Source organism: Miscanthus floridulus, chromosome 7 (genome assembly GCF_019320115.1).
Source record: "Miscanthus floridulus cultivar M001 chromosome 7, ASM1932011v1, whole genome shotgun sequence".
Classification (NCBI taxonomy): domain Eukaryota; kingdom Viridiplantae; phylum Streptophyta; class Magnoliopsida; order Poales; family Poaceae; genus Miscanthus; species Miscanthus floridulus.
The window spans coordinates 113,568,746-113,619,789 of NC_089586.1; the positions used below are offsets into that span (position 1 = coordinate 113,568,746).

At 47.4% G+C, this 51,044-nt stretch overlaps 2 protein-coding genes, 1 long non-coding RNA gene and 1 pseudogene across 8 annotated transcripts; 1 reads left to right on the top strand and 3 right to left on the bottom strand.

Moving 5' to 3' along the window:
• LOC136464324 (3-hydroxy-3-methylglutaryl-coenzyme A reductase 1-like) overlaps nt 1-2,980 on the bottom strand; it is a 3,471-nt pseudogene extending 491 nt beyond the window's left edge.
• Nucleotides 2,981-23,479: 20,499 nt separating this feature from the next.
• On the top strand, nt 23,480-26,018 carry LOC136464326 (uncharacterized). Of its 6 annotated transcripts, XR_010761177.1 has the most exons (7): nt 23,480-23,897; nt 23,983-24,020; nt 24,368-24,448; nt 24,743-24,787; nt 24,881-25,027; nt 25,567-25,610; nt 25,729-26,018. It is a non-coding gene; the product is annotated as an uncharacterized lncRNA (long non-coding RNA). The 6 variants fall into 6 exon arrangements; XR_010761174.1 differs by having other exon boundaries at nt 24,881-25,610; XR_010761176.1 differs by having other exon boundaries at nt 25,567-26,018.
• A 1,008-nt stretch (nt 26,019-27,026) lies between these two features.
• Nucleotides 27,027-29,598, bottom strand: LOC136464327 (diacylglycerol O-acyltransferase 2D-like). The gene is made up of 9 exons (XM_066463284.1): nt 29,255-29,598; nt 29,050-29,124; nt 28,873-28,958; nt 28,594-28,700; nt 28,358-28,513; nt 28,134-28,220; nt 27,817-27,914; nt 27,597-27,684; nt 27,027-27,461 (listed from the first exon to the last, which is right to left on the bottom strand). Exons 1-9 carry the CDS (start codon nt 29,464-29,466, stop codon nt 27,360-27,362), a joined length of 1,011 nt encoding a protein of 336 aa, XP_066319381.1. The 5' UTR covers nt 29,467-29,598; the 3' UTR covers nt 27,027-27,359.
• Nucleotides 29,599-32,762: 3,164 nt separating this feature from the next.
• LOC136464328 (pyrophosphate--fructose 6-phosphate 1-phosphotransferase subunit alpha-like) lies at nt 32,763-39,647 on the bottom strand. Its single transcript, XM_066463285.1, has 18 exons — nt 39,392-39,647; nt 38,503-38,675; nt 38,296-38,408; nt 37,518-37,706; nt 37,376-37,443; nt 37,180-37,263; nt 35,657-35,710; nt 34,952-35,032; nt 34,778-34,871; nt 34,599-34,672; nt 34,424-34,534; nt 34,290-34,334; nt 34,140-34,196; nt 33,904-34,008; nt 33,714-33,830; nt 33,532-33,635; nt 33,206-33,371; nt 32,763-33,096 (listed from the first exon to the last, which is right to left on the bottom strand). Exons 1-18 carry the CDS (start codon nt 39,479-39,481, stop codon nt 32,974-32,976), a joined length of 1,848 nt encoding a protein of 615 aa, XP_066319382.1. The 5' UTR covers nt 39,482-39,647; the 3' UTR covers nt 32,763-32,973.
• Between the last annotated feature and the right edge of the window lie 11,397 nt (nt 39,648-51,044).

Sequence of the window (51,044 nt, forward strand, 5' to 3'; positions counted from 1 at the left end):
CCAATTTTGTTCTAAGAACCAAAAGTAATTAACATTAAACCTTAAACCTATGGTTTCCCATTTAATGTACAACAATGAACCCATAACATAACTACATGCGCTGCGGTTACCTAGGTTTGCTAGTTTTTTCCACGCCTTGGCATCATCCTACGGTTGTATAATACAAATATTGAGGGATAGAATGAAACCCGAAGTAATGATGATTCTTAGGTTAAAAATTCCGACTAATATATACCGAATCGATGTGAAAAAAAAAACTAGGAGAGGAGTGAGGATACCTTGCTCTCGAAGATCTACGAATCAAATCAAAGTTTCGAAGGTCCAATATGTCGATTCGTGAGGTAGGACGAAGTAAGGAGAGAAAAACCCCGAGAGAGAGAAGAAAGAAGAGGAAGAAGGCTCGGGCAGGAAGGTTGGGGCTAGGGTTAAAACACCAGCTCGACGCCAGTAACCCTGGCGCCGAGCTCGACGCCAAAATCTACGGCGCCGAGATGACTGTCATGTCACCGCCACGTCTGCTTCGAGCCCAAGATCTCAGCGCCAGGGACGCTGAGGCCGAGATGTGTAAGCTCGGTGCCAGTAACGATGGCGCCGAGCTAAGGGTCTAGATTTTAAAATCTTTCCTCCAGGGACATATTTATGAAAAAATTTCAAAAAAAGGGCTAAAAAATAAAAAAAAAATCGGCAAATGCACAGCTTGAATGATAAAAATGCATGTGACCTTTTAATATCTTATCCTCAAAAGGTGCAAACCAACATTAAATAGTTTCAGTATATAGTACTTTGAAAGAGTGAAAAAAGGTGCCACATGACTAGATTTGAAAAACTGAAGGAAAACGGTCAACATAGAGAAGCGGAGGAAATCGTAATGGATTGATAAAAGTTTCATAGCAGTGAAATAGCGTATTAGGCATAAAGCAAAGTGAGGAAGAACATTAAAAAGAATGAGATACGTTCTTAATTAAATGTGCAGTGATTTAAATGCTAGAACACAACATTCCGAAGAAGCTAATTACTAAATGCTAATAGAAATGCCAGATTACCCATGAATGCTTATACATGCAACCAGTAGTAATGAAGAAAATGTCGATAGGGTGTGCACATGACCATGATTTTGAAAAACAAACTTGAGAAAATAGACTCCATATTTTCTCAATTTTACAACAGAGAACCACAACATAATCAGGCCCTAGATAATGGACTAGTGTGAAACAAAAATAACCTAAAGCTTATCAAGCCTAGAAAACAACAGAATCAAAAGCTTCTAGTGAGATGAAAGAGCAAGTAACCAGAGCTTCCGAACAACGCAATAGAACAAATGTTTAAAGCTTCTGTAACTTGCAGAAACTGGCATTAATTTAGGTTTAGGAAGTAACGAAAGCAGTTGCCAGGATCAACTGCCCTTCTTTCTAAGAACATGTGCCGACAGTTACTAGGAAGTACGGAAATCATATGACGGTAAGCCCACATGCCATGAGTAAGCTTCGCAACCGACAAACCGTTAACATTCCCTGCGGTTTCAACAAACACAACAGGACAATTCAAGGGCAACACTTCAGAAAGTATAATTGGTATCATTTGTGAATATCCTGTGGTTGGATAAATGCAAAGGATGACATTTCTGAAAGTATAAACTGGCATCATTCGCGAACGGTTGATAACGAATCCCGGAAAATAAGGAAACATAAGTAGATAATGCCACAGATACTAAAATAGGAGGTAATTGTTGTTGCCTCAGCTAGTGTATGTTGAAGGTTGGAATAAGCTAATAAGCTGCGGAGTCCCTCCTATCATCATCAACCAAATAAGAAAAGGACACTTGCTTTTGTGGGCAATCACCTGACCTTAGAATACTAATACCATGTCGTTCTAGCTGTCAACATCATGACAATAGTCAAACAGCACACGGGGAACTTAAAGATGCACCAAAGGAATGTATTTTTAACTACTACTATCAATGTCACCCCGCACTAAAGTAGTTATTAGTTAAGCAGATTCATGTCCCATTTTAAGTAAGCCTGCAAATCTTCAGGTAGACAAATGGAAAAGGATCTCTTACCTATTGAAGACAGCAGCCAGAGTCTCAAAATTGGTAAGTGCCTCGACAAACTCCTTGAGCTCCGCTGCCCTCTTGATCGATGGCAACTTGAGGACAGGCGCACGAGACATTGCATCCCGGTACAGCGAGCTGACGGCGCCCCCGGACGCAGCGATGGCTCTGCAGCCGCGGTTGACGCTGGCCACGAGACATCCCTCGGTGGTAGCCATGGGAACATGGTACTGTACCCCATCCAGGAGCAGCGGGCCGACGACCCCGACCGGCACCTGCACGTACCGGATGGGCATCTCGCAGCATTGCTGGCCTGGTAGTCCATCCCGTCGAGTGGGAGCCCCTCGACGCCCCGCCCCGTCATCCGCCGCAGCGCCTCCCGCCGCAGCCTGGCCGCGCGGTGGCAGTCTCCGAGGCGCGACTCGAGGTGGTGCGACGGCAGCGCGCCGGACACCACAGCGGCGACGATCTCCTCGTCCCCGTCCTCCACCCCGTCATGCAATGCCTCTGGCGCGTCGGCGTCGGTGTCGGCGGCGGCGGCGCGCGTTTGGTTGGGGGAGCCGCCCTGGTCGCGGCTGGCGGGGGTCTCGGTGTTCGCAGATGGGATGCCAGTGCCGCAAAGGCTGAAGACGTACACGATGGATGCCAGCTGGCAGACCACGGTGACGAACTCGCGGCCGCCGAGCGGGAACAGGAGCCGACGGTCCCTGTCGCTGCAGAGGCGGAGCAGGTCGCAGGAGGAGAGCACGAACGAGATCATCACCAGGACGTTGGCGATCCACGCCGAGATGGGCAGCGAGCGCGCCGCCGCGATGCGGCCTCCGAGCCGGCGCACGTCCATCCACCACCGCTCGGGCATAACCGGCCACCACCGTCAGGGGGTTAGAGCGGAGCGCGAGCGAACCGGGGGGCGCGTGCGACGATTGTGTGTCGTGCGTGCAGCAACTGCTGGTGCGGGAGCCGGGGGGGGGGAGGGGGGGGGGGGGGGGGGGGGGGGGGGGGGGGGGGGTGGGCGGCGGTGCGTAGCATGCCGTGCGGGACCAGCGTGGTGCGGTCTGCGGGGGGTGGTCGGTTCGTCGATGGGGATCGAACGGACGCGGAGCGGCCGCGGGGTTTCTCGCGCTGGTGGTGTGCACGAAACCCGCAAGGCCGCAGCGGCGGAAGGAGCGGGGCTGTTTCGCCTCTAGTGGGGCTCAGATGTTCAGTGTGACGGGCAAACGAGCGGACGGAAAGGGGGGCGGGCACGGGGCCCGCGCCGCCGCCTCGGCGAGCCGACTGTTTCAGAGGGCTGCTGAAAATCACCATCTTGTCTTGAATGCTAAATCAAACTAGGAAACTCTTTCAAATCTATAGAGCTGTCAACCTAGATGTTTTCAGGTCATAAAGATTGATGAAATTCTGGAATAAATATGTTAACTAGCACCTGATGTTGGGATAACTGGAAGCAACAGCCTTGATCATCATTTGCCACTCCATCCATTCTGAACAAATGCTATGCTAATGTCTAGCTAACACGCCACGAATCTAGCAGTAAATGTGAACAAGGCCAAATGACAATGGAAAATGTGAGACCTACCCTCAAAACATGGTTGATTTGAAATGTAAGAAATGTTTCCTTTAGTTCCTTGGCTATATCACACAAGACAGCCATATTATCATCACTCCTAGCAAGCCGGTCACCTCGAATCTGCTCCAGAAATCATAATTGTTACTCTTGTTATGAAATAGTTGAATGTTGCTAAAAGCCATAACTAAATAAGTACAGAACAAATCAGGCAAGAAGCCAGAAGTAAGCATATTTCATTCATATACTCACTTCATTATCAGGTAATGTTTCCAGATCAGCAGCTTTGGGATGCTATGACGGTCTTGTTTCTTCTGAAAATGTTAGTCAGTGTGAGTAAACAAGATAATTGTCCAATACTGCATATAAGAGTGTAATGAACAACGTATTGCAAATCTAGAGATGCACATGGGCCAACGATGTGCTTACCAGAAGACACGATAGGAACGATGTGCTAATTTGATGAGGAAGCCAATCCAAGTGGTCTCACATCAAAAGGCCATCAGAATCAACGGAAATCGTCGAAACAAGTTAGCGTCCAGAATCTGCCAGGGTGCTGCGACACCGTCTTTTGGTCCGTTGGACCGTGTATCATGTTTGGGCCCATTAGGGGGCATGTCCAGGGTAGACGACGACCCTAAGACCTTTATAATCATACGCCGCCACCGTCATTAGGTTTTGGGTTTTGCTTAGATTAATCTGTCAAGAACAGTTTCGCCGTTCATCGGTTTATGAGACCCCAACTTTGTGAGATTAATCATTCATCTGCAATTTGGTTGCTTTCTTTCTTATTCTTGCTTGTGTTCTTCGTTGCGCAGGCAGGGATTAGCCTTCTTGGCGAGGTCAACCGGATCTGTGTCTCGGTTGATAACCAGAGGAGTTGTGGTGCTAAGATTGCAGGGTTCGATCTTTCGATCTGAAGCCGGATCGGTGTGTCATTCTCTGCCACAACGATAGTTACCACTACCTGATGAAATATCGGGATCCCCGTTTCCATTAAGTTGATTCTGAAGGGCTTTTTGACGTGAGACCACTTGGATTGGCTTCCTCATCAAATTAGCTTTCCAACCATATGTGGATCGTCAAAAATGGAGTCCGGATGCGTCCTGGGTGACCAGTTTAAGGCAGACTGGTCCTGAAGGCCGAGGTAGACTCGAACTTGAGTTGCTTTGGGCCTCCACCTCGGGGACTCAAACCGAATTAGCCTCGGGCCTCCTTCTTGACTTGGACACCCTTGCTAGCCTCCTACCCCTCCATACCATGTGCCAAACATGGTCATATGCATGGGTGTCATGTCCTCATCACGTAGTCTGAGTGCTTTCGTGAGTGAAGCCATGAGGTGCTCCGTAAAGCCTCTAGGTGACGTGCGCTTTTCATAAAAGTGCACTCACTGAGTGTAGCCTCCGAGCCTCTTGCTGTTTGCAAAATAAAGAGTTAGATGGTCTAAAAGAAAAAAATATCCATAGAGGATATGTACCTTGCAGCTCCTGAGCCTGTGTCCGAGTACTTGTACTCGAGACAAGGATATGAAAAGAATATACTCTAGGACGAGAGTGTTAGCCAAAATTATTGCCATGTCTAAAGGTTTTGTCTGGTTTCTGTTTGCAAGTTCTAAGCTCGTTCTGGGTACTTGGGTGGGTGAGGACGCAGCAAAACTTTTTACAGAATTTGCACAGAAGCTGTCCCCAAGTATCGATGGAGCAGGCTCGTAGTTTATGAAACCAGGCGAGAGGCACAATGTCAAGTGCCATGGGAAAATATAACACTTCAATGTCGTCGTCGCCGCCTGCCAACTCGATGGACTGAGAGTAGATGCGCAACCATTGGTTGGGTTCTGTCTTCCTATCGTACTTGGTATGATTGAACGGCTTAAATTTGTAGGGAAGCCGGACAGAGAGTAGCCTATCAGAGAAACATGGGAACCTGTCTGGTGGGATGTCGGCCTCTCTATACTCAGACTTGCCTCTGCCTTCCTTGTACTGTACTGGTGCCCATGATAGGCTGACTGTGTGGCACCCTGATTCCTATTCTGGTTACCCTACGGCCCTAGACGGGAGTGGGTTGGTACTCGCTATTCTCCTCCTTGGTTACCCTGTGGTCCCAAACGAGAGTGGGCTGGTGCCCACACGTCTAGTCCTCAGGAAGGGTTAGTCACTTTTGTAGCCTACATCTGAAGGGTTGTTGATTCCAAAATGACTTTGAGACGTTGCTGATCTAGAGTAGGGTTTTCTATGGCCGCCATCTCTTCTACCAGGGCATAGACGTTGGCATAGGGCGTAGTGAAGACCCTATGGACAGCTACTTCCATGAACTCAGACTCAAGGTTGCATGATGTAGAGGCTCTGACGGCATCACGGTCTTGGCGCTATCGTTCCGCTTCTTGATCCCATAGACGTTGTTCATATGCTGCCTCTATAGCCAAACATCACCGTTCAACATCTCAACAAGCCAATTGATACTGTTGCCACTCTTCCCTGCGTTGTTGGGCGCGGTTGCGCTGAGCCTATCGAGCTCTATTCTTTCTTTCCCTAGTCGTCTTCTGCTCATTCGTCTCTCCGTTGGGTGGCGCAGTGTCCGAGGAGATGTCGGACAAGGTTTCCTCTCCATCTTGGATATCTGGTGGGTTAGGCATAGGGATCTAAGGTGGTTGCCCAGCCATAAAGACTTCTCTAGAGTGCCTCGTGGCCGAGTGAGTTCCAGATTCTACACTCGTCGTGATGTCCAAAATCTCTGTAGAACCGTGGTTGATGTTGTCTGCTAAAAGGGTTCTTCCGTCCTGATAAGGCCAGAGTTCCACCATGCCGACTAGACGAGATGGATCTATTAAAGTGTCGGGTCGAGCACCCAGCCAATGGACGATGCCTCCTTCGGGTGTGATGGATAGAACCAAACCTCTCTGGGCACTCGTAAGAGGGATCTCTTGCTCAAACTACACAGGGTAGCTGATCGTATCTTGATAGATTAAAGCTGAATTCTTGAGTCCGAGTGGAAAACGAACTGAGTCTTCGAGTTGGACTTCAGATGGGATCTCTAGCCTGGACAAAGGTGACATGTCCGAGTGGGAGTCGTGGTTGATGATGACCTCCTAAGTTCGAGTTGGATCAAAAATTGAGAGGTGTGAAAACTTCTCGACAAGTTAATCCAGGTGGTCATCAAGACGCCTGGTGAAGATTGAGGCATCAGGATCTCCATGAGACGACTCTAGAGCTTGTCATTGTCGTCTGCCTTGCAGATCCACGAGCCGAAGATGAAGGTGATTCCCACCAAGAAAATCATGTCATCGAGGTCTACCGAGGTCTCGATCGTGAAGTCGTCGAAAGCCCCTACCTGGTGCGCCAGCTGTCGGTGTTTGATGACCGATAACTCATCACAGGGTTACCCAGGACGATGTTCGAAGGGCTTCGACGTACGCAGAACTCGACAGTAAATGCAAAGAGATAAATGATTTATACTGGTTCGGGCCCTCTTATCGAGTAATAGCCTTTGGCGTGTAGCCTTTTGCGTTGGATTGATTGTATGATTGTTAGGGTTGAAGGGGGTGCATCGTACCTCTCTTTATATAGGGGAGAGGGTAAGGGAACATATCTAGTCCTAGTTGATTACAAGAGAAGAGTCCTAGTCCTATTATAGAATCTAGCTTTCATAGTAAGCCGACTAAGTCGATCTAGAATAGTTTGAAGTCCACGCCACCTTGTCTCATGTCCTTCAACAAATCATGAGCCAGCCCAAGGCCCATCCAAGTAGTACCCTCGTGGGGAACCCCTAGAACCCTGTGAAAGATCACCCATCCCTGTCCATAGAAAATTCACTTCTACAACCATCAATTAATACTCAAGTCAATAAACAAATAACACATGCACTAATGCATCAGATCAAATCGAATTTAATAATAATTGTACAACAAACAGAGGCTGTTCCAACCTTGCCCATTGCAGTGACACCAACATTGCTAGCCAGATTGACAAGAGCAAAGGCAAGCTCCTCCAAACGACTAACAGGAGGCCTCTGACCACCATACGCAAGCTTCACATCGTTCATTCTAGCTAGAGTATCTCCGTCACACGAAACATGGATAGGCAGTACATCACTGAATTGCCTGCAGATGCAGATAGCTCCATCAACGACACCTCTGTACTGCTTCTTTAGCTTCTCACTGCTCTTCTCCTCCTCATCAAGTAAGTCTTTGACCATCGAGCTCCACTGCCTTTCTCGTGTGACTTTGCCCTCAAGCATCTTCATCCTCGGATAGCTAAAGTCCTTGACTATGACATCATAGTTCACACATAGGTGCATGGTTCCTATTGCACACACAGACTCCATTGCATCGTACTAGGTGTAACTACCCTGACCATACAGCTTCTTGCGTCCTTTGGTGCCCTCGGTTTCAGAATGTGGGGTCTCCATATCGATCCAGGCATGATACACACTGGGAGCCTCTATCACTAGACCCATATCATAGATCTTAAAATTAAGCCTGTGAAGGACCTCTCTGAAGATCATCTGCTTTGGAATGTGCACTGGACGCGCCGCCTGCCATGGTAGTTCCAAAATAAAAAAAAATAAACATGCATGGTGTTATCGCTCCTACAGGCATACCGGACCCGAAGAACTCCACTGCTAGCCATCTAACAACAGAAGACCCCGATGGCCCAACCGAAGAGAAGAACTCGAGGCCTAGAGCCAGGAACCCTCGCATCTATGGCCCAGATTGGATGAACCGGTGAAGCATCTGCCTACCGCGCCGCGAGTGTCTTACGCATGTGCGAGCGTCAAGTATAAGAGAGAAACCTTGGCTTGAGAGAGGGGTATGAACATGGATGTAATGAACCTTTCTGAGTACTAAGAACTCGTCTTCTTGCCTAGCCCCTGCTCTGCTCTTCCCTACCTTCTCTGATTCCTCCGATCCCCTTCCTCTACTGCTAACAAAACTGGTATTAGAGCAACCGATTCGCGGGTTTCCTCCTATCTCCTCACCACCGCTTTGATCTGGCACCATGATCCCCATTGGTAGGTCGATTTCTGACTTCACTCTGGTGACGCAGTCGAAATCTTGTTGGTCAGAGCCGAGGTTGGTGTGATTGGCGGTGGCACGGTGAGCACCTAACGCTGGAACCCCACGAGATCTTCCACGACTAGTACACCCGACTCCGCAAAGAGCAGGGCGCCATGGATCCCAACTTCAAGATGCTCCTCTACGAGATCAAGGTCGTGCAGACTTCGATCACCAACATCGACTCCAGGCTGTCATCCCACATCGACTCCAGGCTGTCGTCCCGCATCGACTCCGTCAAGCACACCATCGCGGTCCGCTTCGACAAGTTGGAGAGTGGCGCCCAGGTGCTCGACACTTGGATGCCCAAGGTGGACACGTCCGTGGCGGAGATGCACGCCGAGATTGGCGTGTTTCGCAAGACCGATGAGTTGGCAGAGCAGATCCGGTCCGAGATGACGGCGCTTCACAAGACCGTCATCCGCGCCGCACTCAAGTCGACTACTACTGCACCGACGGGAATTCTGCCGCCACGGCTCGCGTTCCCTACGCCAGCAATGGCTGGCGGCTCCGTCATCTGCCCAATTGGGCACGACGTCGAATCAAGTCACCGGGGAATGGGTCTCGAACCCATATCCCCGGTCAAAGGTACGCAGCTGCAACTCCACCCCATTCCCCTCCCCAAATTACATCATTCTCACTCTAGTTCGGTGCTGGTGACCGCGGGTGCAGGGGGTTCGGGTGGTGACCATGGCTGGTGACGTGGGGGAACCGGCTACCATGAGCCAAGGCCGCCGTGGGAAACTCACCATCTGGGCAACAAAATTCCCAAGATGAATTTTCCCAAATTTGACGGTGAAAATCCTAGGCTATAGATCACTTGGTGTGAGGACTACTTTGATTTATACACTGTTGAACCTACTGTTTGGATCAAGTGTGCGATGATGAATTTTGTCAATTCATCACCTGCCGCGCGCTGGTTAAAATCGCTAGATCCCCAAGTCAAAAAACTTCCATGGAAAGAGTTTTGCCAGTTGGTCTTAGATAGGTTTGGGAAAGCTCAGTATGAAGCTTTGGTTAGGCAAATGTTTAGCATCCGTCAGATCTGTTGAACATTTGGTCAATTTACGACTTATATTAATCCATAAAAATGACTTAACCAATAGTAACAGTACCACTAACCATACTGTAACATCACCACTACTGCAGGTAGTATTTAATGGAGCAGCAACTAAGTACGCTAACAACGCTAACAGAAAAGCATATGAACAATAGCGCACAGTGGGATTAGGTTTATACCCTAGGGTGGGACTGCCGGTACCCGCGTACAGTGAGCCACCATCTTCTCTATCGGTGGCATTGGTGCGGGCGCCAGTCCTCCTTGTGTCCACCATGTTGTAGAGGAGGTCATGTCGAGAAGCTTCTGCAGGTGTGGTGTCAGAGCAGTAGCACAGGACTCTCCCGTTAGGAAGCAGAAGCCCCCGAACCCGGTGCTCCCCAAAAACTTGATTCCCCACCTGCCCATGCAGGTACGCTTGACGAGGGAAGTTCCAGAGGCCTGCTACCGAAGCTCCCTGTGCGCACAGGGAACTCCGGCCGGAGATGCACGAACAGCTCAACGCTCAGATGTTGCGGAGAGGAGGAAGAGGAAGAGTCACTGGTTCGGGTCTGTCCGCCGCCGGACAGGGGCGCCCCCCTTATAGCCGCGTCGTTCCCCATCTATCCATTAGGCCCTGTCGGGGGAATAAACCTGGGCAGGGTGGTTGGGCGGTGGGAGTTGGCTATGGCGGCTAGGGTTTTAGTTGGGCCAAGCAATAAAACTAGGCCAGGCCAGGCCACGGCCCACGCCCACGCCCATGGCCTCGGCGCGTCGCGTCGTGCGCGTGGGCAGGCGGCACGGCTCGGCTCAGCGGCGGCGCGCGCGTGTGGTCTCCCGGTTCTCTCTCTCAACTTGTCTATGTGAGAGTCTTAAGACTCACTATTTAAGTTGAGAACCTTTTTAGTGAATTTCCCATATGGTACTAATCACTTTTCCACTTAACAATAATTGTGGGCCTTTGAAGTTTATTGGATTAATTAGAATAAATAATGGGCCTGGCCCAAATTAATCTAACAATCCCCACCAAACTTCAGAAGTCCACAATTAATGTCTTCAGTTCTGAGCTTGTTTGATATACCAGTGTTTCGATGGAGACTGTTAAATTGAACATCCATCTAGAAAAGGAGTTTACACTCATTTACAACTGACCAATGAACTATGCCTTGAATTGACAGTTTTGTGCAAAGTGAGGCTCACTCGATTCCTTTACTGATACTAGGCTGCCTATAGCATCCCCTCTGGTTGGAGCATATAAGTCATACTCCTAGCCTATTCATGAGTATCTAGAGATCACCCAAATCTCATAGATTGTGACTAGCAATCGAACTCACATAGGTGTGTTCCTTTAAGATACCCTATAGGCCGACATCTTTGCTTCTCATTAAGCCACTCGGATCACATTGAGGTATTTGCCAACCTGCCATACAGATAGGAAGGGAAGTGCATTACTCAAGAGATTGACCTTTATTAAAAGGGTCTCTTCCCTCAGTCTACCCATAGCTTGTTTCACCATCCTAATTCATGGGATCTCTGATCACATAGGACAGGTTGCCACTACGATAGAACTTCATGTGGGTCTCAGTCCCATCTCACTTGATGCACTATCTATCACATTACGTAATAGTCCCTTAGTAAATTGATCTGCTAGATTTTTAGACGTATGGACATAGTCCAATGCTATTACTCCAGAGTTTCTCAATTTTCTGACAAATTTTAACCGTCGCTTTACATGCCTAGTGGTCTTCATGTTGTCCTTGAACTGTTTACCTTGATAATTACTGTTTGGTTATCACAGTTCATAGAAATTGCGGGCACAGGTTTTTCAACCACCGGCAAATCCATAAGGAGCTCACGGAGCCATTCAGCCTCAATAGTAGCGGTATCAAGTGCTACAAGTTCTGCTTCCATTGTTGACCTTGTTAAGATGGTCTGCTTGCAAGACTTCCAGGAAACAGCGCCACCTCCAAGTGTGAATGCATATCCACTTGTGGCCTTTAACTCATCAGCATCAGATATCCAATTTGCATCACAATAGCCCTCGAGTACCTTCGGGTACCCAGCATAGTGAATGCCAAAGCTTGATGTTCCCTTTAGATAGCGCAATACTCTTTCAAGAGCACGCCAGTGATCATCTCCCGGATTTGAAATAAACCGGCTTAATTTGCTCATAGCAAATGAGATGTTAGGCCTCGTTGCACTAGCCAAGTACATTAGCGAGCCGATGATTTGGGAGTATCTCAACTGATCCCTCATTATTCTTCGGTTCTTTCTCAGGATCACGCTTGGATCATAGGGAGTGGACATAGGCTTGCAGTCACTATAACCAAAGCGACTCAGTACCTTTTCCACATAGTGGGTTTGTACAAGTGTTACCCCACCATTTTCTCCCCTTAGTAGTTTGATGTTTAGTATCACATCAGCCACTCCCAAATCCTTCATGTCAAAGCTCTTTGACAGAAAGTCCTTAACTTCCTCAATCACATTGAGACTTGTCCCAAAGATTAGTATGTCATCCACATACAAGCACAGGATTACTCCTTCTCCCCCACCATAGCGGTAGTACACACATTTGTCGGCTTCATTCGCAACAAAGCCAGCAGATGTCATAGTTTTATCAAACTTTTTATGCCATTGCTTAGGTGCTTGTTTTAGGCCATACAAAGACTTCAATAATTTACACACCTTTCCTTCTTGACCTTCTACTACGAAACCATCAGGCCGATCCATGTAGATCTCCTCATCTAACTCTCCATTTAGGAAAGCCGTCTTAACATCCATCTGATGAACGAAAAGACCATGAGACGCAGCCAGGGCAAACAGTACTCGAATTGTGGTCAATCGGGCCACTGGTGAATAAGTATCAAAGAAGTCCTCGCCTTCTTTTTGGGTATAACCCTTAGCCACAAGCCTTGCCTTGTACTTTTCAATCGTACCATTAGGCCTAAGCTTTTTCTTGAACACCCATTTACATCCTATAGGCTTACACCCATAAGGACGATCAACAATCTCCCAAGTTCCATTGGTCATAATTGAATCCATCTCACTTCGCACTGCTTCTTTCCAGTAGTCAGCATCGGGAGAGGAAAATGCCTCAGCAATGGTGCTTGGAGTGTCATCCACGAGGTATATAGTGAAATCATCACCAAAAGACTTTACAGTCCTCTGTCTCTTACTCTTTCGAGTAGCTCCACTATTATCCTCCTCAGGATTCTCAACATATGTTTGTTCAAGATGTTCTGTTGGCGCCACGAGGGAATCAATAGGTTTTTTACTAGATGTGCTAGGTACATTTCCTCTCATAGGAAATTCATTCTCAAAGAATGTAGCATCTCTAGACTCAATCACTGCACCGACACGCATGTTAGGTACTCCAGAGCTTACAACTAGGAATCTATAGCCGATGCTGTGTAAAGCGTAACCGAGGAACACACAATCTACAGTTTTTGGTCCAAGTTTGCGTTTTTGACGATTGGCACATTCACCTTGGCCAAGCATCCCTAAGTGCGCAGGTATGAGAGAGTCAACCTTTTCTTTTCCCACTCCTCGAATGGTGTTACTTCTTTATTCTTTGTAGGAACTCTATTCAGGACATGACATGCCGTCAATATAGCCTCACCCCACCATTCGTTGGAAAGTCCCACAGTGTCTAACATGGCGTTAACCAAATCAGTTAGAGTGCGATTCTTTCGTTCGGCAATCCCATTGGATTGGGGGGAGTATGGAGGCGTCCTCTCATGAATAATTCCATGTTCCTCGCAGAATGAATCAAACTCATGTGAAAAGTATTCTCCCCCACGATCAGACCTCAACCGTTTGATTTTTCTTTCCAATTGGTTCTCTACTTCAGCTTTATAGATTTTAAAATAATGCATTGCTTCATCCTTTGTTTTTAGCAAGTACACATAGCAAAATCTAGTGCTATCATCAATAAGAGTCATGAAATATTTCTTTCCTCCTTTGGTCAACACACCATTCATCTCGCATAGATCAGAATGAATGAGATCTAGCGGTGCCAAATTTCTCGCCTCTTTCACAGCCTTGTGAGGCTTGCGAGGTTGCTTTGCTTGAACACAAGCATGGCACTTAGACCCTTTGACCAGATCGATTTTAGGGATTAATTTTAAACTAGCTAAGCGCGTCATACAACCAACATTGATGTGACAGAGTCAGGAATGCCAAACATAGACTCATCATCATTTCTCACATGGTTCACAATTTTATCACAAGAATCCATCAAAGAGAAGTGGAACAAGCCTCTGCTTTCATAGCCTTTTCCAACAAAGGTTCCATACTTGGATACAACACATTTATTGGACTCAAACACAAGTCTAAAGCCGTCTCTACACAATAGAGACCCACTAACGAGATTCTTCTTGATGGAGGGGACATGCTGCATGTTCTTTAGCTGCACGATCTTTCCCAAAGTAAACTTCAGATTGATCGTACCAACACCAAGAACAGCAGCATGCGTACTGTTTCCCATCAGCAAGGAGCAACCTCTTTGTTCCTGATAAGAAGAAAACAAAGAAACATCAGAACATACATGAATATTAGCACCTGTGTCAACCCACCACTCAGGCGAGAGACAAACTGAAAAAACTATAGGTAGATGATTACCGTACACAGATCCTCCAGATTCGCTAACAACCATGTTTGTGGTCTTCTTCTGCTTGTCCTTGCGGTCAGGGCACTCTTTTGCCCAATGGTCAGATGCACCGCAGACAAAGCAAAGACCCTTTTGTTTTTCCTTGCCCTTCTTCTTAAAAGTTGTAGCTTTAGGCTTGACTGCAGGCTTGTTTTTCTTCTTCCTCTATGCGGCATGAAAGTTCTTCTTTTGCACCAGATTGGTGCTAGAACCTTCCTCATGCGCTTTCTTGCCATGAGTGTCCTTTGCCCTAGCATTCTCCTCCACACCAAGAGTAGCAATGAGATCAGTCACACTGAACACTTGCCTCCTGTGCTTTAGAGTAGTGGCAAAGCTCGACCAAGTAGGTGGCAGCTTAGCGATGATACCGCCGGCCACAAACTTGTCAGGCAACTCACACTCATTGTTCTGGAGTTCCTTTGCTAGCATCTGTATCTCATGAGCCTGCTCTACTACAGATCGGTCATCGACCATCTTGTAGTCATAGAACTTCTCCATGATGTACAACTCAGTGCTAGCATCGGCAACACCGAACTTGGCCTCAAGTGCACCCACATGTCCTTGCCAGTGTCCATATCTATGTACACTTGCACCATGCTTTCAGCTAATATGCTGATGAGAGCCCCCTTGAACAAGTTATCTGCCTCACTGAACTTAATCTCCTCCTCGTGAGAGAAAGGAGGTTCAATGCGCTTTCCCTTGATCACGTGCTCACAACGCATACTAGTGAACCACAGCTTGGAACGAACACGCCATACTTTATAGTTGGATCCATCATCTTTCAATGGTGGTGGTTTTAGTGATGCAGCAAAACTAGCAGCCGAAAAAGACCTATCAAGTTTTTGGATTGTTGAACATTTGGTCAATTTATGACTTATATTAATCCATAAAAATGACTTAACCAATAGTAACAGTACCACTAACCATACTGTAACACCACCACTACTGCAGGTAGTATTTAACGGAGCAGCAACCAAGTACGCTAACAACGCTAACAGAAAAGCATATGAATAATAGCGTACAGTGGGATTAGGTTTATACCCTAGGGTGGGACTGTCAGTACCCGCGAACAGTGAGCCACCATCTTCTCCGTCGGTGGCATTGGTGCGGGCGCCAGTCCTCCTCGTGTCCACCATGTTGCAGAGGAGGTCGTGCTAGGAAGCTTCTGTAGGTGCGGTGTCGGAGCAGTAGCACGGGACTCTCCCGTCAGGAAGCAGAAGCCCCCGAACTCGGCACTCCCCAAAAACTTGATTCCCCGCCTACCCGTGCAGGTACGCTTGACGGGGGAAGTTCCGGAGGCCTGCTACCGAAGCTCCCTGTGCGCGCAAGGAACTCCGGCCGAAGATGCACGAACAGCTCAACGCTCAGATGTTGCGGAGAGGAGGAAGAGGAAGAGTCACTGGTTTGGGTCTGTCCGCCGCCGGACAGGGGCGCCCCCCCTATAGCCGCGCCGTTCCCTATCTGTCCGTTAGGCCCTGTTGGGGGAATGAACCTGAACAGGGTAGTTGGGCGGTGGGAGTTGACTGCGGCGGCTAGGGTTTCGGTTGGGCCAAGCGACAAAACTAGGCCAGGCCACGGCCCACGCCCACGGCCCGGCCTGGCCCGGCGCGTCGCGCGCACGCGGGCGGCGTGGCTCGGCGGTGGCGGCGGCGCGCACGCGTGATCTCCCGGTTCTCCCTCTCAACTTGTCTATGTAAGAGTCTTAAGACTCACTATTTAAGTTGAGAACCATTTTAGTGAATTTCCCATGTGGTACTAATCACTTTTCCACTTAACAATAATTGTGGGCCTTTGAAGTTTATTTGATTAATTAGAATAAATAATGGGCCTGGCCCAAATTAATCTAACAAGATCTACAGTCTAGGACTACATCGATCGCTTTGCTGGGTTGATAGATCAGTTGGTAGCTTATGGTCGTAGTACCGATCCTGTTTTCTTTGTCATGAGTTTTGTTGATGGGCTCAAGGATGAAATTCGCAATGTTGTGCATATGCAACGTCCCTAAACATTCGATACTGCTAGTGTGCTTGCTTTGCTGCAGGAGGAGCTGCATGATCCCAGCAAGAAGAAAGAGCTTCGCCGACCTGATTCTTAGGGTGCATTTGCGACCCTGGCCCGGAGGCCCGGCTGCGCCCGTGGGCTGCAACTTGCCATGTTTGTGGTCGTGGCCCGCGAGCGAGCCTGGCTTCCCAGAGCCAAAAACGCCCTCTCCGCCTGGCCCTCTGGAAACGACCAAAACCCTCGTTTCTTTGGAGCCAAGCTCGTGGCGGCGCACGCAGGCGATTTTGGGCGGCGGCGGGGTGGCTCGCGCGGGCTCTAGCGGGAAGGGGAAACTTTTTCGCGCGCATCCCCGCTCCCCGCTCCCGCTCTGGCCGCGGCGCGCGAAGCGAAATGGCGGCGATTTCGCCGGCCTTTATATACGGGTTCCCACTCTCCACTCTCTCCTTCTTCCACTCGGTGCTTGCTCTTCCACCTCCCTCGTGAGAGACCGGCGGTGAGTGGTGGTGCGTGCCGGCGGCGGCGACCTCCGGATGGTTGTGGGTTCGGTCACCGGCGCCGAGGTTCTTCGCCGTGTCCCCGCTCCGGCTGCTGCTGGGACTCCGTGGCGGCGGTGTTCCTCTTCTTCTCCGTCCGCATCTGCTTCGTCTTCTTCCCGATCTGCATCCTCTTCTTCTCTGTCCGCATCTGATTCATGTACTCTCTTTTCTGTTAACTTGTTGCCCTTCTCGGCTTGTCAAACTACTTAATTCTGCTACTGTTCTTAATTTGCTTCTTTGATTATGCAATGTAGCCGGCAATGTATGTGTTGATTAAATGGAATTAGTCTGAGGCCTATGTCTTTTGTACATTTTCATTCAAAGTGTTTGCTTCTCTATTGATCATGTTGTTCTTTCTTCTCTTTGGACCAGGCCGAGCACAGCAGCTGGCAAACACAATCTGTGCTCGGCAGTTGGTGGCGGTTGGCGTTTGAGCCCGGCTGAGTATTGGGTCATAAACACCAGCTCGCCTGGGTCGGGCTGAATCGGTACAGGTGCGCAAACAAGCTGTGTTGCAGCAGTTGGGGCAGGCCTGCCCACGCCTGATCCGTTTGGGCTGGCTAGGCCGTGCTAGTCCAGGTGCGCAAACGCGCCCTTACTCTTTCGGCAAGCCATCGCTCAAGGGTGCTTTGCCCTTGCCACTGCCTCCGCGGGGGGACAATACTGATCATGTTGCAACTGAGCCGTCTGCGATGAACGATCGTCGACCCCGCGGCGTGGAAGACAGGCTCCGCACATTGCGTGATTAACATAATGCTCGCAGTCTCTGTATCAAGTGTAGTGAAAAATGGTCTCGGGATCATCGTTGCGCTGAGCAAGTTCAACTCCATGTCCTCCAAGAGTTTTGGGATATTTGCCACGCTGAAGATTCGGGAGATTGTGTCTCTGATTCAACTGAACCCACTGAAGCTCAGGTTCTGGTTGTAGTCTCTCTGGCAGCTCTGAATGGCAAGACTGTCATCAATGCAATTCAGTTTATAGGAACAGTCCAAGGCTTTCAAGCTCACATCCTACTCGATTCTAGCAGTTCCCACACCTTTCTCAGTGCTTGCTTTGCTCCATAGTTACAGGGTCAGACATCATTCAGTCCCTCCCTTCAAGTGAAAATTGCTTATGGTCAATTTCTGGAATGCTCACAGGAGTTCACAAATTTGGAATGGTCAGTCCAACAGTGCTCCTTTCAGTCGACAGCCAAAGTCATTCCTCTGGCATAGTATGATCTCATCGTCGGCATAGACTGGTTATCTTCTTTCAGTCCAATGCAGGTGGATTGGAAACACAAATGGCTCAAGATTCCCTATGACAACTCCTTCCGTGTATTGCAAGGTGATCTGCAAGAACTACCACCTGGGACATTTATTCAGGTGTCTCATGTCCCTGCTACAAGTTCAGTTCCTCCGGCTGACAATTTACCACCTGAGATCTCTCGGCTACTCCAAGAGTTCAGTTCGGTCTTTGATCACCTCAGGGTTACCCTCCGCGCCGCGACTGTGAGCATGACATTCCGCTGTTGCCAGGCGCCACTCCAGTGTCCATGAGGCCTTATCGCTACCCACCGGCTGTGAAAGATGAGATTGAGCGGCAAGTAATAGAAATGCTCAGCTCCGGTATAATTCAGCATAGTCAGAGCGGCCAGGAAGCGGCGGCGGCCAAGATCAGCTGGATCCTACTTTGGTGTCCCAGTTCCAAGGGCCTTTTATGTAGGGGGTTATGGCCACCACCGACCGTTTGCACTTGGGTACTACCAAGGATTTCCGGTTCCCCAGTACAGGTAAGATAATTTATGTCATCACTTGTTAGTTTTCCAATGTAACATTCTTTGTAACAAAACATGAAAATGCCCTGCACTTACTTTTGGAGAGTATATCTGGTAATACGGTGTTTACTACTTAAATTAGCTTGTGCATATGGTATCTCCCCTTTCAAATGATGAAATAATCTGATCCAACCATGCTCATGGAACACGGTATGCTCATATGACTGTTTGAAAGCCAATAGAAATACATTCAGTTGTTCGTTTTTTTCCCTTTTGCAGTTACCCTTCATATGGGACCGAATACATCTATCCACAGGTTGAAGTGTTAAAAGCTATCAGCTTTTATATTCTTGTGATGCATAAGACTGTTACACAAACCTTTGCCTATTCTGACAGATGTTCTCTTTGTAGGGTACACTAAACCCATATTCCGGTCAGCAATATCTTCCTATTTATGGAGTCTCAGCTGCTGCAAACACAACCAATCAAACATTTAGCCAGTTGAGTCCATCCATTTCTGGTAGGGGCAATGGTTATTTGTCGGTTCATAGTTACAACATGCCTGGAAATCAATATGTGCAGCTCACTGGATCAAACTTTAGTAGTGCATCACCAACAGCTCGACCTTCCATTCAGACTCCTTTTTTAGTAGGTAATGTGGCATTCATGCCGTGCTGCAGTATAGTAGGATCTTTGTCTTCTTAACAAACTATGATATGCTTGGTCCCTTTTAAAATCTGGAAATTATTTAAGGTCTGTGTCATATTTGTGCATCCTTGATAGTTTTAGTTTGTGTTCAATGTCACATACTCATTCTATCCATCATGTTTCTTCTTAGCTTGAGTACATTTTTGTTCGGACCAAGATTATAGCTGTGTTTGTCTAAATTCTATCGTTTTATGATGAGATATTTTCGTTTGTAAATATTTACTTTATGCTTGTTCACAAATTCTTTAAAATCTTTAATTCTTTTTGTAACAATTTTCAAGCTAAATTCATAAGGTCCAGAAAGATTGAAAGCATAGAAACATGCTTGGCATAGGCAGATCATTGTGGTTTTTTGCATTCCTAGGGCTGATATAATTGGTTCTCTACCATGTGACACCAGCCTCTTAAAAATATTCCCTTGTACTTGAGATTACCTGTACCTATATAGGTAGTGTTTGTTTATTTGAGTTGAATAAGTCATATGACTCGAGCTACATACACTCAGTAGCCAAGGTAATCATCACACGAACGCAAATGAAACTGTAGATGTTTCTTTATGTTTTCTAGGTTTGAGATTTCTATTTTCTCCATCTGTGAATAATCCTGCATTAATTGGCTTTTGCAGCAACACCCGTTCCCGCACATCCACACCTAATAATTCCAGCCCCCTCACCCCAGTTTACCCAAGCTAGTGGTTCAGACCAAAGAGCAAGCTGAACTGTGCATCCAAGCATTTGTACCTTGAGGTTTGCTTTGTTTGCACTGTTATCATCTTGTTTCCTTTCTGACAATTAGGTAACAACTGACTTTAGTGTTTTGGTTCATGGCAGGTACCCTTAGATTGCAGCAGGACTAAAAAGAGCAGTTTTGCTGTATTCACAGCATTTGTTCTTGCCTGGCAAGAAATCATCCTTGCATTCATAAGGTATAAACCTTGTCCTATCTGGTTTTCTGTTCCTAATACCTAGTTTCATGCATATATGTTATTTTGCATGTTGTTCTTTGTATGCTCACTGCTGTACTCCATAATCTGCTAAAATACCGAACTAAGTATTGCTTAAAAGAAAAGGAAAGGAAGATAAGTTCTTATAAGCATGAAAAGTTCTGCAAAAGCAAGATAAGAGGACATGAAATCAAGATGTTCTTACAAGCAAGAAAATCGGGATTTAGGATGCTTATTCAAAATCATTCTGAAACGAAACCAAAAGTGCATTCTTGGTATCTAACTTAATTCGATAGCTATATTGATTGATAGACGCCCTGCAGCTGTATCACCACTAGAATGGAAAAGTTTTACATCAGAACTGTTGTTCCTGTACCATGATACAAATCTTCATTTATTTTTGCCATTCTATTTTGGGATGTTTCTTCCTTGCAGTCTGACTATTACTGATGGGTTATGTTTGTTATGGAAAAACCACAGGTTGTCATTATCATGGTCAACAGATGTACCTGGAAATCGTGAAGTTGTCCCTATGGATGGGGCAAGTGATCCAAGAGCAACGGTTGCTCTTGCAGTTTCGCTCGGTTTAAATCGAATGCGTGATGGAGCATGAAGCCACAGGTGCAGCCTTATTGATCCTGTATCTGACAGGCTCGTGGAAATGTAGCTTATGCTGGAACGGAGTCCAGCATATGTAAGATGGATTAATCCAATGGGGATTAGCCATCGTGGTCTCGTGGCCTTCAGGTGATTGGTCATCTGAAAATTCGTGTAGTTAGTGTGTGATCCTAGTCCCAGACACCGTGCACAGGGTCTGATGACCAAGAAGTGTATCCAGTTGTACAAGCCTGCAGTCGTCAACTCATCATCTTGTTGTCTGCATGACTGCATTCATCAGCCTTTGGACCTAACTCTGGAGGATCCAGTTGCTCTCCTTTCCTGAGAGTTCCCATGAAGTGTATCAAGTTCTGTACGAGTATGCAGTCATCATCATGTTGTTTACACTACTGGTTGTAGCCAGTGATGGTCTTTCGTCTGTACCAAATTCTTGGTGTTGTATGCCCCAGTCTCCCAATTAAGGTGTGATTTAGCTGTGTGCTGCTCTGTGTTTGGTGGCTCCGAGTATAGAGCACTTCTCTTGTACTTCAAAATAAAACCATTTAATGGGAATCCCATGATGCTGGTGCAAGTGATTTGTGCTAAATTGATAATGTGTGTCTGTGATTTGTGCTCCTTTTACAGTTCTTTTTGATCAAATAGGTTATATCAATACCTAAACAGCCTGATCATCTTGGTAGTCTGGGAGCTTTGAAAACATAGAAATTCTTTTTGATGTCTTTTCAGCAAAGCAAACAGGCCATACTATGTCCGTTTGGCACAGCTCTGGGTGTGGCTTCACTACTGTTGTGTCACTGTAGTAAGGAGCCGGCGGAGGCAGGAACCGTGGCTTCTTCAGCTCCTCTTGCTAGTTCATTTTCTGCCTCCGGAATTAAAATGGCTTTTTGCTACAGTGCCAAACAATGTTGCTACGGTAGTTTGAAGGAGGAGCCGGTGCCTCCAAGAGCCCTGTCAAAAGGGAAGATTTACAAATTTACCATCATTACGATGAGAGTGGTATATAGAATACCATGTCAGTGACTCATGCGTCAGTGACATATGTTACGGTGGTGTTTCTTATGATGGTAAAAAATTATATGTCCCTGCCAAAAGGGCCATTTGGTCTCTGGTGTTCGGCGGCTAGAGCCCAGAGTTGGAATGTGATAGGTGTTGGGGGTTATGGATCGGTTTCTTGAGCTCCCCTTTGTAGCCCATTTTAATCTACCATTCTCTCTCTTTATTCCTATATACCAAATACGCATACTCCTTTGTCCATGTCACCTGCAATTCCCGTACGTCCGATCAACCAATCCAACAGTCCAGACTGTCTTCCCTGCCTCTGCAAATTGAAACGACCGCCTTTCCTGCCTCCTCTGCAAACTTCGACAACCCTCCGTTCCTCTACCCGATAAAAAAGAGCGGCCACACGTTCACTTCCACCACATCCTCCTGAAACTTTGAGGGGGCTTTTACATTTTTACCATTATAAAGATTGGTACTCATCCGAATATCACTCTTAGAATGGCACTTACAACTTTACTAGATGAGAGAAGTTTTAGTTATAGATTTACCACTTTTGTGCATGTGGCATGCCACGCTAGCTCGACACGCTGACGTCTAGTTAGCATGAACACGTGAAATGTCGTTGCTACCCCTGCCTTGCTCCTCTCTCTCTCTCCATCCCGATAGCTGGGTCCCGCGGCATCTGTCACTGCCAAGTAGGCCCCACTAGTCAGCTTCGTCTCCCAGCTCCAGCACCTGGATGGGAGACAGACGGACTGTGGGTTGTGCCGACTACAAATAGCCGGTATGGGTGCTGTGGAGCTTCGCTGGGGGAGAAGGGGAAGCTACGAGCTCGAGTTCGAACTCGCGCATGTACGGCACAGGCGAGCACCACCGTGCCGCAGGACGTCGGAGCCGCGCTCGCCGAAGCTGCCCTGAGCGCCGACGGAGCTGCGCCGCACTAGCCGCAGGCACTCGCGCCCTGGGTCGATGCAGCCTAGACGGATGCCGCCATCGCCGCGCCGGGCTCCATCCTAGCCTGCGGTTCCCGTTGCCGAAGCTGGCCCGCCGCCCGACCGCTGCTGCCTGATCTCTCTCGCCGCAGATCGACGCCGCCGGCCGATGCTCTGCTTTTCCCTCTGCTACCTCTCTCAGTGCCGTACGGGAAAGACGTCGTCGCCCCCCCCCCCCCCCCCCCCCCGACGCCCAGCCAGCCTGGCACCGCCGCTAGCGCTCAAGAGCATCGCCGCGCGCCCTGCGCCCCTGCTCGGCCCCTCTCTCTCTCGCTCGCTCTCTCAGCACCTGGATGGAAGACGAAGCTGACTAGTGGAGCCCACCCGACAGTGACAGGCACCGCTGTCGGGATGGAGAGAGGAGCAAGGCAGGGGTAGCAACGACATTTCACATGCTCATACTGACTAAGCGTCAACATGTCGAGTTAGCGTGGCATGCCACATACGCAAAAGTGGTAAATATATAACTAAAACTTCTCTCATCTGATAAAGTTGTAAGTATCACTCTAAGAGTGATATTCGGATAAGTGTCGATGTTTATAATGGTAAAAATATAAAGGCCCCAAACTTCTCCGGTCTTCACACCTCCCCCGCTCCTAATCCCGCCCCGCGGAACGCCGCCCCTGCCTCTGGCGCCGCCACCAGCGAGGCCGCGCTGCTGGACGTCGCCCGCGAGCCCCTCACCCTCCCCGAGGTCGCCACGCGGCCGCTGGCCGCAGCGACGCCGCCGACGCACCGATGCCGCAGCTCTGCCCTCTCCGTCTCGGCGTCACGACGCGCTCCACCTCTCCCACCAACGCCGCCGGTAACCCCGTCCATGACCGGTGCCACGAAATTGCTTCTCCGCCCTCTCCGGCTCCGATTTGCGACGCGGTCCGACCTCTAGGACCCGACGCTGTGCCGCGCTACCACGGCAGCCCCGCGCGTGGCCAAACCCTAGCGGCGCAGCCCAGGCGGCGACGCCCGCAACGCCTCCGGTGGCAGCGCGTCCAGGTACTGCCGGCTCCCTCTTTCTTTTCTTTTTTTTTTTTGCTTGCATCGTTGCTCAGTTTCCTCACCCTTCGTTGCTCATCTTTAGGATGCAGGATGATTGTGTCCTGGCCAAACGCCGACGAGGTGAACCCCTTTTCCTCTCTCTAATAAGCAGATGACTTAGGACTCCTTGATGTTGCAGTTTTTGCTACCTATCTCCCCTATTAATTCCTGAAACCTGTTTCCTAATGTATGCGCTCATTGATATGTTCTGGACAAGAGTTGATCACAGTATTTGTAATTATCTTTCATAAGCATACAGATTTAATCTATATTTGTTTCTTATTCCATATACTACTTCTTCCAATGATTGGGTGCCCAATGTGTGTTACCTGCAGAACCAAACTTTCAGTGTGTCCGTCTGCAATTAACCCTTGCTTATTTTCCCTGCTTTCGTCATTACTTAGATTCGTATGTCGTTGATATTTCAGGTCACATCTTCACTGCGAAATCGAAGAGTTAGTTCCACAAAGAAGAGAGCTCCACATCTTCCACAAGAACAAAACAACATAGTATGACACTATGTTTCTAATTGATCTAATAAGAAAGACTCTTGGGGCCTTCGTTCCAATAATGCATGATTTAAAATTGTAAGATCTATTAGTGCTGCAATATAGATTATATAACGAGTTCCTGACAGCAATGTACATCAACGTAGCAGCAAATAATTTAAAATTGTAAGATCTGTTAGTGGTACAATATATATTTTATATAATGAGTTCCTGACAGCAATGTACATCAACTTATCAGCAGATAAGTTAAATAATAGGCTTATTTACTGATCTTCCTTCTATCCTTTTATGCAGTTCAAAATTTGCCATTAGATCTTTGTCTTCTGATCTTCTCATGTGGTTGGTATAGTACACTTCATAGGTTCAAAAAGAAAATTACCTCTAATACATGTTTTTGTTAGTTAATTCTGCCATATTCTTCTAAATGAGCAGGACTGCTGAGTCCCAGTCGGTGCCTATGTCTCCTCCCCCGACGCTGCTGCCCGCCTCACACTACAACCTCACTCCTCAGTTGTCCATGCTCAACAGATTGTCATATTCAAAATTCAATACAGATGGCATCAACTGTGAAACCAGCAGGTGAATAGTCAGCACTCAACTTCTGTTACTTGAGCCTTAGTCCTGTACATTTATCAATTAGTTTCAAGATACGGCACAAAAATTGCCATCGAACAAGTTTAAATAACATTATGTTTCACTGAACAAAAAGCTGTATTATTGCTCTTTGCTCAAAATGCCATACGACGTTTACAGGACAAATAATTAAGCTATCGCCAAGATTAGTCGTGTAAGATATTTTCTTTGTTTGGGCAATATCAGCTACCATCCAAAATATACCCCATACGTAGATACCTCATCTACTGGCATCTAACAGTTTGATCAATCCTACTGATATTGAGAATATCTCTGCTGTCAACCCTATTGATCTTGAAATTATTTCTAATGAGCTTCAGTTGCTCATCCCAAACTATGGTTGTCCAGCAATGTTTACATTATGTACATTTTCTACTGTTGCATGCATGTACATCTATAATTACGTCATCAAATCCTCCCTATTATTCATTTCTAATTTTATTTTGAATATTTTTGGCATAACCTATTTCTTCTGTGCCGGAAAGGAGCATCCTGATTCATAAGCTGCCGCTGGGTTCCCCAAAAAAAGGTTACCTTACCTCTCCAATACTTTTCTACTGTTGCATGCCTCTACGTCTGTCAAATGTTTGCTTTCTGAATTTTGTCACCAATTCCTCCCTATTATTCATTTCTAATTTTACTTCCAGTATTTTTGGCATAATCTACTTCTTTGCTGGAACGGAGCATCCTGATTCTACAGCTGCTGCTGGGTTCAAAAAAAAAAGGTACCTTTACCTCTCCAATACTGCAATCGTAATCCTTTGCAGCTGACCTTAGCAAACGAAAAAAAAAAGTTTTCCATATTGATCTTACCTTTCCACTTTATACCATGTAATTGTAAGGTACTGCTGCAGATTTACTGTAAAGAGAGATGGATGTATTATTGACTTTATAATAAGATTGGAATGTCATACTTTTGCATGATTATGCATCCATATATCCACCTTTCCGACATTACCATGGCATTATTTGAACCATATCGTCGTCACCTACTAATTGACAAATAAGTTCATCCGTAATTTTACCACAATGCTCGCTTCTTCCAAACTTTTTTTCCCTACACCCGCGGCAACGCGCGGGATTTGTGCTAATTCTTGATAAAATGCTCCTTTGTAGCGCGGTTTACTTCTTAATAAAATAACACAGTTCTTCTACGTTGCTCAAGAAAAAAAAAATATATCAATGCAATGAGGAAAAAAATCAACGCAATGCAACAGGGTACGTTGCTCGTTTTGCCAAAGGAAAGACTCGTGCAGAGCTTCTTCGAGTCTTTTGTGCTAACACCAATCCGAAGCAACAGTCTATACTGGGTGTGTTTGATTTGTGCAGCTACCCCCATGCATCATGAGGTGGTGCATTATGAGTTTATCCCATGAATTTTGATGAAATTAACCCATTTCTCATGCATATACTAATTATTAGCTTGTGAGGAATAAGGTGGTACTCAGTCTATTCCACAAACCAAATAAAAAAGTAATAAGTGACAAGACGATGAACCACATCGTTCCTTAAACCAAACACTCCATTAAGTTTCTCATGCTGGGTCCGAGGTCTGATGAACCTACCACTGCTTAGTTTTTGTTAGTTTAAACAAATGCATATCTTTGCATCCAAACCTCGAGGAATTCTACGAAAGAGCACCAAAAGATGAAAAGATGATAGGGGCATCACAGAAGCATCCTAGCAAAGATGCTGCTACTCTTTTCGTTCCAAATTATAAAACGTTTTTGACTTTTCTAGATACATTGCTTTTGCTTTTTCAATATATTTAGACATAGCGTCTGTTTAGATCCATTAGCACCAAAAAAAACAACTAAAATTAGTACTAACGGATCCAAACAGACCTGCTAATAAACCAACCTACTCATTATTAGCTGAAGGGCTGCTAACTATTAGTTCCATTAGTGAGTTTGGAGTTGCTAATAGGTGCTAATAGTTCAGCACCTTCAACCCACAATCCAATCATCTATTAGCAAGTGGATCCAAACATCTCTCTGCTAACAATTAGCAGTTATTAGCTATTAACTAGCTAATTTTTAGTGCTAATGGATGCAAACAAACCCATAGTATATATCTAAATACATAATAAAAGTTATGTATCTTGAAAAACAAGAACATCTTATAATTTAGAATGGAGGGAGTACGGAATTCCAATGGTGGATCTGTGCTGAAAAACATCATAGCTCAAATGCTACGAGCAATTGAATCGATGGGCCTGCACAGCCATTTTATCCCTAAACCCCAGCTGGTAAGAGCTTTTGGTTGGAACAACACGCCATCAAAGAACTCTTAACCGAAGATCAGGGTATCCGGTTCTGGTCTTGTATTTCTCGAACAGATCTTGCATCGCAACAACGAACTGTCTGTGGACTTCATTTATCTGTTAAGACACCAGAACAAAGTGCACTTTAGAACACCTCTGTTTTTCCCCCTTGGTAAGTTATACGTGTTTAAGTTATAAATAGCATTTCCTGAAAATTTTTCCACGGTGGATTGCTCAAAAGGGTTTCTTTACCTCCTCAATGGTAGGTTGAGGATTCTTCACAACCTCAATTGGCCTCCCAACAACCACATGCATTGGTGTTGCAAAAGGGATGGGAGTCCTGCATTAGATAGTGCAGTAGACTCTTAAATTCTTGGATACCATTATGGCAATTAAACAGAAAATGTATCAAATTCATGTAGATTAAATATGCAGGACCAAAAAAGAGAAATGCAACGCAGTAGAGAGTCACCCCAATTTTCCCCAGAAGATGATTGGAGAAAATTTGATTGCTCTAGCAATCTTGACAATTAACCTGCCACCTGGCCTCCACCATTTGTATACATAGCTCTGGTTCGAAGACAGGAAACATAATCAGGATCAGAAATTGAATATCTGGATTTATTGATAGGAACAAAGAATATCAAGTGCACATTTCTGGATTAACATTAGCTAGCCTCCTGAAGTTTGTAACAGATAACTTTTCATTAGTTGCATGCTTCAGCGCCTACAGTTAAGTGTAAAGGTATCATTACACTGCATATCACAAGCTAAAAGAAATGCTGTTACCTGTCCGAAAGCAAAAACGGGGACTACAGGGCAACCCATCTCTATAGCTATCTTAACAAAACCTTTTCTTGATTTAAGAAAAGCAACCTGCCAATTGGAAGGATTGTTTGTTATTCAGTTAATATGATATGCCTTCATTCAGCACTAAGTAGTCTAGCACAAGATCACGAGAGTTGAAAATAGAATGCAAATACTAACAAAAATACAAGAGGATCAAAGCAAACCTCTGAATCATGATCCATATGAAGTATTTCCTGCACACCTCCTGGCACTATAATACAGCTATAACCAGCTCCAAGGTAGGAGTAGAAACTCTTTCTCGATGCAGGAGCCAACCCCAACCACGTCCATATTTGCCTTAGGAAGGGGGTGTAGAACACCTAGAACCAACCAAACCACCGGGTGAGAACAGAGCTACACTAACTGTACTTCTTGCAAGCTAACATTGGTGGAGTCTCACCGCACTGCTTGCAAGAATCTTCATCTTTGGTAGCGGCATGAATCCAACAAGGTCCCCGAGGATCCCAACAGCGATGGGCAAAACTGAATGAGGCTCATAACCGAACACTGAAAACACAACAGTAAAATCACCAGTCCAATGGCTCTGTTAAGTACCCCTCACTTTGGTGCTCTTCTAGTCCTCTTTCTTATACGGCTAACGGCTATAGAATCTACTGAAAAGGTTAGATACGGGATTCTATCATCCAGAAAGGGAAAGAAATGGTTAAGATGAGCTCACCGTAAGCTCTGTTGGAATCAAACGCGCCGTAGTCCTCCACGTGCAAAGTGACGGGAAAATACCCAATCACGTACTTGCTTATGAAGCTGCAGACGCGGCGCGCGCCGTCCGAATGTAAGATTCAGGAATCCAGCGGGGGACAATAGGGAGCAAATTAGTCAATAAGAGGAGGAGAACCTGGCGATCTTGCGGCCCAATCTGCTCTTATCATTGAGCGGCACGAACATGATGAAGAGCTGCGTCGCCAGCACCCTGCAGCACGAAACAAGCGCAAGGATGAAGCGGTCGCGCTGACTGAGACGGGCACGCCGGCACGGCACAAGGTACCATCCCGCCGATCCCGGGGACGCGAAAGAAAGGAGGGAGACGAGGGGCGGCGTACAGTGCGGCGACGCGGCGCGGGAAGAGGAAGAGCGAGGCGAGGACGAGGAAGGCGTTGAAGTGGATGGCCCCGAGCCACAGCGCGAGCGCCACCGTGGTCCGCAGCGGCGAGTACGCCGTGCCCCGGAACACCGTGGTCCCGTCGTCCGCGCGCTCCCCTGCGGCCGCGGCCGCGGACGCGCCGTTGCTCGGGCCATTGGTTGCCGCCCCCATTCGGATCGTCCGCCGGCGGGAGCCCCGAGGCGACCGGCAGAGAGATGGAGGCGTGTCGGTCCGGTCGGGCTGGGTCGTGCGTAGTAGAGCCGTAGAGAGGGTTCTAGTGTGGTCCGCCCGCCTCCCCCGCTCGCGTCTGAATCTGGTTGCTGATCACGACGTGTTCCCCCAGGATTTCTTTTCTTCCCTCCGTGCGGTGGTGTCGGGGCTGAGCGGGACTCCGCGGCAGCGCGGCTCTTGCCAGCGCAGCGGCCAGCGAGAACGGGAGACCGCTGCGTCGGCAGCCTGCCACCGCCAATCGTGAGGCGTGCGTGCGGATCGAAGCCGATCTGACCGAGCGCAGCGCACCGTTAGCTGCTGAACCGAACGGACAGGTAGATGCAGTGGTGCACCGTGCACGGGAGTCGTTGTACGCGGTTCGTACGCCTGCGTCTGCGTCCGGAGGTCAATTGTTTCTAGCATGGGCAAAACTGTCGTGTGACCTGGATTGAAGGCAGCGACAGATTTCTGGATTTCAGCTAGGTTAGTTAGTGGTTAGAGTTAGCAACGTGGCCTATGGCACGGTAAGAATACTCTCTCTTGTCGCGCAGGACGACGTGAAAACGAATGAAGAGAACGCGCGAGACGCCCAGCCGGTTTAATTTGCCGGGAAAGTCTTCGTGGTTGGCTGGCACCCGATCCCACAGCGGAAAGCGATGGAGCTCCAGTCGCATCGGAGCTGTTCGTCGTAATGCGTGGGGGGCACGAGCGGCCAAATGGGTCTTATATGCACATGGCCGCCGCTAGCTAGGACACACGCTGCGGCAACACGGCAGCACGAGCAGACCGCGGCAGCGAAGGTGCACAGTGCACTGCTCCCGCACGCTGCAGTGCTCCACCGCGAGTTATTAGGTGACGATCGCGACAGTGACGCTCCGGTGCCGCAGTGAAGAACCAGCACACAAGCAACACACGGCGCGCTTCTTTGTTCGACGGTTAATAAATTTCCACGGGTTAAGATGTCTAGAGACAGATAGGAGATGTTGAACATTCATTTGTCATCCTCATCTGCAACACGGCAACACTACGACACAATCATTCTAATAATCCCACAGAAAACGATGGCTCGCCAAATTTATTTTATATTTTGTTCCTGTGGGGGGTATGTAAACGGTATACTGTGATGTACAATAACGTTGCCATTTCGTGAAGGACTCCTGGCTGCAAATTGCAAAAGTAAGGTCGAGAAAACTTGTGTGAGCAATGGATCCTTCACAAAATAAAAAAAAGGTCGGTATTGTTAAGACACCGGTATTGTTAGACGCCTCCAGCGAACTGATTAGTTGGTTGAGTTTTTTTTGTGGTGTAATTTATTTACCTGGGTTTAACTTTAAATCATCGATTTGGCACGGATGCTTATATTTTTCTGGATTTATTTCAGGGTTTAACTAAAACTGAGTATATGAGATGTGACTTCGGCACTACTACTAGGGAGGAGGAAGATATTAATTTAGAAGGTCAAGTAGTGCCTAGAAAGGATACCTTTCGATATTTAGGATCAATGCTACAGAGAGACAGGGATATTGATGAAGATGTTAGCCATAGAATCAAAGCAGGGTGGATGAAGTGGCGGCAAGCATCTGGTGTCCTATGTGACAAAAGGGTACCACAGAAGCTAAAAGGTAAGTTTTATAGGACGGCGATTAGACCTGCTATGTTGTATGGTGCAGAATGTTGGCCTACGAAAAGACGATATGTTCAACAGTTAAGTGTCGCAGAAATGCGTATGTTGCGTTGGATTTGCGGTCATACAAGAATGGATCGAGTTCGGAACGATGATATACGTGATAGATTAGGGGTAGCACCAATTGAAGAAAAGCTTGTCCAACACCGGTTGAGATGGTTTGGACATGTGCAACGGAGACCTCCAGAGGCACCGGTGCGTAGTGGAATCCTAAGTTAGGATAGTAATGTGAAGAGAGGTAGAGGAAGACCGAAGTTGACTTGGGTAGAGGCAATAAAAGGAGACTTGAAAGGATGGAATATACCCAAAGAATTAGCCTTAGATAGGAGTGCTTGAAAGACAGCTATTCACGTGCCTGAACCTTGATTGCTTCTGCTGGGTTTCAACTCTAGCCTACCCCAACTTGTTTGGGACTTAAAGGCTTTGTTGTTGTTGTTGTATTCCAGGATTTAACGACTCTATGGTTGTCTCCATCGACAACGAGACGTCTGTGGTGACTTCGTGAATCTCAAGATCTACCGGCTCAATCCTTCAAAGATGCTCATAGGGGTAGAGTTTACGTACGTGAGTTTAGATATGGGGAATGGGTACAAAGTGGCATCTTTAGTTCAAATTCTCAACTTGGCACGGGTGCTCGTATTTTTTTCTGGATTTATTCCAAGATTTAACGACGCTATGCTTGTCCCAGTCGACACGCCTATGGTAATCCGCCGGCTCCATCCTTCAGAGATGCTCATAGAGATAGGATTTACATACGTGTGCTTATAGGAATGAGCGTACCTATATAATATGGACGTCTACGTACAGTGTAATTATAAAAAAACGCCACCTGCTGAGATTATAATAAGTTTGTAATTCCTAAAGGTCATGGAAAGGACGAGGGAGAAGCCGAAACCTCCAGCGACAGATTTCGAGGACATCAATCATCGACAAGTGCTGGCCGATAAACATGGTAGCGTACTACTAGGCCCATAGCGGCGTAGCGTCCAGCACGCACCAGATTCTCCCGCAGGGTGCAGGAGGTACGTCGCCCCGTCGCGATTCCTATTCTCGCTTCGTCTGTCTCGTGGCCGTGGGCTCGTGACCCGCCCGACCAGGCATTCTGTGAGCCTAACATCATACAGCTACACCCGCGGGGCGGGTGGCGTTGTTTGAAGTACTGAAGACGATGAACAGGAAATTCAGCAGACATAATTAGCTCCAAAAAGAAAAACGTAGACACGATGGAATAGGTCCAGCAAACAAGACATGATGGAATAGGTCCAACAGTCTCAAAACCTTCAGCATGCCACGTTGGAATTCTGCTAAATTTAAACGGCTATAATCGCAGTCGCAATTCACGATTTCACCTAGCATTTATGTCCCAGGCTTCAGTTCACCTAAATACCTAATCTCGTATTAGACATGTAGTACACCTAGAGTTATACTCTACTCCATGAAAGAGATTACTCTCAGACCAATGATCAAATCGCTTGAAGCCTCCATACGCAAAGCAACTAGTAAGCATCGTCAGATGAAGAGATTGTTCGCAGACACATTTTCTAATTCAGATGACTGACACAGAAATGTGAAAGCAGTCACAAAATTTGGTTTATTAAGATGTCACAATCCGGCTGTTTCGAAAATTATTCGAGCTCAAACTCATCAACAACAAGCCTTCATAAACTACCGAATTCAAAACTGGTAGAACTCTCCAAAAACTACAAAAGAATAACCTGTGTGGTACCAGGGTCACTGTTTCTAACCTTGATAATAGCCACCATGGGAAAATGGCACCTAGTGAATCAGAGTGTTTGGCCAGTGGACGATGAAGTCATGATGTTCAGTGTCTCCGTCACAGAAGACATGGCACTCAGCGCCACTTTGAGAACATCCTGCGAGCACCCAGGCTTCACAATGCTCTTCACCTGCACCACATAACAAAAAGAATTTAGACATGGCAAAGGCAAAACTTGTTGTCAATTGAGGCTTCCTGTGAGTTAAAAAGCAAAAATATGCTGAGGGCATCAAAACTACCTTCTCCAAGTATTCCTGCAATTTCTTTATCCTGCCCATATAGTCTTGATCCTCAACGCACAATGAAATAGGCTTTGAATCAGCACCTGGTCCTTCAAACTGGAGCGGGCCTGGGTTTCTGTAGACATCTTCCAACAAAAAGCTGGAAGAATTCTGTCTCAACACCCTGCAAAGATACAAGTGTTATTGAGGTCAGAGGCCATATGTACAAGATACTTCCAGATAAGAAGCTAAGGCGGGTGCCCAGAGACCAAGAGTAACTTCTTAACAACATGGCTCGTGTAGCAACTGATGAAAATATAACAAAAGGCAATTCTTAAACTTACTCGTATGTTTTTCCTTTCAAGTCAACGCTGGCCATGTGAACTGCGGGCTTTCCAATTTGGGTGGCTGAAGGGCCACGCGACCATCGCTTCACAGTCATCATAGACTGCAGGGATACAGACATGGGTTAGACGCTACTTTCATACTTATCCTAAATTATTAGGCATACCAACACAAATCTCACCGAAATAGGAGCCGCACCACACCGCCACTTGTTCACTGGACTCTTAAGATTTGTAACTGTAGCCATGTAACCGTTCAAACCGGCAGCTATGATGTGGTAGCACACATGCCCCAAAACCTGAAACCAACAATCACATGTTAAACCAACAGCAAGCAATGTGCTTTATTAAATGAGCTGGGGAGGGACTTGCATAGGCATAATCGCAGTCAAATTTTGAAGGCAGCGCTCCCCTAGCTTGGTAGCCAAAGAAGTGACAAATTGCATTAAACTTCTTTCCTTTGTAAGTGCCCTCCTCCTGCAAAAAATGGCCAAGAACATTATGAACTGATGCACTGATAAAACACTATTTGCTTGCTACACGAGCAGATATGCACATATGCCTCTCAGTTAAACTGGAAGTTACTACAGAGTCCAAAGATAGCGTACCAAACGTCTGTTCATCTCAGTCTCAACTAACTGAGCTAGAAGCTTTTCGGTCTCAATCTGCACAAGTGCACAGAAAAACAACTCGAGGTCAACCAGAAGTAACGATTTAAAACAGATTTGACAGTTTACATAGTCCATGTTCTACTGTACCTGAGAAAGTTGAGCTGAATCATCAGATTCGGGATGGAGAAGTAGCTGCATCAGAGAGAGAAAGATGTTGAAGCAACTAAATTCTGATGTGAACTATAGACATCCTAGAATTATCAAATGAAAACAATACCTACCTGCTTCCTGATAAAAGGGGGCAAAAACTCAAAGAGTGCAGATGCCCAAGGTGAAAGCTGAGAAGATATATTCTCAACAGAAACACCTTGGCCGTGGAGACCATGGATTTCCTATAAACAAATAGCTCCAGTCAGTAAAATTGTAAATGGGTAGTCATAAGACGTGTAAACGTACCTGAAGAAGAGCATATAGTTCAGGAATACTCTCCACAAGGCCCTCAGGAATAAGAATAACCCCATGGTTCTTGTCTGTGAAAGGTACAGGGAACATCAATAAATTGTCATTATCATTATAAAGATAAAATAAAACATGAACATATCAGCGTCTCAAATACAACAGAGATGTAGACCAACCTTTTTCAGCCCTTGCCTGAACCGCATCACAAATCTGCTTCGTAATATCAAAAATTGTAAGTTTGGAAGCAGCCACCTCCTCTCCTAGGATGACCTGAGCATATGATACAAGTTCAAAAGAGTGTAAGCAAAAAAATTGTGACAGGCCACAGGCAAGTGCGGAAAAAAACATACCATGTTCGGATGTGATTGAAGAGCACATTCCAATGCCACATGAGAAGCCTTGCGTCCCATCAGGCGAATAAAGTAGTAATACTATCATTTAGAATGCAGACAAGGCAGATCAGAAATTGGATCCAGTAATTCAAATTAAAGGGCGTCCCCAGTGTAGCGAGCTCCCGCTCTGTGCGGGGTCTGGGGAAGGGTGTTAGTGGCAAGCCTTACCCTCGCCTGTGCAATGCGAGGAGACCGCGACTCGAACCCGGGACCTTCCGGTCACAGACAGTAAGACTCTACCGCTTGCACTAGGCCCGCCCTTCAGTAATTCAAATTCATAAGGAAAAAAAAACTTTTATAGGATCTTCAGTAAAACTTCTGCTCAGCTAGCATTGCATCCTACACCCATGTCCCCACATATGGGATCTGATATGTAGGCTCCATCGTTAAAACCAAGGATGAATGACCCAGTGACTACCCTAGACTTTTAAAGGTTCATTCTGTATCGAGACTTAACAACGTTAATCAGAAATTCATCTGTTTCCTTTTCATTTGAACCTGAATAATTATCATGGCGAACTAATTTAGTGCAGGGATTGCCTCGAAACATTTAGCAAGACGATGTGACATTGGTAAGTTTTGGCAGTTCATCCAATAATATATGATAATGAGCAACGTGCAAGACAGGAGCCTGCAATGCTATCAATCATGTGTTATACGTACCTTCTCAGCAGATAGAGCATCAGTGCACATATTGCTGATAAGCTGTGCGTTCACCTGATAGAACAACAAATAGGATAAAGGGGACCATTACAAACTAGTAAATAGTAACAGAACATAAAACACTACATGATAAATACATGCTAAATATGGCAGTAAACTGCAACTGTGACAGACACAGTATAGCATCACATCAAAGTCGGGTGGGTAACATGAAACATTAATGGTGAAAACAACTGTACAAAACACATAATAAACAATATATAAAAAGTAAAGTTCATGGCCAGTCCTTGAACTTGTTGGGGTGTGTCATCCCGGTACCTGAACTCAGAAAGTGTGTTACTTCGGTCCTTAAACTCTGTTTGGATCTCATGTCCGTCCAAACGGGTCTAGAGGCCCACATGTCAGCTCTATCTCTCATCTGGTCATCTCTCACCTCCGTTGTGGGTTGTGGCCATGCTCAGCTCCTCTACACGCCGCTGCTCAGCCCGTGCTCGCCTGTGGTGTGCGTGTCATGCGGCGTAGACAGACTTGACCACCGTGGCTACTGCTACTGGCCGGCTCGCTAGCACTAGTCTCCGGCGATGCGACCTAACCCGTTGCCGTCGCCTCAACACATCAACGTGAAGTGTCTCGCACGGCCACGCCGAAGCAAAGTAGCATGACTGCACCGGCTACCAACAAATACCTCTTGCACAGGCCAAGCCATAGATGTGCCAAGAACAGAATCGGTGTGCGCGTGCACGCGCTGACGCGCACGAGCGGCGGCCATGGCGTTATGTCGAGGAATCTGCTCCAGCTCACCAAGGCCAATCACCTCGTTGTGTTTCTCTGCACCAGCGGCAAGAACGCCAGGCCACGGATCGGAAGCAACACCGGTCGTCCCTGGTGCCGGCGCCGCAGCAGGAGCAGGACGACGACGGTGGCTGCGTGGCCGTGGTGGCTGCTAGCCCGCACGCCTGCGCCTGCCCAGCAGCTTCTGTGGCGGCGGCGACGCGCCGCGCGGCCACGCGAGTGCTCGCTCACGTGCCTGCATGGCGGCAGCGACGGCTCGCCCCGTCACCCACGTGCCTACGCGGCCGCGGCAATGGCCTGCCGGCGCTTGCTCAGCAGCCGTGGCAGTGACGCGCCCACGCGGCCAGGAAGCAGCGGTATCAGGATGGGATGAGAGGAAGACGACTTTTTTTTCAAAACAATCCTCATAAAAGTTCATAAATATTTGTGTAATTTTTGTGTCTGGACGATTTTGTATATAACCCCGCTAATCTAATATTTCAAGCAATCAAGTCTTTTTTCGGTACGCGGGCACAAATCCATACCCGTTTGGATAAATATGAGACCCAAACAGAGTTTAAGGACCGGAATGACCCACTTTCTGAGTTCGGGGACCGGGACCCTACAAGTTCGAGGACCGGCCATGAACTATACTCATATATAAACTATAGAGAAAATGGAGCACCATAAAACAGTAACTACAAAGCATGTGTTGGGTCCAAGCATAGTGATGTCAATTCAGAAGCTCCTACCTTGCATATGGTGTCAAAGCCAACAGTAGTCTCAACAAACTGGTTCTTAAGGTCCCCATTCAAAGTTACAGGAACACCTACAACCTGTTCAATAGATGGGATCAGATCATCCACAGACAAGGAAATGTGATCACTAAAACTTGACAGAAAGGAACAAGAAAAGGTGATGATATATATTCAAAAAACTTCAATGTACCTTCGTTGCACACTTTGCCTCAGCAAAAGTCTCAGCAAGCTGAGCAGCATCAGTGTTGGAAGTGACACCTTCATAAGATGAAAATCAAAATTTTAATGAAGCAAATGTACACTGTACCGAAATCTTAGTAGATTAAAAATACCTCCAATGATAACCAGAGCATCCAACTTCAAAGCCTGGCAACTAGCCATTGCACCATTGACCTGCTCGGTCGTCCTAATCTGATCCTTTGTCCGACCAAGCATGTCATATCCACCTTGATTTTTATATGAAGTAAGAACTTCATCAGTGATCTCCAATGTTCTCTGCGCTAGTAGACCATCTGATCCACCTGTTTCAACATAAGACGAATATGTTAGAAAACATCAAAAGAATTGCAGTTTGTGTTAAGCATGCATCTAAATGTCAGCTCTGGCAAGCAAGAGGAAGCAAGGGCCAGACAAACAAAGGTCCAAGGAACTCAGGGGCCAGGACATAAGGTGTCTCCCAAAATTTTGGTGTGTCTATATGCATATTAGTAATGTCGTCAATTTTGGATTGCAAACCTAAGAAATTCCTGCATATGCTGCTAGTTTGGATAAAATGAACTCATGAAAGTTGGGTCGAAGATTTTCAAAATGACATTTACATTTTTTTTATTGCCGACATTTACATTTATGACTAAACGCAAAATGATACATCAATTCTGTGTGGTTGATTATCTGCTAATATAATTCCAACAAACGAACAAAGTTATTAGCGTGAGCCAAAACAACAGCAGTTACTAGAAAAATTCAGCGACAACCAAATGCACTACGTTTTTTTTTTTGTAGGATTGAAACACCTGCTAATCAGCAGAACCGAATTGGGATTAACAAGTGAAGACAATGTAGATGATATGATGCTCCAAGGTGATTATTGAAAAGTATCAATTTACTCACCGAGAAAACCAATGAGTTTGCTGTTTTGGTTGTGGGCCTTGATAGCCTCATAGAGTCCCCAAACAACATTGTGGCCTCCTGGGGATTGCCTGCCACAGAAGACAATGCCAACCCTGCGCTTGGAACAAAAGGGGTTAGATTTACATCTTTGAGAGATGATTTTGCGAGGCAAAAGATTTTTCATGTACAGGAACATGAAAGATGTACCTGACTGCGAGGTGTTCAGATATGACCTTAGCATCAGGAACAACAGCCGTCTTCCTGAGGAAGTGTGCAAGGGGCTGCCCATAGGTGTGAGGGAACGCATGGCTGATCACATGAGCGCCTGCCGGGTCAGCTGCAATTGCAGCATCACCATACTCCACCCTGACAGTAGTGCCCTGAATTACATACAATCAATAAATCCATTCCTCAGTGTGTGAACTGAGCTAACTCTGATAGAAACACACAAGAAATCTGTTCTGAAAAGCTATTGACAATTCTTCCCGTCTACTAGGAACCAGCTAAAAAGTGCCCACAAGAAAAGGCGATTTGATGTGGAAAATTATTGAGAATCTACCTATGCATACGAGTTCGACAGTGATTCCAGACTGAGAAGGTCGATGTGATAGCGACTACCGAATCCTAAGTGTTAAGCCTCTAAAAAACTACAATTATAGGACACGTGAGTACAGGTAGATGGGTACATGATCATTGCTACAGAATAATTTCGTCAGTTGACTCCCAGTTGCAATTGCAACCAGCCACTGCAAAACAGATGAATCACGATAGCCCGCGAGTCAGATATGCAGACTGATCTAAAACACAGGACAGCGACGTTCATTACAACTCAGATCCAGTCTCAGCAACGAAAGCGACATCAGTCTGCGACAGCTGATACTGAGATACGCACTGTGGCCTGATCCCAAGTAAACAAATCGGGAGTAGGTGAACGGTGAACCGTAGAAATCAGCGCCGCGCCGATGGAACAAACCGATCCGGCCGGAGGACAATGCGGGATCTGGCGCCGCTTGACACGAGAGACCGCAGATCTGTACCCGGAGGCGGGCAATGGCGCACGCGCGGAACGTAGCAAGAGTAATGGGGAGGTGCGTACCTGGAGGCAGGGGGGCAGCTCGGGCTGGTAGAGCGCGCGCTTCTTCTGCACCTCCGAGAGCTCACGCGGCACGCCGTAGTCGGAATCCATCGCGGCGAGCGCTACACCTCGTCTCCGGCCTAGCTTCCGATTGGTTTCGTTGGTGGGTGAGGGTGGCGCACTGTGATGGGAGAGATGCGGCCTGCGGGTGCGGTACGAGAGGATTTTATACAAGAGGGCGGAGGCGAGCGCTGCCTGCAACCCCTCGCGGCCTCGCCCACGCCAATGGGAATATGCGATGCGCTCTCGCGGTCTCGTCTCGTCTCGTCTCGCCTCCGGACTCCGGTGGTCTCGGTCGGTCCCGACCTGCCTCCCGGTCCCGGGCTCCCGGCGATAGATGATATGTCGCGGGTCGACCGGATTTCTCGTACCACGGCATTGCTGCCTTGTTAGGTTTTGGACCGGTATGCTGGTACTGGTACATAAGACGACAGGTTTCGAGCCCATTAGGCCCGGTGGGCGCGTCCACCAGAAAATATAGAAAGAACAAAGAAGACGCACATAGGACTTAAGGAGCAAATTCAGACGTGACTGATTCATTGCAGAATTCAGATTGAGCTTTGCCAAACTTATATATTAGAGAGATAATAAAATTGATCGATTCAAATATATATATATATGAATTTAAGCCTTATTTAGCATGTCTTGGGCTTCTCTAAAAAGAAAATACACGTTTTCGTGACTTCATTAGCTTCTGATAGGTGACAACGAGAGCTGCTTTGCTCTCTCATATTTTTTAAAATTCAATAGGAGGAGCTTTAACTTTCGATTATATTAAGAAAAAAGTTTATATACAAAAAAAGTTGTGATATACAAAAAAGTTGTGCCAAAAAAATATTCCCTCCATTTCAAATTATAAAATGTTTTGGCTTTTCTAAATACATTACTTTTAGTATGCATATAGACATATTGTATATCTAAGTGCATAACAAAAGTCATAAATCTAGAAAAGTCAAAACGTCTTTATAATGTGAACGGAGTGACTACATGCTAAGCAGGTTTAGGCCCTGTTTAGTTCCAAAAATTTTCACCCCAAAGTGTCACATCGAATCTTACGGCATATGCATAGAGTATTAAATATAGACGAAAAAAACTAATTGCACAGTTTGGTTAGAAATCGCGAGACAAATGTTTTAAGCCTAATTAGGCCATGATTAGCCATAAATGCTACAGTAACCAGCATGCGCTAATGATGGATTAATTAGGCTTCATAAATTCGTCTCGCAGTTTCCAGACGAGCTATGTAATTAGTTTTTTTTATTAGTATCCGAAAACCCCTTCCGACATCTCCCAAAACATCTGATGTGACGTCCAAAAATTTTCATTTCACGAACTAAACACACCCTTAAAGCGTGTGAGCCATCACATGCTAAGCCTTTCGGAGGTACTAACGAACATAGAATGTCTGCGCACGTATATATACTTAGGCAACCATTACTAATGTAAAATTCCAATACAAATATTGAAAAAGAAGCAGTCTACCAACTTTTATTTCACAAGTCCACATGTTGATCTCATGCATTACCCAATCAAGTCAGATAGTAATCATGTTACCATCGGAAAGCCGGAGATAACAAAGACATTAAAAAAGGATATACCCTAGACATACGCATGTCCCCAATCTCTATATAAGAACTTTATAAATTAGGCAAAGAGGATCTCATCCCCTCACATCTCAACGGTGGATAATTCCTAGAGCCTTCTAGTCCTTGTTCATAAGACTAGATGATCACTCATGGTGGCGATGTATGAAGAATCATTTCACTAACAGTTTATAATAAGAACCGGTGGTAATGAGTATCACCGCTATTTTTTAGCAAATCAGCGGTGAAAGTAGCGTCAGTGATTATCAATTATGTAGTAGTGTCACATTTGAATGGTAGATAATTCCGAGAGCCTCCTAGTCCTTGTTCACAAGACAAAATGACCACTTGGCGATGTATGAAGGATCTATATGCTAAAAAACATATATCACCGCTATGGATGGTTACGGGTACAAATTACCCGCGTGCCCGCGGGTAAAAACCCGTTAGGGTGAGGATACGGGTACCATTTTGTACCCACGAGCATGGGTGCGGGTTTGATTTTGCGCCCACGGGTAAAAAATTTGCGGGTATGAAAATACCTTACCCGTGCCCGCAAACCCGCAAACCCGCCTGACATGTGGGCCTGCTGTTGTGAACTGTTATTTGTGAACTTGTGCTGTTGTGCATTGGATCTGTGATATGTATATGTTTGTGATTGTGAACTGTGAATTTGTGATCTGGCTGGCAGGCATGGGTGTGCCCGCGGGTGACGGGTGCAGGTTCAATTTTGTGCTCGTGACGGGTCGTGGGCGTGGATGCGGGTACAGGGTTTGCCTCGCGGGTGCGGGTTTGTAAACCCTCTCTACCCATTGCCATCCATAATCACCGCTGAGGATGTATGAAAAAAACATATGCGCTTCATGTCGGGGACCAATACTAGGGTACCCGAAGAGAAGCTAATGGTCATCAACATTGATTCATCCGAGTAGTCAAGAGTGCGACTACAGCTCCAACCGACCCCTAGGTGTGCAGGTTCTGTCTCGCCCGACCTCTAGGGGCGGGCTCCGTCTCGCCCGACCCCTCAGGCGTGGCTCCTAATGAGGACCCATACCGCCACCAACCACTCTAGGTCCAAGCGTGTGGGTTTGGGTCAAAACTCTGACACCAAGGAAGAGACCAGCATGCCCCGATATAACTCGTGGCCATGACAGGACATACCTGAGGATTCACATCAAGAACAGTGTCGGCGTGCCGGTGTTGTTCTGCCTAACCCTCGTACGAACGCTGACAGGCACATCAGTTCACCACGACTCCTGTCGGGACGGAATGGGACGCCATGACCGACAGACAACGCCTGTCAGCGTGGCGTCAGTGACGAACAGGGCCACGACATGGAGCCGTCCCGGTTGACGTCTACAGGATCAACGGGACCCGTATGAAGGAGAAGAAGGACCCAGCGATCATAGTAGCCTTCTTCTCTCTCGTTCTTCTCCTTTTTCTTCGCTGTAACCCATGCTTTCCCTTAGCCTATAAAAGGGAAAGCAGGGCGCCCCATGAGGGGGGATCTAGATCCACACGAGATGGGAACATGAGATAAACACACAAAAGCACGACACGAGCACACGGCTGAGCAGCAATTGAGCTCTCAGCACCCGTTCACCCCTTCCACCAGAGACTTGGGATCCTTTCCCTTTGTCGCCCGTTTGTAACCCCTACTATAAACAAAGTGCCGGTAACATGAGCAGCATCAAACTGGATGTAGGGACATTCCACCCGAACTAGTATAAACCCTTGTATCCTCTGAGCACACCATCCAAGTTGGACGAGTAAATACAAATTTACTCGTCGGTGGTCCGAAAACACCGACAGTTGGCGCATCAGGTAGGGGCCTTTTGCGCGTCTCGACGTCCACATCGGGTCTCGGATGGCCAGTCACGGCGTCAACTGGGTCCCGAGCACGCACATGCGCTTTGGGAACCTAGACTTTATCGTCATGATAGAGGGAGAGTTGGCGCCGGCTCCTGCCATTGTCCAACCTCTCTACTCTGCTGGCCTCGATGCGATCACCGAGGTGCTTGAGGAGCTACAGCTGCACACACCGGAGGCCCATGCCCCCGGGAGCAACTAGCTCCTCAGCTTCGATTACAGGAGTCTAGAGCGGTAGCTCGGTGCCTTCCTGGGACCCCAACCGTCCCGGGAGGACCTGGGCCACCTCACCTTGTCGTTTGCCTATGTCATGACGCAGCTTGCTAGAGAAGAGCCGCTCTCTCTAGAATACCTTGTCCAGAGTGCCCCGATGACGCTCCTATCCGGTCTGCGCGACATCATAGAGATCATTGGCCACCTTGTGGTGTAACGCACTCCCCCATCCCCTACGAACGATGAGTTCGTAGGGATGACCAAATATATCACGAAATCTTTCTATGACCTCCTTGTAGGAGAATCAGAGTCGACCTCTAGCTATGACTTTAGTAGGGGGAGCCATCACCCCTCTCGTGAATGTTTCATGGCAAGTACCCCCGAGGGACATGTCGAAAGCATCCACGAGGGAGAGGCTACCCCAACAAACAACTTCAATGATGAGGACGAGAGGGATGCAGGGGCCCCACCTCGCCTATGGGTAGAGCAGCTAAAGACCACAGCGATGCGAGGGAGGGGGCTAGCCGCGGCTACCACCCACATCATGGTGGATGCTACGACAACGGCGAGGACCAAAGCTTGAGCCCCAACTTGTCGGGATCTTAGGCCTTTGTCCAACACATCCTCAACGCCACCTTCCCACCGTGGTACCGACCGCCTACCAACATCCCAAAATACTCTAGGGAAACAAACCCTGGACTATGGCTAAAGGATTATTGGCTTGCTTGCCAAGCCGGTGGAGCAGATAATGACTATTTTATTATCCGCAACCTTCCATTGTTCCTGGCCGATTCGGCGCGAACATAGTTGGAACACCTTTCGCCCAACAGAATCCAAAGTTGGGCAGACCTAAAAAAGATCTTCGTGGAAAACTTTTAGGGCATATACGCGCGTCCTAGGAACCCATGGGATCACAAAAACTATCGATAGAAGGCTAGGAAAACTCTTTATGGGTACATTGGGCGCTTCTCCCGGCAGTGCAACGACCTGCCCAACGTCATTGATGCCGATGTCATAAGAGCCTTCTTGTCTAGGACCACCTACGAGTCCCTGGTTCACAAGCTGGGATGTAAGGGCCCGCAAACCACCAAGGAGCTCCTCAACATTGCCACCAGCCATGCCTCGAGCGAGGAGGTGGTTGGGGCAATTTTTGACCACCTCAAAGGCAAGGCGAAGCGAGATGAGGACGCCGATGAAGGCGCCTCCAACCATCCTAATGAGAAGAAGAACAAGCAGCGATGCGAGGGCTAGCTCATGGCCACCGCCGACCGCAAGGGGGGGTTAGAAGCCCACCGAGGGCACCCTAGACCACTTCGAGAAGCTGCTCGAAGGACCATGTCCGAACCATGCTTTCCCCATCAAGCACCTATACAAGGACTATGTCCTCATGAAACGGTTCTTGTTCGAAGGCTCCAACAAGGGGGAGCATAGAGGGGACCCTAAGCCGGCCGCAGACGACATCGAGGGGAAGGATGGTGGATTTCTAACGCTGTATGGCTGCCTCATGATCTTTGGAGGGTCAGCGGCCTATGACTCCAAGCGCCGCCAGAAGCTTGCGCATCGCGAAGTCTATATGACCGAGCCGGTCGCTCCCATCTTCCTCCGTTGGTCAGAGTCTGCCATAACCTTTGATCGGACTGACCACCCAAAAAGCATCACATAGCCGGGAAGATATTCGCTCGTGGTTAACTCGATCATCGGCACAAAGCGGCTCACCAAGGTGCTGATGGATGGAGGCAGCGGCCTCAACATCATGTACGCTGAAACGCTTAGCGCCATGGGCATCGACCGAGCGCGTATCCAGTCGATCAGGGCGCCCTTCCACGACGTCTTGCTAGGAAAGCAGGCCATGCCACTTGGGTAGATTGATCTATCCATCACCTTTGGGGATCCGACCAATTATAGGAAGGAGACCCTTACCTTCGAGGTAGTCGAGTTCCACGGAACCTACCACGCCATCCTAGGACGTCCATGCTACACGCAGTTCATAGCCATCCCCAACTACACCTATCTGAAGTTGAAGATGCCAGGACCATACGGGGTCATCACCATTGGCACCTCCTTCTAGCGTGCCTATGAGTGCGAGGTCGAGTGCTACGAACACGCCACGACAATTATTGCCTCCAAAGAGCTTGCGGCCATCAGGGAGGAGATCGTCGAAGAAACCCCTGACCCCAAGCGATTGGCTAGGTCTTTTGAGCCTGTGGAGGGCACCAAGGAGGTCCTCATAGACCCTAGCAGCCCAAAGGGCAAAGCGGTGTGCATTGGCACCACACTTTTCTCCAAATAGGAAAACACGCTTGTTGACATCCTCCGCTCCAATAGAGACATCTTTGCGTGGAAACCCTCAAACATGATAGGCATTCTGAGAGAAGTCATCGAGCATGCCTTGAAGATCAGGCCAGGCTTCAAGCCAATGAAGCAGTGCCTATGTCACTTCGATGAGGAGAAGCGCAGGGCCATCGGTGAGGAGATTGTGAAACTTTTGATGGTCGGGTTCATCAAGGAAGAATACCACCCCGAGTGGTTAGCCAATCCTGTTCTAGTACAAAAAAATAGTGGGAAATGGAGAATGTGTGTTGACTACACGGGTGTCAACAAAACATGTCTAAAGGATCTGTTTTTTTGCCACGCATAGACCAAGTAGTCAACTCGACCTTAGGGGGTGAAACACTTTGCTTCCTTGATACATACTCCGGGTACCATCAAATCGCGATGAAAGAGTCCGATCAGCTCGTGACATCTTTCATCACCCCATTCGGATCGTTCTGCTACGTCACAATGTCGTTCGGTCTAAAAAAACCTAGGGGCTATGTACCAACGTTGTATGCTCAAGTGTTTCGGAAACCTCATTAAGCGAACTATTGAGGCCTACGTGGATGACATCATGATCAAATCCAAATGGGCTGACCAGGTCGTAGCCGACTTAGAGCAGACCTTCGCAAAACTCTGAGCAAACAACATTAAGCTCAACCCCAAGAAGTGCATTTTTAGGGTCCCAAGGGGTATGCTGCTGGGTTTTATCATCTCCGAGCATGGCATCGAAGCCAACCCAGAGAAGATCTCGGCCATCACAAGGATGGGCCTAATTCAGAATATAAAGGGGGTACAACGAGTTATAGGTGAAAGGTCCTTATGTGCTTTTGGTAATTGAGTGACAACCTAGGTGGACTAATTGTATTTATGTGAGATACATAGGTGATTAGTCCACAGGTACATGTGTGTGAGCAACATATGCCATGAAGGTGAAAATGGCTTGGAGATGTTGCAAAGCTCACACATGTGATGATGAAGGAGCTCATTGCACATGAGACATGACATTGAGTCATGTGATCAAGGTGGAGAAGATCAAGACAAGACTTGGCTTGATGGACCGATTGCAAGCGTGAAGGGCAAGTCGGAGGCTTTGGAGCGATGAACCACGTGGCGGTGAAGCTTGAGCAAGACTTGACGCCGATGGACAAAGGCAGTGGTGAAAAGCAAGTGAAGTCAAGATCGATGAACCAATATGATCACGTGATGAGATGAAGTGGATCATATCATTGTTGATCATGTGCATGTGTTGCATCGACATTAGAGAAGATGGAATGGAATGCGTAAGGCAAAGGTATAACTTAGGGCATTTCATTTCACTGATCATAGGTGTGTAAAGAAGTTGATGACCGGGTTTAGGATAGATGACCATACTATTAAGAGGGGCAAACTTGTTTGCACATCGGTCATCTAGTGCCACTCGAGTGATATAACTTTGCATCATTGCTAGGATTGAGTGGTGTGGCAAGTTTAGTGGCTAATCCTTTGAAAATGATTGTGAAAATGCTAACACACATACACATAGTGGTGTACACTTGGTGTTGTTGGCATATTTGCAAAGGAGAAGAAGTTGGAGTTGATGTGGATAAACTCGGTGATGAAACGGAAGTGAGAAAGGTCCCATAGAGTGGACCGGACTCTGGTCACACAGTGACCGGACACTGGGTTCCAGCGTTCGGCCAATGGTAGCAGACAGCGTGTAGGTGTCGGTCATCGACCGAACGCTAGCGCTGGAAGTGACCGGACACTGGCTGTGAGCGTTCAGTCAAGGTGACGTGTGGTGATGTAGGCAGAGCAGAGAAGCTAGAAGTGACCGGACGCTGGCGTTGCGTCAAATCACGACCAACCGGACGCTTCCGGTCATGTCTGGTACCTTACTAGAAATGACCAGACGCTGGGGTTGCTGTGTCCGATCAGTTCAAGCTGCTGCGTCCAGTCAACATATGACCGTTGAGATTAGGTGAATAGTATTTGAAGCAGGGGACATGTGGCATGCATCGCATGACCGGATGCTGAGGTCCAGCATCCGGTCAATCGAACCAGAGCGTCCGGTCGTCCCGAGTTTTGCCTAGTGAAGGGGTAACGGCTAGTTTAGCCCATGGGGCTATAAATAGAAGGTGGCCTCGGCCATGATGAGTGCTAAGCACCTCGAGGGACTTTGTGTCCATGCTTGTGAGTGCTTGGGAGCCCTCCATCTCACACATACTTGATAGTGATCATCCGATTGTGTGAGAGAGCGATTCTAGTGCGATTGCATCGTGAGGTTGCATCGAGTGGCACTAGGCAATCGAGTTGCAAGCCGGTGGTGCTTGTTACTCTTGGAGGTTGCCACCTCCTAGATGGCTTGGTAGTGGTCTCCGTCGAAGCCTACAAGAAGCTTGTGCGGTGCTTCAGAGAAGAGCTTTGTGAGGGTATTGTGCTCGCCCCGTGGGAGCCGTGAAGAGCAACTCTAGTTGAGTGTGTCATTGAGCTACCCTCACTTTCAGGGTAGGTTCTTGTGGTGCCCGACGTGCGGGCTTGGCGGGTGATGCCAATTAGCCGCCGAACCACCAAGTGAGCGGTTGACATAATGGGGACTAGCATGTTGGCAAACACGTGAACCTCGAAAAATCACCGTGTCAACCTTATTCTTCCCATTGGTTTGCATCCTTGTTACACAAGCTTGTAATTACTTTTGCATACGTTGTGCTTGTGTAGTTGCTCTTATAATTAGTTAGCTTGTGTAGCTTACTAGTTACCTTCTTGCTTATGTAGCATAGAAGTAGCTCCCTTGCGTGGCTAATTTGGTTTGTGTGGCCTTGTTAGTCACATTGCTTAGTTTGTGTAGCTAAGTAATTGTGCTCTCTAATTTGGCATTGGTTGTCTTGTTATTGAGCATTGTTAGTGAGCATTAGGTGGCTTTATGCTTTTGCTTACTAGCATGTGTAGGAGCTCCCTTATTGCTTAAAGTACTAGTGGCATAGGTTTATGTGACCTTGCTTTTAGAATTGGTTAGGTGAGCTCTAGCTAGCCCGACACCTTTGTTACTTAATTAGTATCTTTGGAAGGTGCTAGAGAATATAGATAGAGGGGTGTAGGTCTTGACTAGACCGATAGTTTTAATTCCGCACTTGTTTCGGTTAGCCGACGTGATTAATTTTAGAAAGGGCTATTCACCCCCCTCTAGTCTGCCATATCGACCTTTCAATAGGGTGCCTCGCCGTGCTTAGCCGCTTTATCTCACGCCTTGGTGAATGAGGTCTCCCCCTCTATCGACTTCTAAAGAAGGCCGACCATTTTGAATGGACGCCCGAGGCCTAGGAGGTGCTTGACAAGGTCAAGCAGCTCCTAACAAAGGCCCCGATCCTAGTCCCCCCAACCGATGGGGAACCGCTTCTACTCTACATTGCAGCCACCATGCAAGTGGTCAACGCCACCCTAGTGGTAGAGCGAGAAGAAGAGGGACATGCCCTCAAAGTGTAGCGTCCCATGTACTTCATCAGTGAGGTCTTGCCGATTCCAAGACCCACTACCCCCAAATCTAGAAGCTCTTATACACCATCCTCATCACCAAGAGGAAGTTGTGTTACTACTTCGAGTCATATCTAGTGACGGTCATGACGTCCTTCCCTCTCGGTGAGGTCATCCAAAACAGGGATGCCACGGGAAGAATATCCAAGTGGGCACTCAAGCTGATGGGTCAAGGCATTTCATATGCCCCTGGACGACCATCAAGTCCCAAGTACTGGCTAATTTCATTGCAGAATGGACTGAGATCCAAATACCGCCAACAGTCATCGACCAAGAGTACTGGACGATGTACTTCGATGGATCGCTAATGAAGAAAGGTGCCGGCGTAGGGCTGGTGTTCATTTTGCCCCTTGGGGTACGCATGAGGTACATGGTTTGCATCCATTTCCCCTCCTTCAACAATGTGGTCGAATATGAGGCACTCATCAATGGCCTACGCATTGCCATTGAGTTGGGCACCCAATGACTTGACGTCTAGGGTGACTCCCAGCTGGTCATCGACCAAGTCATGAAGGAATCAAGCTACCATAATGCCAAGATGGTCGCGTATTGCTAAGAAGTCTATCAGCTAAAAGACAAGTTTGACGGTCTCGAGCTCAATCACATCCTAAGGCGTCTCAATGAGGTGGCCGACGCGCTGGCAAAAATGGCATCCAGCCAAGAGCTGGTGCCAATGGGTGTCTTCACCAGCAATCAGTATAAGCCCTCGGTCTACTACAAGGAGCCGAAATAGACTAGTGACAGGCCCCCTACCCTAGGCTCAGGGCTGACCAGCCATTGTCTCCATTCGACCCCGAAATCATGGAGCTTTACGAGGGTCCAGCGATAGAGCCTGACCCTCTGGCTGACTAGAGGATGCCTTACCTCGACTACCTCCTTCGTGAGGCGCTGCCAATGGACAAAATGGAGGCTCGGTAGCTCGCGCATCGTGCCAAGTCCTTTGTCCTTATTAAGGGTGAGCTCTATAGGTGAAGCCACACTAGGATCCTACAGCAATGCATCCCCATCAAACAAGGGAAGCGGTTGCTAAGTGATATCCATGGTGGGGTCTATGGGCACCATGCCTCACATAGGACCCTGGTCAGAAATGCATTCCGACAAGGCTTCTAGTGGCCAACCATAGTAGCCGATGCTAAACAGATTGTGCGCACCTATGAAGGGTGTCAATACTATGCTCAACAGACCCACTTGCCAGCCCAAGGAGTCCAAATGATCTCCATCACGTGGCCTTTCGTGGTCTGGAGGCCCAATCTGGTTGGACCTCTCAAGAGGGCGCCCGAGGGCTATACGCACTTGCTTGTCACCATTGACAAGTTTACAAAGTGGATAAAGGCTCGACCGATCTCTGCGATCAAGTCTGAGCAAGCTATGTTGTTCTTCCTTGACATCGTCCATCGGTCTAGAGTCTCGAACTCTATTATTATGGACAATGACACGTAGTTCACTAGGAAGAAGTTCCTCTGATTCTGTGATGAATACCACATCTGCATCGATTGGGCCACTGTGTCACACCCTTGCATGAACAGTCAGGTCAAGCATGCGAACGGCATGGTCCTACAAGGCCTCAAGCCTAGGATCTTCAACCGGTTGAACAAGTTTGGAGGACAATGGGTCACGGAACTTCTCATGGTGCTCTAGAATCTGAGGACGACCCTTAGCCAGGCCATCGGCTACACACCATTCTTCATGGTCTATGGTTCCAAGGCTATCCTCCCGACCGACCTCGACTATGGAGCACCAAGGGTCAGGGTGTACGATGAATAGGGAGCCGAGGCATCCCTCGAGGATGCCATGGACTAGCTAGATGAAGCGCGCGATGTCGCCCTCCTCCGCTCAGCCAAGTACCAGCAAGCATTGCACTGGTACCACAGCCATCAAGTATGGGGTCGGGCCTTCAACGTTGGGGACCTAGTACTTCGCCTCATCCAGAGCAACAAGAACCACCATAAGCTCACTCTATCATGAGAGGGACCATACATCGTCGTGGAGGTGCTCTGACCAGGCACCTATAAGCTCAAGACCATCGACGACAAAGTCTTCATCAATGCTTGGAATATTGAATAGCTACGTCACTTTTACACTTAATTTACATACACTTTTCTCTTATTAGTTTTGCTATCAACTCC

Coding starts and splice junctions, on each gene's coding strand:
- LOC136464327 (XM_066463284.1), bottom strand. CDS start 29,466: ATGGGGGCGGCAACCAATGGCCCGAGCAACGGCGCGTCCGCGGCCGCG. Junction 29,125..29,254: donor CCGCGCCGCGTCGCCGCACT/GTACGCCGCCCC, acceptor TTCGTGCTGCAG/GGTGCTGGCGACGCAGCTCT. Junction 27,915..28,133: donor CCGTTTTTGCTTTCGGACAG/GTAACAGCATTT, acceptor TCTTCGAACCAG/AGCTATGTATACAAATGGTG.
- LOC136464328 (XM_066463285.1), bottom strand. CDS start 39,481: ATGGATTCCGACTACGGCGTGCCGCGTGAGCTCTCGGAGGTGCAGAAG. Junction 34,335..34,423: donor CCCCTTTTATCAGGAAGCAG/GTAGGTATTGTT, acceptor TCTCTGATGCAG/CTACTTCTCCATCCCGAATC. Junction 33,636..33,713: donor GTGGTGCGGCTCCTATTTCG/GTGAGATTTGTG, acceptor GTATCCCTGCAG/TCTATGATGACTGTGAAGCG.